At 39.6% G+C, this 72089-nt stretch overlaps 2 protein-coding genes and 1 pseudogene across 3 annotated transcripts; 2 read left to right on the top strand and 1 right to left on the bottom strand.

Moving 5' to 3' along the window:
- The first annotated feature begins 6609 nt into the window (after window positions 1–6609).
- Window positions 6610–12871, top strand: LOC100434945 (olfactory receptor 6C4). Of its 2 annotated transcripts, none has more exons than XM_054528543.1 (2): window positions 6610–7126; window positions 8238–12871. In XM_054528543.1, the coding sequence occupies exon 2, from the start codon at window positions 8256–8258 to the stop codon at window positions 9183–9185; it is 930 nt and encodes a 309-aa protein (XP_054384518.1). In that variant the 5' UTR covers window positions 6610–7126; window positions 8238–8255; the 3' UTR covers window positions 9186–12871. The 2 variants fall into 2 exon arrangements, with proteins under 2 accessions (XP_054384518.1, XP_054384517.1); XM_054528542.1 differs by having other exon boundaries at window positions 6610–6974.
- Window positions 12872–31577: 18706 nt separating this feature from the next.
- Window positions 31578–32505, top strand: LOC100435688 (olfactory receptor 2AP1). The gene is given in 2 exon segments (XM_009247853.2): window positions 31578–31897; window positions 31899–32505. Coding segments are annotated over 2 exon segments (927 nt in total).
- Window positions 32506–37066: 4561 nt separating this feature from the next.
- On the bottom strand, window positions 37067–38947 carry LOC129049382 (ATM interactor-like; annotated as a pseudogene).
- Window positions 38948–72089: the final 33142 nt, after the last annotated feature.

Genomic DNA, 72089 nt, shown 5'->3' on the forward strand with positions numbered 1-72089 from the left:
CTCATCATTTACATTAGATATTTCTCCTAGTGCTATCCATCCCCCAGCCCTCCAGCCCCTGAGAGGCCCCAGTGTGTGATGTTCCCCATCCTGTGTCCAAGTATTTTCATTTTTCAATTCCCACCTATGAGTGAGAACATGCGGTGTTTGGTTTTCTGTCCTTGTGACAGTTTGCTGAGAATGAGGGTTTCCAGCTTCATCTATGTCCCTGCAAAAGACATGAACTCATCCTTTTTTATGGCTGCATAGTATTCCATGGTGTATATGTGCCACATTTTCTTAATGCAGTCTATCATTGATGGACATTTGGGTTTGTTCCAAGTCTTTGCTATTGTGAATAGTGCCACAATAAACATACATGTGCAAGTGTCTTTATTATAGAATGATTTATAATCCTTTAGGTACATACCTAGTAATGGGATCACTGGGTCAAATGGTATTTCTAGTTCTAGATCCTTGAGGAATCGCCACACTGTCTTCCACAGTGGTTGAACTAATTTACACTCCCACCAACAGTGTAAAAGCATTCTATTTCTCCACATCCTCTCCAGCATCTGTTGTTTCCTGACTTTAATGATCACCATTCTAACTAGCATGAGATGGTATCTCATTGTGGTTTTGATTTGCATTTCTCTGATGACCAGTGATGATGAGTACCTTTTCATGTGTCTGTTGGCTGCATAAATGTCTTCTTTTAAGAAGTGTCTTTTCATATCTTTTGCCCACTTTTTGATGGGGTTGTTTGTTTGTTTTTAATTTATTTAAGTTTTTGGAGATTCTGGATATTAGCCCTTTGTCAGATGGTTAGATAGCAAAAATTTTCTCTCACTCTGTAGGTTGCCTGTTCACTCTGATGGTAGCTTCTTTCATATTTCTATCAGCATTCTGGTCATAACCATTCAACCAATCTCTAAGAAGTTCCATGTTTTTCCTAGTCTTGTTGTATTCTAGGCACCCACTAGACTATAGGTTTTTTCTAGCCTACCCTTCCAAATTCTTTCAGCTTCTGCCAAGTATTGACTTTTAAAGCTGCTTCCACATCTTCAAGGGTTTGTAATTAGCAACATGTGTGTTCCTGGAAAAAGTTGAACGTGGTTAAGATCTTGCATATAGGGGTGGAGCCAAGATGGCCGAATAGGAACAGCTCTGGTCTACAGCTCCCAGCCTAAGCGATGCAGAAGATGGGTGATTTCTGCATTTCCATCTGAGGTACTGGTTTCATCTCACTAGGGAGTGCCAGACAGTGGGTGCAGGACAGTGGGTGCAGCACACCGTGCATGAGCCGAAGCAGGTCATTGCCTCACTCAGGAAGTGCAAGGGGTCAGGGAGTTCCCTTTCCTAGTCAAAGAAAGGGGTGACAGATGGCACCTGGAAAATTGGGTCACTCCCACCCTAATACTGAGATTTTCCAATGGGCTGAAAAAATGGCACACCAGGAGATTATATCCTGCACCTGGCTCAGAGGGTCCTATGCCCACGGAGTCTTGCTGATTGCTAGCACAGCAGTCTGAGATCAAACTGCAAGTCGGCGATGAGGCTGGGGGAGGGGCCTCTGCCATTGCCCAGGCTTGATTAGGCAAACAAAGCAGCCAGGAAGCTCGAACTGGGTGGAGCCCACCACAGCTCAAGGAAGCCTGCCTGCCTCTGTAGGCTCCACCTCTGAAGGCAAGGCACAGACAAACAAAAAGACAGCAGTAAACTCTGCAGACTTAAATGTCCATCTGACAGCTTTGAAGAGAGTAGTGGTTCTCCAAGCACGTAGCTGGAGATCTGAGAACAGGCAGACTGCCTCCTCAAGTGGGTCTTTGACCCCCAAGCAGCCTAACTGGGAGGTACCCCCCAGTAGGGGCAGACTGACACCTCACACAGCCGGGTACTCCTCTGAGACAAAACTTCCAGAGGAATGATCAGGCAGCAACATTTGCTGTTCACCAATATCCACTGTTCTGCAGCCTCCACTGCTGATAACCAGGCAAACAGGGTCTGGAGTGGACCTCCAGCAAACTACAACAGACCTGCAGCTGAGGGTCCTGTCTGTTAGAAGGAAAACTAACAAACAGAAAGTACATCCACACCAAAAACCCTTCTGTACATCATCATCATCAAAGACCAAAAGTAGATAAAACCACAAAGATGGGGAAAAAACAGAGCACAAAAACTGGAAACTCTAAAAAGCAGAGTGCCTCTCCACCTCCAAAGGAATGCAGCTCTTCATGAGCAATGGAACAAAGCTGGACAGAAAGTGACTTTGATGAGCTGAGAGAAGAAGGCTTCAGATGATCAAACTACTCTGAGCTACAGGAGGAAATTCAAACCAATGGCAAAGAAGTTAAAAAACTTTGAAAAAAAATTAAACAAATGGATAGCTAGAATAATTAATGCAGAGAAGTCCTTAAAGGAGCTGATGGAGCTGAAAGCCAAGGCTTGAGGACTATGTGAAGAATGCAGAAGCCTCAGGAGCTGATGCAATCAACTAGAAGAAAGGGTATCAGTGATGGAAGACAAAATGAATGAAATGAAGTGAGAAGGGAAGTTTAGAGAAAAAAGAATAAAAAGAAACGAGCAAAGCCTCCAAGAAATATGGGACTATGTGAAAAGACCAAATCTACATCTGATTGGTGTACCTGAAAATGACGGGGAGAATGGAAACAAGTTGGAAAACACTCTGCAGGATATTATCCAGGAGAACTTCCCCAATCTAGCAAGGCAGGCCAACATTCACATTCAGGAAATACAGAGAACACCACAAAGATACTCCTCGAGAAGAGCAACTCCAAGACACATAATTGTCAGATTCACCAAAGTTGAAATGAAGGAAAAAATGTTAAGGGCAGCCAGAGAGAAAAGTTGGGTTACCCACAAAGGGAAGCCCATCAGACTAACAGCAGATCTCTCAGCAGAAACTCTACAAGCCAGAAGAGAGTGGGGGCCAACATTCAACATTCTTAAAGAAAAGAGTTTTCAACCCAGAATTTCATATCCAGCCAAACTAAGCTTCATAAGTGAAGGTGAAATAAAATACTTTACAGACAAGCAAATGCTGAGAGATTTTGTCACCACCAGGCCTGCCCTAAAAGAGCTCTGAAGGAAGCACTAAACATGGAAAGGAACAACTGGTACCAGCCACTGAAAAAACATGTCAAAATGTAAAGACCATCAAGGCTAGGAAGAAACTGCATCAACTACTGAGCAAAATAACCAGCTAACATCAAAATGACAGGACCAAATACATACATAACAATATTAACTTTAAATGTAAATGGGCTAAATGCTCCAATTAAAAGACACAGACTGGCAAATTGGATAAAGAGTCAAGACCCATCAGTGTGCTGTATTCAGGAAACCCATCTCACATGCAGAGACACACAGAGGCTCAAAATAAAGGGATGGAGGAAGATCTACCAAGCAAATTGAAAACAAAAAAAGGCAGGGGTTGCAATCCTAGTATGTGATAAAACAGACTTTAAACCAACAAAGATCAAAAGAGACAAAGAAGGCCATTACATAATGGTAAAGGGATCAATTCAACAAGAAAACTAACTATCCTAAATATATATGCACCCAATACAGGAGCACCCAGATTCATAAAGCAAGTCCTGAGTGGCCTACAAAGAGACTTAGACTCCCACACAATAATAATGGGAGGCTTTAACACCCCACTGTCAACATAAGACAGATCAACAAGACAGAAAGTTAACGAGGATACCCAGGAATTGAACTCAGCTCTGCACCAAGCAGACCTAATAAACATCTACAGAACTCTCCACCCAAAATCAACAGAATATACATTTTTTTCAGCACCACACCACACCTATTCCAAAATTGACCACATAGTTGGAAGTAAAGCACTCCTCAGCAAATGTAAAAGAAAAGAAATTATAACAAACTGTCTCTCAGACCACAGTGCAATCGAACTAGAGCTCAGGACTAAGAAACTCACTCAAAACCACTCCACTACACAGAAACTGAGCAACCTGCTCCTGAATGACTACTGGGTACATAATGAAATGAAGGCAGAAATAAAGATGTTCTTTGAAACCAACAAGAACAAAGACACAACATACCAGAATATCTGGGACACATTCAAAGCAGTGTGTAGAGGGAAATTTGTAGCACTAAATGCCCACAAGAGAAAGCAGGAAAGATCTAAAATTGACACCCTAACATCAAAATTAAAGAACAGATGTGAAGGACCTCTTCAAGGAGAACTGCAAACCACTGCTCAATGAAATAAAAGAGGATACAAACAAATGGAAGAACATTCCATGCTCATGGGTAGGAAGAATCAATATTGTGAAAATGGCCATACTGCCCAAGGTAATTTATAGATTCAATGCCATCCCCACCAAGCTACCAATGACTTTCTTCACAGAATTGGAAATAACTACTTTAAAGTTCATATGGAACCAAAAAAGAGCCTGCAATCCCAAGTCAATCCTAAGCCAAAAGAACAAAGCTGGAGGCATCACGCTACCTGAATTCAAACTATACTACAAGGCTACAGTAACCAAAACAGCATTGTACTGGTACCAAAACAGAGATATAGATCAATGGAACAGAACAGATCCCTCAGAAATAATGCCACATATCTACAACCATCTGATCTTTGACAAACCTGACAAAAACAAGAAATGCGGAAAGGATTCCCTATTTAATAAATGGTGTTGGGAAAACTGGCTAGCCGTAAGTAGAAAGCTGAAACTGGATCCCTTCCTTATACCTTATTCAAAAATTAATTCAAGATGGATTAAAGACTTACATGTTAGACCTAAAACCATAAAAACCCTAGAAGAAAACCTAGGCAATACCATTCAGCACATAGGCATGGGCAAGGACTTCATGTCTAAAACACCAAAAGCAATGACAACACAAGTCAAAATTGACAAATGGGATCTAATTAAACTAAAGAGCTTCTGCACAGCAAAAGAAACTACCATCAGAGTGAACATGCATCTTACAAAATGGGAGAAAATTTTTGCAACCTACTTATCTGATAAAGGGCTAATATCCAGAATCTACAATGAACTCCAACAAATTTACAAGACAAAAACAAACAACCCCATCAAAAAGTGGGTGAAGGATATGAACAGACACTTCTCAAAAGAAGACATTTATGCAGCCAAAAAACACATGAAAAATGCTCATCATCACTGGCCATCAGAGAAATGCAAACCAAAACCACAATGAGATACCATCCCACACCAGTTAGAATGGCAATCATTAAAAAGTCAGGAAACAACAGGTGCTGGAGAAGATGTGGAGAAATAGGAACACTTTTACACTGTTGGTGGGACTGTAAACTAGTCCAACCATTGTGGAAGTCGGTGTGGTGATTCCTCAGGGATCTAGAACTAGAAATACCATTTGACCCAGCCATCCCATTACTGGGTATATACCCAAAGGATTATAAATCATGCTGCTATAAAGACACATGCACACGTTTGTTTATTGTGGCACTATTCACAATAGCAAAGACTTGGAACCAAGCCAAATGTCCAACAACAATAGACTGGATTAAGAAAATGTGGCACATATACACCATGGAATACTATGCAGCCATAAAAAATGAAGAGTTCATGTCCTTTCTAGGGACATGGATGAAACTGGAAACCATCATTCTCAGCAAACTATCACAAGGACAAAAAACCAAACATTGCATGTTCTCTCTCACAGGTGGGAATTGAACAATGAGAACACATGGACACAGGAAGAACATCACACTCCGGGGACTGTTGTGGGGTAGGGGGAAGGGGGAGGGATAGCATTAGGAGATATACTTAATGCTAAATGATGAGTTAATGGGTGCAGCACACCAACATGGCACATGTATACATATGTAACAAACCTGCACATTGTGTACATGTACCCTAAAACTTAAAGTGTAATAATAATTTAAAAATTTAAAAAATAAAATAAAATAAAACAAACACTAATAAACAGATACTGGTTTAGGAAAAAAAAAAAAAAAGATCTTGCATTCAAAGACTGTGTGCTGGTAGACCTGTTGAGATATCCCATGGGGAAGTGAGTGAAAGTATATTTCTTTCAAAAGTGAAGGCTGATTGCTTCTGAGAGGCTGTTTGAACTATGCATTGAATTGAACATATTAGCAAAATATGTCAACAGCAAACTATTTTCCAGCTGTTGGTTTGATGGAGTCAGTAATTTGGTAATTTAGACATGGGAGATTCATGGAGGATACCACAGCATTCAGGTTATGGTGATTTACTGTGAGTTGTCATTCATTTATATCATGTTGGAGCACTGGCCAAACCGGGTTATTAAAGGAGAGATAATAGAAACAATGACAAGGCCAGGCACACCCATCCCCAGGGAGTGTCCGTCCATTGCTCTACATTTCTCCACAAACTTCATGGCTGTGGCAGATTCTCTCATGGAACCTTTATCTCAATGGTCTCTCTGGAACCTCTCTTCTCAGTCATATGTTTGCAGTTTGTTCTCAAAATTGCCAGCAACTGAGGTTCATTAGCCCCTTTTTAACTTGGGTCCACAGGGCTTCTTTAGCTTCTTCAGGAAATTGATCCCATGTGCCTGCTCTAAAAAGAGCAGATAAAACCTGTGTTGCTCTAGCTAACACAGAAGCTGCAAAGATGCCCATCTTCTGCCATCTAAGAACTTCAACATAATCTCTCTTAGAACATAAATTTTAAGAAATTTTCTGACTCTCAAAGTATTTTCTTCTGATTCAATAACTTCTATGGGCTTTGTTTTTCTTTTTTATTACATATGTGAAGGTCTGTGTCTCTCAGGAACTATGATTTGATTCTGGATTGGATTCTTAGAATGGAAAATAATATGCTCTTTTTTCTGGTTAAGTTCCACGAGTTTGGATACTTCTATTAAGAGAAAGGTAAAATGTGGATGGAAGCCAATAGAAAATATGTTAAAATTTATACTACTCAAAGATTCACATGGCACATCTCATCTTTGATTTGCCTCTTAGGAACAACAAGGTAAACAGTATACTATAGTCATTCAGATTGTCAAAGGTATGAGCATCATATGTTTTTAAAGTCACTGATTTTATCATTCTATAAATGTGGATCATGAAATGAATCAACTGTGAAAATCTGGAAGAAAATGCAGTACTTGCCAAAGACCACAGGTTAGTATAAACAAGGAAAAGAGGGCTGCAGGAGACCCAGGTCAATGTTTCACATCATCTAAGACCTCCAAAACCTGTATGGAAAGATGGGAAGGTTGACAAGAATGATTGTAATAACATAATTTTTCTAATCCATGTGCATGTAAATTAGAGGGACCCCTTTATATTATATTTGCCCCTTAATCAGAAAAATCTAAAGATGCACTCACAATACTACCACCATATTTTTCTTCTCTGAGAATTACCACTTTATCTAGAAAGAACTCTTATTATCAAAAACTTTTTCTGGTTTCTGTAAGACAAGAATAGAAAACAGGAGAGCTTGGGTCATGATAAACTGTCATCCTTAGTTGCCATTGGGGACTCTAAGACTGAGCAAAATCCATTCCATGATGCTGCTTACAGAGTTCCCAAAATTTCTCTTCTCAGAGACATATCTCAAATCAGTGCCTGGAAGACTCTGAATGTGGCAGAGAAATGTAAAATGTAAATTAATATGACATATTGATGCTTGAGCCTTGTTCATGTAGAGGAAAAGACTCACAATATAAAATGAGATGATCTTCAGCATTGCCTGTGTAGGGAAATTCCTACTTGTTTCTGAAACAAGGATGTCAGAGATTTGGACAGTAATGGAGATAAGGATCTATAGCAGATATCCAGTGAAGCATCAAATAGTGCAGAGAAAGGAAAGAAAGAAACAGGAAAGCACAGAAAACAGAATGAGGTAGAGAGATGTGTGCCAAAAGCACAGAATTAGGAGAGTTTATAATACAGTCAAGAGAAAGTGCTCTACTTGTGAAGATTGTATAAACATTTGAAAGGAAACAACAGGTTCAAAAACTTCTATTTTTCTGAAAAAAAAATCATGAGTTATTCTATAATAAGTTTTCTTAAGTGCCCAGGAACAGATCAACTTGAGAAATGAAAAAGGTCACTTAAACAAAAGATATGGGGCTTGCATGGAGCCAAGTGTAGCCCAATGGGACACTGGTTTGGGCCATCTGGATGGTGAGCAATGTATGACCTGATTCTGTTCATTAAAATAAGCTTTATCTCTCTTACTCTAAGAAACTCTTCAATTTTCATCATTCTCACCTTTTGCCTTTAGGTTTTCTAAAGGTCAACAATGAAAAACAGAACCATCTTTGGTGAGTTTATTCTACTGGGCCTTACAAATCAACCTGAACTCCAAGTGATGATATTCATCTTTCTGTTCCTCACCTACATGCTAAGTGTCCTAGGAAATCTGACTATTATTATCCTCACCTTACTAGACCCCCACCTCCAGACCCCCATGTATTTCTTCCTCCGGAATTTCTCCTTCTTAGAAATTTCCTTCACATCCATTTTTATTCCCAGATTTCTGACCAGCATGACAACAGGAAATAAAGTTATCAGCTTTGCTGGCTGCTTGACTCAGTATTTTTTTGCTATATTTCTTGGAGCTACCGAGTTTTACCTCCTGGCGTCCATGTCTTATGATCGTTACGTGGCCATCTGCAAACCCTTGCAATACCTGACTATTATGAGCAGCAGAGTCTGCATGCAACTAGTGTTCTGCTCCTGGTTGGGGGGATTCCTAGCAATCTTACCACCAATCATCCTGATGAGCCAGGTAGATTTCTGTGTCTCCAACATTCTGAATCACTATTACTGTGACTATGGGCCTCTCATGGAGCTTGCCTGCTCAGACACAAGCCTCTTAGAACTGATGGTCATCCTCTTGGCTTTTGTGACTCTCGTGGTTACTCTGGTGCTGGTGACACTTTCTTACACATACATTATCAGGACTATTCTGAGGATCCCTTCTGCCCAGCAAAGGACAAAGGCCTTTTCCACTTGTTCCTCCCACATGATTGTCATCTCCCTCTCTTATGGCAGCTGCATGTTTATGTACATTAATCCTTCTGCAAAAGAAGGAGGTGCTTTCAACAAAGGAATAGCTGTACTCATTACTTCGGTTACTCCCTTGCTGAATCCCTTCATATATACTTTAAGAAATCAGCAAGTGAAACAAGCTTTCAAGGACTCAGTCAAAAAGATTGTGAAACTTTAAAAAAGGAGATTACACTTCAAAATACATTTTCACTTAACAAATATGCATTGAATGTCTATATTTCGAGTGCTAAATTGGCCATTGAAGATAAAAATAGGAAAAGTATATGTCCTAATTTCAAGAAAACTATAGTCTAGAATCAAGGAAAGATATATAAATGGTAAATTCATGTAATAAATTTACAAAAAAACAAAATAATGTTTTAATTGTTGTTAGAGAAGAGTGAATGGAGATCTGAAAAGGAACAGTTGGAAAGAATTAGTTCTGTTTTCCATAAATTATTTGAAATTTAAGAAGCAAAACAGATTGTTTATTTAGAGGAGTAGGAGGATAAGAATTTAGAGTGAAAAAGGAAACCAGATCATAAAAGTATGTAATTACAACTACTGAGTTAGTTGGGTTTTATGAGTCAAGAAATTTTCAGAATTGTTTTGAGGAGAATGTAGTATCAGCATTGTTCTTCAGCATGGAGCCCTGGAGACTATGTTTCCATCAAGGAGTGAATAATTTTTATTCTCCTCCATTTTTTCATCTATATTTCAAATGTAACCATTGCAACTTCCATCCTTTCATAAGAGGAAAATGAAAGAATATACATTTAGTCTACTTTTCTCCAAATGAGGAGAAAATTCTTAAGATTTTTCTCAACTTAATATGTCCATTTTCTAGTTTATGGTTAAAACAGGTTTCTAGAGACAAGTTTAGAAGGCTTTCATTCTCCTAGACAAAAATCTATTGTTTCTTTTCTTAGGTGACACTTTAAGTTAATGGTGTGAGATCTGTTTTCTCTCTCTTTGATAGTTTCTGGTGATTTTTTCCTTCCTATCATGATTTTATTTTCATCCTTTTGTTTCACTTTATGAGATACTAGAAAAGAAAATTCTGTTATCTGGCTCTACTTCTTTAACTTTCCCCCAAATTTTTGCTGTTGTTTGTAACATAAACCATGGATGACCTTTTTATAAAGTGAAAAAGAATATAAAGTGTCAATGAAATCTTATATCTAGAATGTTCCAAATTATGAGTCTTGGAAAACAACTAGAAATAGACTACCCTACCAAAAACTTTACACATGGATTCAAGGCAATGACAACTTGAATTTGAATAGGTAGTGGTAGTGTCCAACTTCAATGGAAGTAAGCACTTTTTTTTAATCTGAGCATTTGTACACAGTTTAATAATATCTTAACAAATTGCAGGAGCTTTGTTACTATTTGGGGTAAAAGTGGAACACAATCTGGTATTTTCACATGTGGTAATATGTTGAGTAGAATGAGGTACTTCTCAAGCATTTAAGGAACAAGCTGGATTGAACTGATTATGAGAGCAAATTATCAGAGCCACAGAAGGTATTGGAGAATGTATAATATTTTTGAAAAAAGTATTTTATGTAAAGCTGTTGCTATTTTGAGTATCTTGTTTTCTTTGGTTGCTAGCTAGAGATTAGTGATAATATTCAATATATTCCAAATTTAATGCACTACAAGAACAAGGAGTCTTCTTGAATAGCCACATCTAAATCATTAAGTTCCCCTACACCCACATTTCTATGAGAACCTATGGTACAGTGGGAGCAATGTCATATAGTGGCTTAAAACACAGGCTTTAGTTCAAATCCCAGATTTTCAACTTTCTACCAAAGTTACCTGGTGTTAGTTACTTGATCTGTCTAAGGCTCACCTCTGTCAACTCTAAATTGTTTACAATAATAGTGTCTATCTTATAGTTTTGAGCATTCAGTGAGAAAATAGATGTAAAATATTAAAAGACAGCCAGTATTTATTGTGTTTAATAAATGACATCTATTATAACTATATTATAAACAATATTTTTTCAAGGAACTGGAGCTTAACTAGAAAGAAGGTATTAAATTAACTAGAAAGAACCAATTAAATTGGTTTAATATAGCAGGGACAGTAAAAATATTGGCCATTGTACTTGAAATCCATCTGCACAAGGCCAGCATATTTCTACTCTCCACACATCCAGCTGCATGCTGGGTAGCTGGGTCAGCAAAGATCTTACCTACACTTCAGATAAAGCCGTCAAAATACTTGGCAGCAGGTTATAAGAACGGGGCTAGCAACAACTTCATTGCCCTAGATATCTATGTGGGAGACGGGATGTATTAACATGCTGAGACAAGGAAGGAAGGTACTTTGTGTAAGTTAATGTTTAAGATCACTAGACAAGAGTTCACTCAGCATTCTTCATATAAGCATTTGGAAATGAATATGGAAAAGAATGTATCACCTTCTAAATGAGCTTGTCAAAAAAAAAGCAAGTCATATTCTTCTAAATCTGTTCATCTAGTCTGGCTTTATGTTAATTCATACTTGGAATGTAATCCAAGTCATAGATAAGCAAAAGGAATGACTTCACAGAGTCTGGTGCTGAGCTACCAGAATATTCAGTATCTAAATATATAAAATGGTGAGTTTTATTCCTCATGTCACCAAAGTGGACAAGAATTAAAAGAAACAGCTTTAGCTGCCTAACATTCTCAGAATAATATTATACCAGTGCTAGGGTGAAGAGATTACGAAAATGAGTAAGAGCCAATCTGCTACATTTGGGCATTCATTCTTCTATTGCCTCTCTTTAAAGCTGCCAGAGCTTGTGGATGTATGGATTAAAATTCTAAAGAGGTAGTCTTCCAGCATCATTTCTTGCAAAGAGTTTTACATAAAATTCAAAACAATAAAATATATTTTTAAATTTTTTTTATTTCAGCCAGGATAAGTGACTCACACTTCTAATCCCAGCTCTTTGGGAGGCTGAGGCAGGTGGATCACTTGAGGTCAGGAGTTAAAGAACAGCCTGGCCAACACAGTGAAACCCCGTTTCTACTATTACATTGATGCAAAAGTAATTGTGGTTTTTGCTACTAAAAGTAATGGCAAAAACTGCAATTACTTTTGCACCAACCAAATAAAAATACAAAAATCAGCCAGGCATGGTGATGCATGCCTGTAATTCCAGCTACTGGGGAGGCTGAAGCACAAGAATCACTTGGTATGCAAGTGGCCTTTTGTTACATCAATGAATTAAATAGTGGTGAATTCTGAGATTTTAGTGCACCTGTCACCCAAGTAGTATACATTGGACCTAAGGTGTAGTTTTTTATCCCTAGCCCCCTCCCATCATTCCCCCTCTGAGTCTCTAAAGTTCATTATACCACTCTGTATGCCTTTGCATACTCATAGCTTAGCTCCCACTTATAAGTGAGAACATACTTATAAGTGAGAACATAGTTTTTGGTTTTCCACTCCCGTATTACTTCGCTTAGAATAACGACTTCCAGCTCCATCCAAATTGCTGCAAAATACTTTCTTTTATTCCTTTCCAGGCCAGGTGCAGTGGCTCTTGCCTGTAATCCCAGAAATTTGGGAGGCTGAGGTGGGCAGATCACTTGAGGTCAGGAGTTCGAGACCAGCCTGGCCAACATGGTAAAACCCTGTCTCTACCAAAAATACAAAAATTAGCCTGGCGTGATGGCATGTGCCTGTAGTTCCAGCTACTTGGGAGGCTAAGGTATGAGACTTACTTGAACCAGGGAGGCAGAGGTTGTAGTGAGCTGAGTTTATGCCACTGTACTTCAGGCTGGGCAACACAGCAAGATTCTGTCTCAAAAAAAAGATAAAATAAAATAATAAAAAATGTTGTTTCTTTTCATGGCTGAGTAGTATTTCATGGTGTATATATAGCACATTTTCTTTATCCATTCATTAGTCATTGGGCACGTAGGTTGGTTCCACAATTTTGCAATTGTGAATTGTGCTTCTATAAACATGCATATGCCAGTGTCTTTTTCATATAATGACTTCTTTTCCTTGGGGTAAATACCCAGTAGTGAGATTGCTGGATCAAATCGTAGGTTTACTTTTAGCTCTTTAAGGAATCACCATACTGTTTTCAATAGAGGTTGTACTAATTTACATTCCCACCAGCAGCAATAGGCTTTCCCTTTTCCCCACATCCACACCAACATCTATTGCTTTTTGACTTTTTGATAATGGCCATTCTTGCAGGAATATAGTAGTATCTCATTGTGGTTTTAATTCTCATATCCCTGATGATTCGTGGTATTGAACTTTTTTAATATGTTTCTTGGCCTTTTGTATATCTTTAACAGAGAATTTTTTAGGAAGCCAGGTAAGGTATAACATAGGATGATTAAGGACAGTTTGTAATGATGGGTTCTCTGGCCTGAAAATCACATTTACCCATTTATTTAAATTCACGTTGAAGGTCAAAAACCAGGGCTTAAGCGTTTTTTCATACATATCATTAGATAGTATAGCCAAAGCTATAGTGGAGTCACATGCTCTAAAGCTAAAGCAACCACTCATCTGAGGAACACATCTACTTGGAGGGGAAAAAGCTACATACTGGACAATATATGATATAAAAAAATTATAGCAGAAATATCAAAAATTTTGAATAATTATAATTTCTTCAAAAAGATATAAAAGATACTGGTAAAATTAAGGACAAAACATTATAAAATAATGAGGTTTAAAAACATAGTAAGTGTCCAAATTCACAATAGGTTATAAAAGAGAAATAGAGAAATAAAAAACATAATAAAAGAAATAAAGAATAAAACAAATGAGAACAATACCACAACAGGTAGAACCAAAGCAGAAATAATGAGCTAGAAGGTCAGGTCTAATAAACTCTCCATTAAGACAAAAGAAAACAATAAAAAGTTTAAATAGGGAGAAATGATAGATCAATAGATATATAGATAGATAGGTACCAAAAGACAAGTGCAAATGCCAAAATAAATCGAGACAATAAGAATCATGGGTGAAAAGAAAAGGAAAAAAGAGAAGAAAAAAAGAAAGAAATAATATATTTTCTATAATATAGAAAGATACCAACTAACAGATATCATAAATATCATACAGAATAAAGGAAATATACACCTTTAAAATCAGACATTTAAATGTGATGGCAAAATAGATTATCAGACATTTAAATGTGATGGGAAAATAAAAGATCACCTCAGAAGGCTCACCACACAAAGAACAAATTCAAAATAATTTTTAAAAGAAATACACAAATTAGAACAGAAATAACTACAGAAGTATGATGCAAATAATAGGAAAGATTAAAATAATAATATAAATTGTATTAAACACATAAAGTACATTTTTGACCTTTGTGTATAAATCGATGGGGTACAATTGTAATTTCGTTACATGGATATGTTGCATAGAGGTAAAGTAAGGGCTTTTGACGAATCCATCACCAGAGTGATATCCACTGTACCCCTTAATTAATCCACCCTCCTCCTGCCACCCACCCTTATGAGTTTCCATTGTCATTATTCTGCACTCTACATCCATGTGTATACATTATTTAGCTTCCCCTTATAAGTGAGAGCATGCGATGTTTGTCTTTCTGTGTCTGATTTGTTTCACCTAAGATAATGACCTCTAGTCCATCCATCTTGCTGCAAAGACATGATTTCATTCTTTTTCATGGCTGTGTTTATATATATATATATATGGCTGTGATATATATCACTTTTCTTTATTCCATCATCCGTTGATGGACATTTAGGTTGATTCCATATCTTTGCTATTGTGAATAGTGCTGCAATAAACATACAAGTACAGGTATCTTTTCATATAATGATTTCCTTTCCTTTGGGTAGATACTTAGTAATGGGGTTGCTGGATTGAATGGTAGTTCTATTTTCAGTTCTGTCAGAAATCTCCAAACTGTTTTCTATCACGCTTGTACTAATTTATATTCCCAGTCACAGTGTATGTATCCCCTTTTCTCCACAGCCTCACCAACACCTGTTATTTTTTGTCTTTTTAATAATAGGCATTCCAACTGGTGTAAGGTGACATCTCATTGTGGTTTTAGTTTTTCTATTTATCTGATTAGTGACAATGAGCATTTTTCATGATTTTTGGCCACTAGTATGTCATCTTTTGAAAAATGTCTGTTCATGTCCTTTTCCCACTTTTTAATAGGATTATTTGCTCTGGTTGTTGTTGCTGCATTGTTTGAGTTTCTTGTAAATTCTGGACATCAGTCCCCTGTCAGATGCATAGTTAGCAAATATTCTCTCCGAGTCTGCAAGTTGCCTTTTTACTCTATTAATTTTTTTTTTACTGTGCAGAAGCTTTTTAGGATATGAATGAGAAATTTAGCAATTAGACATCTTTTTTAAAAATATGGAACTGAAAGATTCATTGAAGAAATTACAAACTACATTTGAAAGCTTTAATAACAGACTGGACCAAGGAGGAGAACGCCTTTCAGAATTTGAAGACAGATCTTTAAAAATAATACAGTCAGACAAAAAAAGAATGAACAAGGCCTTCAAAATGTGTAGAACTATTTAAAGCAACTGAATTCATGAATTATCAATATTCTCGAGGGGAAAGAATATCAAATAGTTTAGAAAACCTATTTAAGGAAATAATATATTTTGTCTGTTCAAAAAGTGAGACTCAAAGAAGAAAAATCTATTAGGTTGGTGCTAAAGTAATTGCAGTTTTTGCCAGTAAAAGTAACTCATAACCAGAATTAAAATTTTAGAAAACATGCATTGTAGGGTTGCAAAGGAGGACCAAAGTAAGATAAAAGAAAGATAATATAGAATAAAAATTAGGGAGAGCAGAGCAAAATGGCAGATTAGATATCTCCATCCCTCCACAGAAACACCAATTTGAACAACTATTCATGCATAAAAAAGCCTTTACAAGAGCTAAGGAAACCAGTTAAGAGATTGCAGTACCTATTTAGAGCATAATAACAGGAAAAAAGGCTTGAAGAAGATAGGAGGGACAATTTTACATTATCTGCCCATTCCTCCCCCAACCCCAGGCAGCACACCACAGAAAGAAATACAGCCTGCTTGGGATAAAAAGAGGGAAATAAGCATAGGGCCTTGCCTTGGACCATAACACCAGTTGCCACAGTAAAACTCAGTACCAAGCAAATCTCTACAGTTTCTGAATCCAGGCCAATACCCACAGATTAAGCCCCTAGACCTGCCTTGGTGTCAGATGGAAATCCAGAAATCCAAGGCACCTGAGCCATAGACTAGATCTCCAGTCCTCATAAATGCTAGCTGACTACAATAGCCTCAGGCTCTGGACAGCTCTTTGTGGCAGGCAGGCCTCCACAGCCACTAGCTTCAGGAATTCAGCAGTGCTACACCAGCCCAGTGGTCACAGCATTCCAGCCCAGCACCAAAGTAACCACAGAGATCCTGGGCCTAGAGTTTCCCCTAGCACTGCAAAGGCTGCAAAAGTCTCTGACATAGTGATCACACTAGATGGCCTGACCAGAATCTCTGCACTGGCTTAATGTTAAAGGGAGTTTCCAGACAAAGCCAGTTTGCAATCAGTGAAATAGATATCTACTTCTTCAAATTACAGATTTCAACACATGACCACAAGGTTCAAGAACAATCAGGAAAACATGAAATCCCCAAATGGCCAAAATAAAATGCCAGTGACAAACCCTAAAAAATGGAGCTATATGAAAGACCTGACAAGGAATTCAAAATAACTATTTGAAGGAAACTCAGTGAACTTGAATAAAATGTTGAATAAAATACAGAGAAATATTTTCCTCAAAGAAACAAGGAAAAAAATAAATGACCAGAACAAGAAATTTATTGGAGAGATTAAAACAATTAAAAAATTAAACAGAAATCTGGAGCTAAAAATATAATAAAATAAAAATAGATTGTATAAACAGTGGAATTGATCAAGCAGGAAAAAATCTGTAAACTTGAAGACAGTTTATATGTAAGTATAAAGTAAGAGGAGAAAAAAAGAAAAAGGAATAAGAAAATATTACAGGATTTATGGGAATGCATCAAAACAGCAAGTGCTTTCAGTTACTAGAGTTAAAGGAAGCAAAAAGAAAGATAAAGAAGTAGAAAAATTGCATAAAGAAATAATAGCAAAAACAATTCCAAACCTGGAGAAAGATATCAATAACCAAGTACAGGACTGTCAAAGGAAAATGTAAACACCACCTACCAAAACTTATGGGTTATGGCAAAAGCAGTTCTAAAACTAAACATTAGAGGAGTAAATGCCTACATCAAAAAAAGATAAACAACCTAACATTATACTTCAAGGAACTAGACAAACAAGAACAAACTAAACCCAAAATTAGTAGAGGAAGAAAATAATAAAGATTAGAGGAAAAATAAACAAAATCAAGACTAGAAAAATGAGAAAAATATCAGTGAATGAAGTTAGTTTTTTGAAAAGATTAAGAAAATCAACAAATCATTAACTAGAATAAGAAAAAAGAGGAGACTCAAATAAATTAAATCAGAAATGAAAAAGGAAATATTCAATACCACAAACATAATCATAAGAGACTATTTGGGACAAACATACATCAAAAAATTAGATAACCTAGAAGAAATAAATAAATTCCTTGAAACATACAACATACCAAGATTGATTTATAAATAAATAGAAAATCTAAACAGAAGAATAATCAGTAAAGCAATTGAATGAGTAACAAAAAGTCTCCCATTAAAGAAAAGCTCAGGACCTGATAGCTTCAGTGCTGATTTCTACCAAACATTTAAAGAATAATTAATACCTGTTCCTTCCAAGATGGTTGAATAGGATCAGCTCTAGTCTACAGTTCTCAGTGAGACTGACACAGAATACAGGTGATTTCTGCATTTCCAACTGTGGTACTTGGTTCATCTCATTGGGACTGGTTGGACAGTGGGCACAGCCCACAGAGGGCAAGCCAAAGTAGAGCGGGATGTTGCCTCACCTGGGAAGCACAAGGGGTCAGGGTATTTCCCTTTCCTAGCCTAGGGAAGCCTTGAGTGACTGTCCCTGAAGGAACAGTACACTCCTGCCCAAATACTGCACTTTTTCCTTGGTCTTCACAACAGGCAGACCAGAAGATTCCCTCCCCTGCCTGGCTCAGCAGGACCCACACACATAAAGTGTTGCTTGCTGCAAGCACAGCAGTCTGAGATCCACCTGGGACACTGGAGCTTGGCAGGGGGAGGGGCATCTGCCATTGCTGAGGCTTGAGTAGGCAGCTCTATGTTCACTGTGTAAACAAAGCTGCACAAAAGCTTGAACTGGGTGGAGCCAACCGCAGATCAGCAAGGCCTCTCTAGATCCCACATCTGGGGGCAGGACATAGCTGAACAAAAGACAGCAGACAGCTTCTGCAGACTTAAATGTCCTGGCCTGACAGCTCTGAAGAGCAGTGGTTCCCCCAGCATCGTGTTCAAACTCTGATAATGGACAAACTGCCTCCACAAGAGGGTCCCTGACCACCGTGTAGCCTGACTGGGAGACACCTCCCAGTAGGGGCTGACAGAAACCTCATACAGGCAGGTGCCCCTCTGGGATGAAGCTTCCAGAGGAAGGATCAGGTGGCAATATTTGCTGTTCTGCAGCCTCCACAGGAAAACAGGGTCTGGAAGCAAACAGGGTCTGGGGTGGACCTTCAGCAAACTCCAACAGACCTGCAGCTGAGGGACCTGACTGTCAGAAGGCAAAATAACAAACAGAAAGGAATAGCATCAACATCCACAAAAGAGACATTCACACCAAAACTTCAACCATAGGCCACCAACATCAAAGATGAACAGTAGATAAAACCACAAATAAGGGGAGAAAACAAAGGAGAAAGGCTGAAAATTTAAAAAGGCAGAATGTCTCTTCTCCTTGAAAGAAACACAACTCCTTGCCAGCAAGGGAACAAAACCGGACAGAGAAGGAATTTGATGAGTTGACATAAGTAGGCTTCAGAAGGTCGGTAATAACAAACTTTTCTGAGCTAAAGGAGCATGTTCTAACCCATTGCAAAGAAGCTAGGAACCTTGAAAAAAGGTTAGACAATGGCTAACTAGAATAACCAGGGTAGAGAAGAGCTTAAGTCACCTGATGAAGCTGAAAACCACAGTACAGGAACTTTGTGAAGCATACACAAGCTTCAATAGCAGATTCGATCAAGTGGAAGAAAGGATATCCATGATTGAAGATCAAATTAATGATATAAAGCTAGAAGACAAGACTAGAGAAAAAAGAGTGAAAAGAAATGAACAAAGCCTTCAAGAAATATGGGACTATGTGAAAAGACCAAATCTACGTTTGATTGGTGTACCTGAAAGTGATGGGGAGAATGGAACCAGGTTAGAAAGCACTCTTCAGGATATTATCCAGGAGAACTTCCCCAACTTTGCAAGACAGGCCAACATTCAAATTCAGGAAATGCAGAGAATACCAGAAAGATACTCCTCAAGAAGAGCAAACCGAAGACACATAATTGTCAGATTCACCAAAGTTGAAATGAAGGAAAAAATGTTAAGAGAAAGGTATGGTTACCCACAAAGGGAAGCCCATCAGACTAACAGTGGATCTCTCAGCAGAAACCCTACAAGCCAGAAGAACACCAATGCTCATGGATAGGAAAAATCAATATCATGAAAGTGGCCATACTGCCCAAGATAATTTATAGATTCAATGCCATCCCCATCATGCTACCACTGACTTTCTTCCCAGGATTGAAAAAACTACTTTAAAGTTCATATGGAACCAAAAAAGAGCACGCATAGCCAAGACAATCCTAAGCAAAAAGAACAAAACTGGAGGCATCACGCTACCTGACTTCAAACTATACTACAAGTCTACAGTAACCAAAACAGCATGGTACTGGTACCAAAACAGAGATATAGACCAATGGAACAGAACAGAGGCCTCAGAAATAACACCATACCACTATAACCATCTGATCTTTGACAAACCTGACAAAAACAAGAAATAGGGAAACGATTCCCTATTTAATAAATGGTGCTGGGAAAACTGGCTAGCCATATGTAGAAAGCTGAAACTAGATCCCTTCCTTACACCTTATACAAAAATTAATTCAAGATGGATTAAAGACTTAAATGTGGCTGGGTGCAGTGGCTCATGCCTGTAATCCCAGCACTTTGGGAGGCCAAGGCGGGTGGATCACAAGGTCAAGAGATTGAGACCATCCTAGATAACACAGTGAAACCCTGTCTGTACTAAAAATACAAAAAATTAGCCAGGCGTGGTGGTGGGCACCTGTAGTTCCAGCTACTCGGGAGGCTGAGGCAGAAGAATCCCTTGAACCCAGGAGGCAGAGCTTGCAGTGAGCTGAGATTGCACCACTGCCCTCCAGCCTGGGCAACAGAACAAGACTCTGTCTCAAAAAAAAAAAAAAGACTTAAATGTTAGACCTAAAACCATAAAAATTCTAGAAGAAAACCTAGGTAATACTATTCTGGACATGGGCATGGGTAAAGACTTCAGGATTAAAACACTAAAAGCAATGGCAACAAAACCCAAAATAGACAAATGGGATCTAATTAAACTAAAGAGTTTCTGCATGGCAAAAGAAACTACCATCAGAGTGAACAGGCAACATACAGAATGGGAGAAAATTTTTGCAATCTACCCATCTGACAAAGGGTTAGTACCAGAATCTACCAAGAACTTAAACAAATTTACAGGAAAAAAACAAACAACCCCATCAAAAGTGGGCAAAGGATATGAACAGACACTTCTCAAAAGAAGACATTAATGCAGCCAACAGACACATGAAAAAATGCTCATCATCACTGGTCTTCAGAGAAATGCAAATCAAAACCACAATGAGATACCATCTCACACCAGTTAGAATGGCAATCATTAAAATGTCAGGAAACAACAGACGCTGGAGAGGATGTGGAGAAATAGGAATGCTTTTACACTGTCAGTGGGAATGTGAATTAGTTCAACCATTGTGGAAGACAGTGTGGCAATTCCTCAGGGATCTAGAACTAGAAATACCATTTGACCCAGCGATCCCATTACTGGGTATATATCCAAAGGATTATAAATCATGCTACTATAAAGACCATGCACACATATGTTTATTGTGGCACTATTCACAATAGCAAAGACTTGGAACCAACACAAATGTCCAACAATGATAGACTGGATTAAGAAAATGTGGCACATATACACTATGGAATACTATGTAACCATAAAAAAGGATGAGGTCATGTCCTTTGCAGGGACATGGATGAAGGTGAAAACCATTATTCTCAGCAAACTGTCACAAGGACAGAAAACCAAACACCTCATATTCTCACTCATAGGTGGGAACTGAACAATGAGAACACTTGGACAGAGGGCAGGGAACATCACACACCAGGGCCTGTCAGGGAGTGGAGGGCTAGGGGAGGGATAGCATTAGGAGAAATACCTAATGTAAATGATGAGTTGATGGGTGCAGCAAACCGACATGGCACATGTATACCTATGTAACAAACCTGCACATTGTGCACATGTACCCTAGAACTTAAAGTATAATAAGAAATAAAAAAAGAAAATGTGGCACATATACACCATGGAACACTATGCAGCCATAAAATGGATGAAGCTGGAAACCATCATTCTCAGCAAAATATCACAAGGACAGAAAACCAAACACTGCATGTTCTCACTCATAAGTGGGAGTTGAAAAATGAGAACACATGGACACAGGGAGGGGAACATCACACACTGGGGCCTGTTGAGAGGTGGGGTGCTGGAGGAGCGATAGTGTTAGGAGAAATACCTAATGTAAATGATGAGTTAATGGGTGCAGGAAACCAACATGCCACATGTATACCTATGTGCAACATGCCACATGTATACATTGTGCACATGTACCCTAGAATTTAAAGTATAATAATAAAAATAAATAAATAAGAATAATTAATACCTTTCTTTCTCAAGCCCTTCCAAAAAATTTTAAAAAAGGAAATTCTTCCAAACTTATTTTAGGTTGTCACCATTACCTTGATACCAAACACAATAAGAACATAAAAAAAGAAAATTACATGAAAATATCATTGATGAACATAGATGAAAAAAATCCTCAACAAAATACTAGCAAAACAAATCCAACCAGCTATTAAAAAGGTCATTCATCATTACCAAGTGGGATTCATCCCAGGGATGCAAGGATGGTTCAACATGTGCAAACCAATAAATCTGATATACTATATTAGGAGAATGAAGTATAAAAACCACATGATCACCTGAATAGATGCAGAAAAAGCATTTGATAGAATTCAACATCACTTTATGATAAAAGCCCTAAACAAATTCAGTATAGAAGGAACATACCTCAACACAATAAAGGTCATATGTGACAGACCCACAGCTAACATTGTAAGTAGAAAAATGTTGAGAGCTTTTCATTTTTCCCCACTGAGCATAATGTTAGCTGTGGGCTTGTCATATATAGCCTTTATTTTGTTGAGGTGCTTTTCTCCTATACCTAGTTTGTTAAGAGGTTTTTATCATGAATGAATATTGAAAAAACCCGTAAAATTTATATGAACCACAAAAGACCCCAAACAGCCAAAGCAATCTTGAATGAAAAGAACAAAGCAGGAAGCATCACACCACCTGACTTCAAAATATACTACAAAGCTATGATAACCAAAATCCACATGGTACAGGCATGAAAACATACACATAAACCAATGGAACAGAATACATAGCCCAGAAATAAACCTATGCATTTACAGCCAACTTATTGTCAACAAAAGTGCCAAGAACACACAATAAAGAAAGGACAGTCTTTTCAATAAATAGTGTTGGAAAAACTGGATATTCACAAACAGAAGAATGAAAGTATACCCTTATCTAACAGCATATACAAAAATCAATTCATAATAAAGACTTAAATGTAAGACCAAAACTATGAAACTACTAGAAGAAAACAAAGAGGGAAAGCTCCACAAAATTGGTCAGGGCAATGATTTCTTGGATATGACAACAAAAGCATAGACAACAAAAGCAAAAATACACAAATGGGATTATATCAAACTAAAAAGCTTCTGCACAGCTAAGGAAACAATCAACAGAGTGAAGAGACAACCTACAGAATAGGATAAAATATTTGCAAACTATACATATGATAAGAGGTTAACATGCAAAATATATAAGTAACAGTATATAAACAACCTAATAGCAAGAAAACAAATAATCTGATTTTAAAATAGGCAAAAGCCTTCAATAGACATTTCTCAAAAGAGATATACAAATGGCCAACAAACATATGAAAAAATGTTCAACATCACTAATCATCAAGAAAATACAAATTAAAATCACAATATCACCTCACTTCTGCTAGAATGGCTATTATCAAAAAGATAGATAAAGGTAAGGTGCAGTGGCTCACGCCTGTAATCCCAGCACTTTGGGAGGCCAGAGTGGTCAGATCACGAGGTCAGGAGTTTGAGACCAGCCTGGCCAAAAAAGTGAAACCCTGTCTCTACTAAAAATACAAAAAATTAGCTGGGCATGGTAATAGGTGACTGTAATCCCAGCTACTCAGGAGGCTGAGGCAGGAGAATCACTTGAACCCAGGAGGGAGAGGTTGGAGTGAGCCAAGATTGCACCATTGCACTCCAGCTTGGGCAACAGTGTAAGACTCCATCTCAAACAAACAAAAAAAGATAGATAAATAAAAATTGTTGGCAATGATGTGGATAAAAGGAATCCTTTGGACTGGGCTCATGCCTGTAATCCCAGGACTTTGGAAGACTGAGGTGGGAGGGTCACCTGAGGTCAGGAGTTTGAGATCAGCCTGGCCAACATGCTGAAACCCCATCTCTACTAAAAATACAAAAATTAGCTGGACATGGTAGCATGCACCTGTGACCCCAGCTACTCTGGAGTCTGAGGGAGGAGAATTGCTTCAACCCGGAAGGTGGAAGTTGCAGCAAACTGAGATCACACCGCTGCACTCCAGCATGGGTGACAGAGTGAGACTCCATTAAAAAAAGGAATCCCTTGCACATTGTTGGTGGGAATGTAAATTAGTACAGCCATTATGGAAAACAGTATGGAGGCACCTCAAAAAATTGAAAATGCAACTACCATATAATCCAGAAAACCCACTAATGGGTATATATTCAGAGGAAAGGAAATTAGTATGCTAAAGAGATATCCCTAGTCCCTCGCAGCACTATTTACAATAGCCAAGAGATAGAATCAACCTAAGCATTCATCAACAGATTAATGGATGGAGTGCAGTGGCCCAGTCTTCACTCGCTGTAACTTCTGCCTCCTGGGTTGAAGTGATTCTCATGTCTCAGCCTCCTGAGTAGCTGGGATTATACAACTGGCTAACTTTTTTTTTTTTTTTTTTTGTATTTTCAGTAGAGATGGAGTTTTGCTGTGTTGGCCAGGCTGGTCCTGAACTCCTCGCCTCAAATGATCCACACATCTTGGCCTCCCAAAGTGCTGGGATTACAGATGCCCAGCTGAGTTGTGGCCTGGCTGCTTCTAACAATCTTTGCTCATATATGTGAGCAAATAAATGATATGAAATTGGAACTTACATCTAAAGAGGAAGGAGAGAGTAAAGATTTGAAAAAATTACAGCCCGGTTATGTGATAGAAAAAGAAAGCCTATTTTCAAGGAAGGAATTCAAGTGGGGCTACAAAAATTTGCAAACCTAAAAGGAATGCAAGTGCTGATAGTCAAGACAACAGGGAAAAGGCCTCATAGGTGTTTCAGAGACCTTTGAGGCAGCTACTGCCCTGCCCATCCTTGGGACACTGCTACCTGCATCCCAGCCACTGTAGCTCCAGCCATGGCTCAAAGGGGCCCAGGTACTTGGCCTGTTGCTTCAGAGGGTGCAAGACATAAGCCTTGGTGGCTTCCATATGGTGTTAAGCTCACAGGTCACAGAACACAAAAGTTGACACTTGGAAAGCTCCATCTAGATTTCAGAGGATATATGGAAAAGCCTGGATGTCCCAGCAGAAGCCTGCTGCAAGGGTACAGCCCTCATGGAGAACCTCTACTAAGGCAGTAGAGGGAAAATGTGGGATTGTAGCCCCCACACAGAGTTCCCAGTGGGGCACTGGATCTATGAGAAGGCAGCCACCATCCTCCAGATCCCAGAATGGTAGAGCCACCAACAACTTGCACCATGCACCTGAAAAACCCACAAGCACCCAACCCCAGCCCATGAGATCAGACATAGAGGGAGGTTGACCCCTATAAAGCCACAGGGGTGGAACTGCCCAAGGCCTTGGCGGCCCACCCCTTGCATCAGTGTTTCCTGGATGTGTGACATGGAGTCAAAGGAAATTATTTTGGAGCTTTATAATTTAATGACTGCCTTTCTGAGTTTCAGACTTTCATTGGAGCCTGTAACCCCTTTCTTTTGGCTGATTTCTCCCTTTTGGAATAGAAGTATTTACCCAATGCCCATATATCAGTTCTATCTTGGAAGTGACTAACTCATTTTTTATTTTACAGGCTTATAAGTGGAAGGGACTAGCCTTGTCTCAGATGAGACTTTGGCCTGTGGACTTTAGAGTTAATGCTGAAATGAGTTAAAACTTTGGGGGACTCTTGGGAAAGCATGATTATATTTTAAAATGTGAGAAGACATGAGATTTGAGCAGGGCCAGAGGAAGAATAATACGGTTTGGATATGTGCCCCCACTTAAATCTCATGTTGAAATGTAATCCCCAATGCTGGAGTAGGGCCCTTGTGGGAGATGATTGGATTATGGGGGTGGTTTCTCATGGTTTTACAACACTACCCCTCAGTGCTGTCATCACAATAATAAGTTCTTGCAAATGTGATTATTTTAAAGTGTATATCACCTCCCATCCCTCTCTCTCTTGCTCCTGCTCTGGCTATGTAAGACATGCCTGCTTCTTCTTCACCTTCCATCATGAATGTAAGTTCCCTGAGGTCTCTCCAGAAGCAGAAGCCAGTGTGCTTCTGGTAGAGCCTGCAGACCTGTAAACCAATTAATCCTCTTTTCTTTATAAATTACCCAGTCTCAGGTATTTCTTTGTAGCTTGAGAACACACTAATGCAGGAATATAAATTATTCTTCCATAAAGACACATGAATGTGTATGTTTGTATTTGTCCATTGTCATGCTGCTGATAAAGACATACCTGAGACTGGGCAATTTACAAAAGAAAGAGGTTTAATGGACTCACAGTTCCACATGGCTGGGGAGACCTCACAATCATGGCAGGAGGTGAAAGGCATGTCTCAAATGGCCACAGACAACAGAAAAGAATGAAAGCCAAGTGAAAGGGGTTTCCCCTTATAAAATCATTAGATCCTATGAGACTCATTCACTACAAGAACAGTATGGGAGAAACCACTCCTATGATTCAATTATCTCCCACTGGGTTTCTCACACAAAATGAGAGAATTATGGGAGCAACAATTCAAGGTGAGATTTTGGTGGGGACACACCCAAACCACATCATTCTGCCCCTGGCCCCTCCCAAATCTCATGTCCTCACATTTCAAAACCAATCATGCCTTCCCAACAGTCTCCTAAAGTCTTAACTCATTTCAGCATTAACTCAAAAGCCCAACAGTCCAAAGTCTCATCCAAGATAAGGCAAGTCCCTTCTGCCTATAAGCCAGTAAAATCAAAAGTAAGTTAGTTTCTTCCTAGATACAATGAGGATACAGGCATTGGGGAAATACACTCATTCCAAATGGGAAAAATTGGCCAGAAGAACGGAGCTACAGACCCCATGTAAGTTTGAAACCCAGAGGAGCCGTCAAATCTTAAAGCTCCAAAATGATCTCCTTTGACTCCATGTCTCACATCAAGGTCATGCTGATGCAAAATGTGGGTTCCCATGGTCTTGGAAAGCTCTGCCCCTGTGGCTTTGCAGGATACAGCCTCCCTCCCAGCTGCTTTAGCAGTCTGGCATTGAGTGTCTGTGGCTTTTCCAGGTGAACGGTGCAAGCTGTTGGTGGATCTGCCATTCTGGGGTCTGGAGGACAGTGGCCCTCTTCCCATAGCTCCACTAGGCAGTGCCCCAGTAGGGACTCTGAGTGGGGGCTCCAGCCCACATTTCCCTTCTGCCTTGCCCTACCAGAGGTTCTCCATGAGGGCCCCACCCCTACAGCAAACTTCTGCCTGGGCATTCAGGCATTTCCATACATCCTCTGAAATCTAAGTAGAGGTTCCCAAACCCCAATTCTTGACTTCTGTGCTCCCGCAGGCTCAATATCAAGTGGAAGCTGCCAAGGCTTGGGGCTTGCACCTTCTTAAGCCATGGCCTGAGCTTTACATTGGCCCCTTTCAGCCATGGCTAGAGCAGCCAGGATGCAGGGCACCAAGTCCCTGGGCTGCACACAGCACAGGAACCCTGGGCCTGGCCCATGAAACCATTTTTTCCTCCTAGGCCTTCTGGCCTGTGATGGGAGGGACTGCCGTGAAGACTTCTGACATGCTCTGGAGATATTTTCCCCATAGTTTTGGGGATTAACATTTGGCTCCTTGTTACTTCTGCAAATTTCTGCAGCCAGCTTGAATTTTTCCTCCTAAAATGGGATTTTTGTTTCTATCACATCATCAGGCTGCAAATTTTCCAAACTTTTATGCTCTACTCTCTTACAAAACTGAATGCCTTTAACAGCACCCAAGTCACCTCTTGAATGCTTTGCTGCTTAGAAATTTCTTCTGCCAGATACCCTAAATCATCTATCTCAAGTTCAAAGTTCCACAAATCTCTAGGGCAGGGGGATAATGCTGCCTGTCTCTTTGCTAAAACATAACAAGAGTTACCTTTGCTCCATTTCCCAACCAGTTCTTCATTTCCATCTGAGAGCACCTCAGCCTGGACTTTATTGCCCATATTGCTATCAGCATTTTGGGCTAAGCCATTCAACAAGTCTGTAGGAAGTTCCTGTCTTCTCAGCCCTCCAAATGTTCCAATTTCTGCCTGTTACCCAGTTCCAAAGTTGCTTCCACATTTTTGGGTATCTTTTCAGCAGCACCCCACTCCTGGTAGCAATTTACTGTATTAGTCCATGTTCACACTGCTGATAAAGACATACCCAAGACTGGGCAATTTACAAAAGAAAGAGGTTTAGTGGACTCACAGTTCCACATGGCTGGGGAGGAATGACAATCATGGCAGAAGGGAAAAGGCATATCTCACATGGTGGCAGACAAGAGAAGAGAATGATAGCCAAGTAAAAGGAGTTTCCCCTTATAAAACCATCAGATCTTGTGAGACTTATTTACTACCATGAGAAAAGTATGGGGGAAACCACCCCCTGATTCAATTATCTCCTATTGGGTCCCTCCCACAACATGAGGGAATTATGGGAGCTACAATTCAAGATGAGATTTGGTAGAGACACAGCAAAACCATACCTATGTTCATTGCAGTACTAGTCACAATAGCAAAGACATAGAATCAACCTACAAGTCCATCAATAGTAGACTGGATAAAGAAAATGTGGTACCTATTCACCATGGAATACTATGCAGACATAAAAAAAGAGCAAGATCATGTCCTCTGCAAGAACATGAATGGAGCTGGAAGCCATTATACACAAATTAATGCAGGAACAGAAAACCAAATACCACACACATGTTCTCACTTATAAGTGGGAGCTAAATGAAAACAAATGGACACAAAAAGGGGACCAACAGGCACTGGAGCCTATTTGAGGGAGGAGAGTAAGAGGAAGAAGAAGAAGCTCAGAAAAAAATAACCATTGGGTACTATGCTTAGTACCTGGGTGATGAAATAATCTGTACACCAAGCCTACATGACACAAGTCTACCTATATAACAAACCCACACATGTACCCCTGAACCTAATATAAAGGTTAAGAAAAGAAAGTGTGGCTTTTTAGGACCTCCAAATTTTTCCACCTAACCTGTTTGTCCATAGGCAACTCCAGCTATGACCACCCACCTGAGAAAGAAAAATATAATGACTTCATACTCTTCTTCTCTTTGGCTAATGCTCTCTGGATACCTCACCCACCACCACCAATGTGTCTCCAAACTAGTCTCCCTGGACCCTCTTCTCTCAGCTGTCTATTTAAAGTTTGTTCCCAAAGTTATTCACAAAGGACATTCATTAGCCTGTTCCAGATGAGGATCCCCCAGGCAACTTGTGTTTCTTCACTCATTGATCCCCAGTGCATGCTCTCAATAGAGCAGGTATAACCTGTGTCACTCTGGGTAAAGTTTAATCTGGGGTAGGACAGGGAGTTCATATTATGCCTTCTGAGATCATCAGTTTATTTCTCCTACAACAGAAAAATTCAAGACTACTCTGCTTCTCAAAGTCCTTGTTTTAGTGTCCTAGTTATTGACTATGCTTTAAAAAGAGGATTTCCAAAAACTCTGATTCAGCTCCTGTTTAATTAGTTGAATAACAGAGATCAGCAAGTCCCGACTGAGATGGTAAGAAACAGAAGCAGCAGACTACTTCTTACCAGGAGAAGTTTGGAAATTTGTGTATTTCTATGAAATGTAGCATAGAACTTGGTGGCAGAAAAAGTAAAACAAAAAATGCAATAAATCTTATACTATTTTGTAATTATGTTGCCTTCTAATTTTAATTTACCACCAAGAATATTTAGGATTAAAATCTCACAATAGTCATTTGGATAGTCAAGTCAGGAAGTATGCTACCTGTTTATAGCTTCATTTATTTTACTTCTCTGGAGTTGTAAAGCCTAAAACTGATGCAGATGTTAATATTCAACCACTCCCTGAAGACTCCAGGTTAGTAACCAGGAGGGAAGGGCATCTGCAGCTGATGCTCTCTGGCTACCATCCCCAGCACCACCAACCCATCTCCAAGCTAACCTCTCTGGACACTCTTCTCTCAGCTGTATATTTAAAGTTTGTTCCCTAAGTTATTTACAATAACTTTTCTTGATCCCTGATTTCAACTGTTGACTGCAACCTGATAGGAGGTTATAAAATCAATTTAGTGGGCTTCAACCAGCATTTTGAAAAGTTAAATAGAAAATATCAGATTTTATCACATGGGCCAGGTACAGTGCCTCACATCTGTAATCTCAGCACTTTGGGAGGCCAAAGTGAGAGGATTATTTGAGCCCAGGAGTTCAAAACCAGCCTGGGCAACATAGCAAGACTCCATCTTCACAAAAAATAAAAAATAATAATTAGCTAGGCATGATAGTGCATGCCTGTGGTCCCAGCTACTCTGGAGGCTGGAGTAGGAGGATCACTAGAGGCCAGGAGGTCAAGGCTGAAGTGAGTCATGATCATGCTAATGTGCTCCAGCCTGGGTGACAGAGTAAGACTGCAGCTCAAAATATATATATATATATATATATATATATATATATATATATATATAGTACCTTATGTAGCAAGGAATGCTCTATAAAACTTTTAAGTGAGATCTATATGTGTTTATTAAAACATATATAAGTTAGAATGAATTTTAATCAAGAATGCTTTAAAGCTGCTGCCTTATAAACACTTATAAAAACATAACTAGAAAGAAATCTTGAATAAATCTATAAGGGCACTCCCAGATAATGTGACTCTTTAACTGCATGGGCTCACAAATAAAGTAGAAACTTGAAATGCCCATTAAGTACCCAAATATGGAATCTCCCAGGAAATCCTGTATCATAGTTTTATATATTTTCCCCATAAAATTCACATGCCCACATACACAAAATGTTTTACACATAATTTAATGGATTCACAGACATAGTAAATCTAATCTAGGGATTAGTAGATCTCTGGTTTAAAAGTTCTTGCTTTAAATATTCTTAAGATCCTAACATTTCCTTGGAATGTAATAGAATCTCCCTATCCTTACAGGAAGCAAAATTCTAGATCTAAAGATTCTGAATGTGTTTGAGCAAATATTCTAATCTAATATTTAGTGACCCCCTAGAAAGTATGTAGGATGTTTCAAAGGACAGAATAGCATAACCCTAATACACAAATCTTTGACTCTAACAGACAGATGTAGGCTAAGAAGTTGGAGGGTCCACTGGAAAGAAGTGGGAAGATGATACCTTTTTTGCATCAAGGGGATTAAGGAAGCTGAACCCAAAGAAAAATGAGAAATTGCTATATTTATATGAAAAAAGGTAGGGAAGAGTAAGAAAAATGACAATTCTGAGAAGAGTTAAGCACACAAAAGAAGTAGGGCAATGAATGGGGTCAATGAGAAATAAAGTTAATGTTGGGGGAAAGAAATTCATAACTGTTCTGGAAGGAGGTAGCAGCTGGAGGCATTCTTTTATTAACTTATTTCACAGCGTTTTGAATATCATTTATGAGGCAGACTCTTGCCTCATGTGAGCACTAGGGAGAGTACAATGTGGAAACATAATGACAAGAACTTTCTCCTCAGGGCAAATGGGACTGGGAAGGATCCAACATCACTCAAATGGGCCACTGGTCTGGACTATGTCATCAGAGGAGAAGTTCATCATCCATTTCATTTTTTTCTTGTCAGACTTCATCTGTTCATTTCAGAGCACCTCTTCCTTTCTCATCTTTGATTACTACTCTCTTTTTCACTTTGAGACTCAAAATTTTTTCAACAATGAAAAATAAAACCATGTTAACTGAGTTTATCCTTCTGGGTCTAACAGATGTCCCTGAACTCCAGGTGGCAGTTTTCACCTTTCTTTTCCTTGCGTATTTACTCAGCATCCTTGGAAATCTGACTATCCTCATCCTCACCTTGCTGGACTCCCACCTTCAGACTCCCATGTATTTCTTTCTCCAGAACTTCTCCTTCTTGGAAATTTCCTTCACAAACATCTTCATTCCAAGGGTCCTGATTAGCATCACAACAGGGAACAAGAGTATCAGCTTTGCTGGCTGCTTCACTCAATATTTCTTTGCCATATTCCTTGGGGCCAGAGTTTTACCTTCTGGCTGCTATGTCCTATGACCGCTATGTGGCCATCTGCAAACCTCTGTATTACACCACCATCATGAACCGCAGAATCTGCATCCAGATGATTTTCTGCTCTTGGCTGGGTGGGCTAATGGCTATTATACCACCAATCACCCTGATGAGTCAGCAGGACTTTTGTGCATCCAACAGACTGAATCATTACTTCTGTGACTATGAGCCTCTTCTGGAACTCTCATGTTCAGAAACAAGCCTCATAGAGAAGGTTGTCATTCTTGTGGCATCTGTGACCCTGGTGGTCACTCTGGTGCTAGTGATTATCTCCTATGCATTCATTATCAAGACTATTCTGAAGCTCCCCTCTGCCCAGCAAAGGACAAAAGCCTTTTCCACATGTTCTTCCCACATGATTGTCATCTCCCTCTCTTATGGAAGCTGCATGTTTATGTACATTAATCCCTCTGCAAAAGAAGGGGATACATTCAACAAGGGAGTAGCTCTACTCATTACTTCAGTTGCTCCTTTGTTGAACCCCTTTATTTACACCCTAAGGAACCAACAGGTAAAACAAGCCTTCAAGGATATGGTCAAAAAGCTTCTAAATCTTTAAAGAATTTAATTATCTGTGGGACTAGGTATGAAAAAAAGAGAGAGGAAAAAAGAATTTAAGAATTTAAGACTTCATTCATGAGTCTCTACTATGTACTAAGCTCTCCGATAGTTACTAAGTACTCAATAAGAAGTTAAACTTCAGTTCAGTGGGAGAGACTTGGAAATAAATTGCAACCTGTTAAGTGTTAATAGTGAAATGAATATGGTTTTATTCTATTTAGTTACTCAATTGAATAACTCAACCTAAGTTAGAGAGAAAATGTTTTCAGAAGGGGTAAAGAAAGAAATTTTGGTAGAATAAATATTGTGAATAAGAGCAAAAAATTTCAATCCAAGGAGACTGAGTAAATGTTACCACTATTAGTTTCAATCAAAACAAAACAAAAAGCTATGGAGATGATAAATTTAGTTTTGAATTAAGTTACATTCTCATTTTAAGTAAGTTAAATGCCCATCTGAATTTGGAACCAGATCTATGAATTTCACAATCCTTAACATGTACATGGTAGTTGATGATGTGGGAATAGATGAGGTCATAAATAAAAGCATGTATAGAAAAGGCTTAAATATTAAATGCTAAGGTTCATTCCAAAATTTAAAAAGCAGAAGAAGCAGAAAGGTTAATAAGAAAGGCAATGAACCTATCAAATTTATGGGAAGAGATGTCTCAAGAAACATAGTTTGTTGTCAATGTGAAATGCTGCAGAGAGCGATTAATAGGAAGAATGAAAGTGTGAGAACTGACAATTGGATTGTTGTTGATCTTAGCCATTTTCAGCAAATGTGAAAGTTGGGTAGGAAGTTGGGTTGGGTAGAAAGAAATCAGATTGTTGTGGGTTATTAGTGAATGGGAGCTGACAAGTTAGAGAATGATAAAATGGAATTTTGAGAACAGAGAAATGAAAAGAATGAGCCCCAATTTATATTTCCCCATGGTATTCTGCACTTTTTCACTGATAATATCGTAACAATGGTTATAGATGTAAATCTATATTCACCTCTAGTCTGTAAGGCATAGGAGTGCAGGGGATAATAACTTCTTAATCACAGTTTCATCTGCAATGCCAAGCAATGGTAAGTGCTCAATAAATAGTTCTTACATGGATGAATGAATGACGGATGGATGGATGGATCGATGGATGGATGGATGGATGGATGGACGGATGGATAAATGAATGAGGGGTCTCAGACAGATTTTTTTTTAATAAAGGCTCATGAACATTAGAGGGTTTATATACTTGGAGAATATATAAGGGTTTATATACTTGGAGAATATATACTTGCTACATATGGACTTAGATCTGCCTGGAAATTCCACTCTGTTTTACATATGGGGAACTGAAGCTTCAATAGGTGAAATCACTTCTGCAAGGTCACACAGCTAAGTGCCTGCACTACAATCAGAAGCCAAATCTGTCTGGTGCTAGAGCCTGCCTGCTTAACTACTGAGCCATACAGCCATTCTAACTGATTTTACCATTTCCTCTCCCCAACAATTCTAATTATTTTAAGTGACCTTGATTTTTTACCTATCTTATTTTTCCAAGCTCTCAACAGCTTTGTTAGAAGCCTTTGGGACATGATTCTCTTTAGGAAGTTGCAAGTATACACAAGCCCATATTATTCCACCCTATGGCTCTTGACTTCTCTCAAAATCCTTCTCCTTTCCATATCCATATCTCTTGTGAAGAATGTGGACCTCCTATTTATTTTCTCCCTTTCAGAAGGAACATAAAGATCCCAAAGAGCATGAGAACTAACAAAACAGTATTTTGCTTCCATCTTCTCCTGCCAATAATAAGATTTCAAAGAGGATTAAGTAATGAACAAGGAGACTCACATAAGCTGCTAACCAGGCTCACTTCCTCCCTATTTATCTTCTTTCCGAGCTATAAGGAAATGGCCTTGGCTTCTAGACTTGAGGGTACAAATGGTGGTCTACTACATATAATAGTGTCCTGCCCATAATAGGTACTCAATAAATGTTCAATTAGTAAAATAACCAAAGTAGAAATGAAAAATTTCTTTATTACTTAAGGTTCAAGCAATTGTCATAGCTTTTCTTTTTTTTATTATACTTTAAGTTTTAGGATACATGTGTACAATGTGCAAGTTTGTTACATATGTATACATGTGCCATGGTGGTGGGCTGCACCCATTAACTCATCATTTAACATTAGGTATATCTCCTAATGCTATCCCTCCCCCCTGCCCCCACCCCACAACAGGACTCGGTGTGTGATGTTCTCCTTCCTGTGTCTTTGTGTTCTCATTGTTCAATTCCCACCTATGAGTGAGAACATGCGGTGTTTGGTTTTTTTGTCCTTGCAATAGTTTGCTGAGAATGATGGTTTCCAGTTTCATCCATGTCCCTACAAAGGACATGAACTCATCATTTTTTATGGCTGCATAGTATTCCATGGTGTATATGTGCCACATTTTCTTAATCCAGTCTATCATTGTTGGACATTTGGGTTGGTTCCAACTCTTTGCTATTGTGAATAGTGCCGCAATAAACATACGTGTGCATGTGTCTTTATAGCAGCATGATTTAGAATCCTTTGGGTATGTACCCAGTAACGGGATGGCTAGGTCATTTCTAGGTCTAGATCCCTGAGGAATCACCACACTGACTTCCACAATGGTTGAACTAGTTTACAGTCCCACCAACAGTGTAAAAGTGTTCCTATTTCTCCACATCCTCTCCAGCACCTGTTGTTTCCTGACTTTTTAATGATCACTATTCTAAATGGTGTGAGATGGTATCTCATTGTGGTTTTGATTTGCATTTCTCTGATGGCCAGTGATGATGAGCATTTTTTCATGTGTCTTTTGGCTGCATAAATGTCTTCTTTTGAGAAGTGTCTCTTCATATCCTTCGTCCACTTGTTGATGGGGTTGTTTGATTTTTTCTTGTAAATTTGTTTGAGTTCTTTGTAGATTCTGGATATTAGCCCTTTGTCAGATGAGTAGATTGCAAAAATTTTCTCCCATTCTTTAGGTTGCCTATTCACTCTGATGGTAGTTTCTTTTGCTGTGCAGAAGCTCTTTAGTTTAATTAGATCCCATTTGTCAATGTTGGCTTTTGTTGCCACTGCTTTTGGTGTTTTAGACATGAAGTCCTTGCCCATGCCTATGTCCTGAATGGTATTACCTAGGTTTTCTTCTAGGGTTTTTATGGTTTTAGGTCTAACATGTAAGTCTTTAATCCATCTTGAATTAATTTTGGTATAAGGTATAAGGAAGGGATCCAGTTTCAGCTTTCTACATATGGCTAGCCAGTTTTCCCAGCACCATTTATTTAATATGGAATCATTTCCCCATTTCTTGTTTTTGTCAGGTTTGTCAAAGATCAGATAGTTGTAGATATGTGGCATTATTTCTGAGGGCTCTGTTCTCTTCCATTGGTCTATACCTCTGTTTTGGTGCCAGTACCATGCTGTTTTGGTTACTGTAGCCTTTTAGTATAGTTTGAAATCAGGTAGCGTGATGCCTCCAGCTTTGTTCTTTTGGCTTAGAGACATAGGTTTGGTCTTATTTATTGTTTTCTGGTTGTTTTGTATATCCCTTGTTCCTTACTTCCTATCTTATTGTCTATTTTTGTGGTTGGGTAGTTTCTGTAGTAATAAGATTTGATTCCTTTGTTTATCCTTTCTCTATTGGCTCTACCAGTGAGTTTATAGTTTTGCATATTTTCATTATGGTGGTTATCATCTTTTCTCTTCCAGATGTATGACTCCCTTGAACATTTCTTGTAAGTCCAGTATGGTGACTATTAATTCCCTTCATTTTTGCTTGTTTGTCACATATTTTATTTCTCCTTCATTTCTGACGGATGGCTTTGCTGGGCATAATATTGTTGGCTAGTTGAAAGTTTCTTTCAGTACTTTGAATACATCATTCCATTCTCTCCTGGCCTGTAAGGCTTCTGATGAGAAATCTACTGTTAGTGTAATGGGGATTCCCTTACACATTACTTAATGTTTTTCCCTCGTGTTTTTAGAAATTTTTTATTTGTCTTTGGCTTCTGACAGTTTGGCTAAAATGTGTCTTGGAGAGGACATGTTTGGGTTGAATCTATTTGGGTTTCTTTCAGATTCCTGTATTTGGATGTCCAGCTCTCTCTCAAGAATTGGAAAATTTTGACCTATTATTTTATTAAATATGCTTTCTATACCATTTCCCTTATTTTCTCCTTCTAAAATGCCCAGAATATGAATATTTGTTTGCTTAATGCTGTCCTGTAAATCCTATAGGCTTTGTTCACTTCTCTCTTTTGTTTTTCAGTCTGCCTATGTTATTTCAAAAGACCTGTTTTCAACTTCAGAAATTATTTATTCTGCTTGGTCTAGTCTCTTAAACATTGAGAATCTTTATGGTCGAGGACCTCTTGCCACATTACTAAATTCAATGGTGGATGTCTAATAGGTATCTCAAACTCAAGCATTCTAAGTGCCTAATCTACACCACCTCTCCATCTCACCTGACCGTCTCTCCTTTCCTCCAGCCCCTGGCAAATTTGCTTTACCCACAGCCTTTCCCAGCTCAATCCCATGGTTTTAGTCTTGAACCATCCCACTAGTTTTGGTTTCTCTGAAGATCTCACCTGATTGGAAACAAGTGCCTATAAATGCATCACTCTGAGCAGCTATAGGTAAAGTTAGCCTCAAGCTGGGCAAAAATGTCTGTGTAAATACTAATGGGAAGGGACACTTGAGAATCAAATGACAAAATCAATTTGAGAACAAGATGACACAGAAGAATCAAGGCTAGCCCACTGTGCAGAAGGTACAAAGTTTTGTGAGGCATAAGACATATCTGTCTGTACACTAATTGAGGAACTGCTATTCTTTGGGCATGTGTTCCCTATTTCTTGTAAAGGATTAGACAGACTTTTATCCAGGTTCACTTGAACAGCCATATTAATTGGCTCAACAGCAACAGGATTTACAATTTTTTGAAAGAGGCAGTCTCTTCTTAAGAGAGCAGGCCTCTGAATCTAGGGCATGGATCAGGGTTCCTATTGACAAGGTGGTAGGTGCACAGACTCTGTGGCAGAAGCCTGATCAATACTCACACCACGGGCTCAGCCAGGAGTCAGTTGCAGGCTCAATGACAAGCATAGGAGAAAACTGCATCACATGTAATTTAACAAGAACCACTTTGGGCTGTGGTAAATGCAACTTCTGAGGCTATTTCAGAGGTGTTGTAAGAGTCTGCTTTCTGGCATTAGAGCTTCAAGATTCTTTTAAAAAAAAAAGCTACCATTTTTATTTCTGAAGCTTCTGGTTCTTGAGTGTCTGTCTAGGAGTTGGTTGGTTGCTTAGTGATTCAATGGTCTTATTGGACAACCTCTAGTTTTATAGACTGTTTTACATTTTCCTTTTCTAACTAGGTAGATCCCTGTGTTCTGCAGGGATCATGGCCAGTTTAGTAAACATGAGACTGTAATACCATTCCACTGGCATAGAGACAGACACACATGCACTCAAAGATCTTGCCACAGTCCGAGTGTCTTTTCAAGTCTCATTACTACATTTATGTTCTCAGCATGCATTTTCATAAAGTGCTGCTTTATGAGAGAAAATTGAGAAAATGGTCTGAGAGAGCCTCCAGGGCATCCGTCAACTGGACAACAGTAAAATTGCAGTACAGGTTTTCAAACAATTTCTTTTTCTTTTTTTTTAACTTTTATCTTAAGTTCAGAGATATAAGTGCAAGTCTGCAACTTAGGTAAACTTGTGTCATGGGAGTTTGTTGTACAGATTTCATCACCCAAGTATTAAGCCTGATGCCCATTAGTTATTGTTTCTGATCCTCTCCCTCCTCCCTCTCCACCCTCCAGTAGGCCCCAGTGTATGTTGTTCCTTTCTATGTGTCCATGTGTTCTCCTCATTTAGCTTCCACCTGTAAGTGAGAACATGCAGTATTTGGTTTTCTGTTCCTGAGTAAATTTGCTAAATATAATGGCCTCCAGCTCCATCCATGTCCCTGCAAAAGACATGATTTTTTTCTTTTTTTATGGCTGCATAGTATTCCATGGTGTATATGTACCACATTTTCTTTATCCAGCCTATCATTGATGGGCATTTAGGTTGATCCCATGTCTTTCCTATTGTGAATAGTGCTGCGATGAGCATACGCATGCATGTGTCTTTACAAGAGAATGATTTATATTGCTTTGGATATATACCCAGGAATGGGATTGCTGGGTTGAACAGCATTTCTGCCTTTAGGTCTTCCAGGAATCACCAAACCATTTATTATTGTTGGGTCTACTATTCCATCCTACAGGCAGTGGCTGTTGACCAGGCACATGCTGAGCGTGGGGCTGCTGGGCAGGATCTTGCACAGCCAAGCACTGTGTGCAGGTTGTTGGTCCACACTGCCTGGGACAGCTTGATCACCAACTGCTGGATCAGCTCCCAGGCTGATGGCATCAGGCTGCAGGCTGCTGTCCCTCAGCTGGGGTCCCAGAGGCCCCCACAGGCCTGAGGCAGCCTTGACTTCCCTTGTGGCTGCCAAGATGGCCAGGGGGTCAGCCACCAGCACTGTTGTCAAGGTTCCCATACAGCCTCAGAGGCTGATCATCTACACTACTCTCTGATCTGAACTATGATTATCTGTGAGTCAGTTAGTGAAAGATATTTCAACTATATCTGCTACGCTATGTTCCTTTAATTTAGAAAAAGGCAAATATGAAAAACATGGTAACCTCAATTCTGAGTAGAGTAAAGGCAAGAGTATAAAAATTTCTTTGTACGTTTCTCTAATTTATTTTACTTTATTTAACACATAAGGAGACAACATTTCTCTACTTTAAATGTCTCAAAAAAGAATCTTTACTTGGTGACCATTTTTGTCAAATGTGTGGCATTTGATGAAATCATATATACTTCCTCCAAAATATTATGATATAGACTCCTTTGTGACAAAGAAAACTCCATAGAACATAATATTCTTGGAAAATACTGTCTCCAGTTTGACATGCCATAGATACTAGGCATGTTAGGCCTGTGCCATAATTAAAGTATTCTCTGGGTGGAGCTGAAGAGTGAGGCAGCTATCTAATCCTAATAGCCATAATACTTTATTTCATGTTAAGTTCCCACACCAATGTTATGTTTGTCCTTTCCCAAAAATATAGAAAATCATAAAAATATCACTAGTAAAAATTCAGACTGTCATAACATTTAGTTCTTCCTGCAAATTCAGAAAATTATCACAATTTCAATAAAATTTCTAAGGACTTTAAAATAGGAAGAGTATCAACAATAGTTAAAATTCATGGAAATTCAATGTCTACACCAGTAATTCCTTGTTTTGCTTTATTTTCTAAAACTGTCAAGAATAATTACAAATAAATACCCAAAGGGAAGAGATTATATAGATTATAACTGGCTTATTAATGATTTAAATATTTATTGACTTGAACTGTGGGTGAACAATTCTTTGCATGAGAAAATGCAGAGAAATTCTAGAACTTTCACAGCTTTGCATAAAGTTATTTCTTCTTCATAGGAGCTTCCTGAATCTTTTTGGACCTTTTGGATGTGAAGTCTCTGATATCATAGATCTAATTACTCCCAGAATATATACATGCTCACAATGTAACATCATCATAAATTTGATGGGCTAAAACTGTGCCCACCTTGGTCATCCACCTCTAGACTGCCTAGTACCAGGTTCATACTGTGCACATTTAGTGCCTCTGACTGGTCTGATCCTATATATGAAAAGGGTCTCATTATTATATAACAGAAGCTTGTACATCAAAAGTTGATTCAGCACAAACTGTTACCCCTCCCCACTCATGCCCATATCACTCACTCTTTATTTCACACATATTCTCCCTCTCAAGGCCTTTGGCTTTGACAATTTTTCACAAACTAATGCTCCCCTGCAGTTCTTGCCTGATTCAATTAACTTCCTTTTATCAATAGCTGTCGTTTTTGTTTGTGTTAGCATCTCCCTTTCTTTGATAAATATTTCACCCTGCTCCAGTCTTGGATTTCTGATGGAACTGTCAATCCACTCATCTCTCCTTATTTGATGTCACTGATAAACATACAAACTGGCCTATTCAATTATGATACCACATTCCCCTAGCTAAGAGATTGAGTCAGAGTTAAGCATATATGAACCAAGATGGACCTTATGACCTTTTTGATTTAGACTTGAAAGAAAAGAGAGATGGTGCCATGCTTTCTGGATCATAGATTTCAAGGACTATATATTGGAGACCATCTACTGTCTTCCAAGTGAAAAAATCTGTCTCAAGAAAAACACCAACCTTAAAAGAAGAAAATGGGGAGAGAGTAACTATGTTTGAGTTCCTGTATTCTAGATCTAGTAACACCTGAAACCAGTTACTGCTGGACTTATACGTTATGTGAATTATAAATTTCTGTCTTCACCTAAGATAGTTTGGCTTGGGTTGCTGTCATGCAAAATCAAAAGATTCCTGAGTATTCCTCCCTGGATTTTAGTTCTGTGATTTTAAACTAAGCTCTACTCTTCACCACAATGCACAATTAATACCCAACAAAAATGAAACTTAGGACATTCCAACCCTATTATTGGCCAAAGTTCTAGATTCTCCCATGTTATTCTATATTTTTTCCTTACTTCTACTCCATTTCTGCATTTGACTGGATCCTGACATAGTGTCCAATGCTGCAGGATGCTTTATTTTTTCTGGGATATATCCATGATATAAGATTATCGGTATCACAGTCTCAGTTCAGGAAACAGTTTTTCACATCTTGATAAGCCACACACTTTGTCATTCAAGAAAAAGAGGTATAGATGTATGCCATTTTATGATTGCAGAATAATGATTTCTCTGCATTATCAGGGATTTAGAATTTTTTAAATGGAGGATTGGCTAACTACCCCAGGAGGACTGCGGTAGAAGAACATAGATATACCTCTCATAATGTGACTAGAGTTGAGAATACTTGTATTCCACATGAATATGAGTACTCACCATAAGTCTTCTTCAACAAACAGACATATACATACATCTATTAAAAACTTGGTAGACAAGCTGACTTTTTCTGTGGATGAGAACCAATCTTATTCTCCACCACTTTAATGCTTGTTCAATGAGCTCAAAAACAAAGTAAACATTAAAGCAGGGCTGTAGAATTATGCATGAGCCTTTCCTTATCAAGACTCACCTGGCTACTGTCATTGCTGTGTCCAATCTTCTAATAGCAGAAATCAAAGCCAAGCCTATTGCATGGCACCTGCTACTTCCATATGCAATTAGTTAGTTAATTGCTAATTAGTTAATTGCAAAGAGCCCCTTCTATTATAGTGGGGCAGCAATTGTCTTCACTGAAGCAGCCCTTCCTTTTGGATGTGGATTTCTTCTGCCAGCTCAGCATTGTCATTTGTGGGCAAACTGAATGACTTATTTACTATCATTTTATCCCACAACATTTCTTATGAACAAGAAAAAATATTATCATCATTAAATGTATACATATTTATTATATATCACCTTCTACCTTGATGACCCACAGTTTACCAACACAGAATCTATAACTAACTGCAAATTCCCGAAAGAGAGAAGATAATTTGTTCTGTTTGGCTCATGACTACACTTACTTCATTCTCCTCTGGCCAAGTTCATTCTCTTCTAGTTTTCTCAATATGTGGTATGGGCTGGAAGAGAAAATAAACAATGAGCTATCTTATGTACTATAAAGTTATATCTTTGTCTTCCTCCTGACTCAAGAATTACCCACAAACACATGTTCCCACAAAGCTGTAGACTAGATTGAATTAATCCCTTCTGTAAATTATACTATTCTTTTGTTACTCCCTCTTTGTTGCCTTTTCTCTAAACTCCTATTGTCCTAGTGTATATGTTATTGCTCTCCAGTAATCTCTCAGAACCGTGTTTCTCTTTCCTAAAGAAATCTGTATGCTATAATTCTCTATCACATTGGCATGCTCAAAAATCCATACTTGGCACACTCATCTATTAGGACTCTCTGTCTAAAGCCAAACTGGGATCAGAGGAGAGAGACTGTTCACAAGTTAATCACAGACATTATCTAGGATCAACCTCAAATACAAACATTCCTCTCACCAAACATAGCTGAGAATTAATCCTGTATATAGGGCTCTAGGTCAAAGCCAAACACTGATCCTTCCAAGACCATGTCCCTCTACTCCTTCCAATCTGAAATTCCTTTTGTCAGGGAGAGTCATATTTAGTAGCTATTAGGAGTCACATGACAATTATCATTTCCATGTAAACATTTAGAGATTGCAAGTGTGTAAACTTGGAAAAGTTTGAGCAGGAGTGCCAGGAACAAGTGGAAGAGCAGTTCTCAAGCCTTAGAAGAAATAGACGAAGAATGAGACCTCCTACCTCTCATCAGAGGACAGTTATCAGGGTACAAAAGACAAAGAGAAAAGGAGTTTCTGGGAGGAAATATTAAACCACACTCCATCTCTCAAATTTCTTGACCAATGTATGAGACCATCACAGCAACAGAAGGTAAATGCCCTATCTCCCTCTTTAGGAGTCATATGGTGTTATGAATATTAAGAAAACAAGTTATATTGTCTAACTTTATACGTAAATATAATAAAGGTATTTTACTTAACATTATGCCCAGGACACACTAGACTGCTCAAAAAAACGTATCATTGCAAAATGGCAGTGCTAAGTCCTTACCTAACAATAGTAACTTTGAATATAAATGAACCAAAGTCCCCAATTAAAAGACATAGAGGTCTGAATGAAATAAGAAAAACAGCATCCAACTATATGCAGCCTACAACAAACTCAGTTCATCCCTAAGGACACTATAGACTGAAAGTGAAGAGATGGAAAAAGATATTCCATTCAAATGGAAACCAGAGCAGCAGTAGCTATACTTATATCAGATAAAATATGCTCTAAGCCAACAACTGTAAAAAGAGACAAAGGAGGTCATTATACAATAATAAAGGGATCAATTCAGCAAACGAATATAACATAGATGCAAAAATCTTTAACAAAATACTAGCTGACTGAATCCAACAGCATATCAAAAAGATAATCCACCATGATCAAGAGGATTTCATACCAGGGATGCAGGGATGGTTTAACATACACAAGTCAATAAGTGTGACATAACACATAAACAGAATTAAAAACAAAAATCACATGATCATTTCAATAGATTCAGGAAAACCATTCAACAAAATCCAGCATCCCTTTATGATTAAAACTCTCAGCAAAATTGGCATACAAGGAAGATACCTCAATGTAATAAAAGCCATCTATGACAAACCCACAGCCAACATAATAGTGAATGGGAAAAGTTGAAAGCATTCCCTCTGAGAACGGGAGCAAGACAAGGATGCCCACTCTCACCATTCCTCTTCACCATAGTACTACAAGTCCTAGCCAGAGCAATCAGACAAGAAAAAGAAATAAAGGGCATCCAAATTGGTCAAGAGGAAGTCAAATTGTCACTGTTTGCTGACGATATAATTGTTTACCTCAAAATCCCTAAAGACTCCTCCAGAAAGCTCCTAGAACTAATAAAAGAATTCAGCAAAGTTTCTAGATACAGGATTAATGTATGCAAATCAGTAGCTTTTCTATACACCACAGGGACCAAGCAGAGAATCAAATCAAGAACTCAACCCCTTTTACAATAGCTGCAAAAAATATAAAATACTTAGGAATATACCTAACCTGGGAGGCAAAAGACCTCTACAAGGAAAACTACAAAACACTGCTGAAGGAAATCATAGATGACACAAATAGAAACACATCCCATGCTCATGGATGGGTAGAATCAATATTGTGAAAATGACCATAATGCCAAAAGCAATCTATAAATTCAATGCAATCCTCATCAAAATACCACCATCATTCTTCACAGAATTAGAAAAAAAAATTATAAAATGCATAAGGAACCAAAAAAGAGCTCGCATAGCCAAATCAAGATTAAGCAAAAAGAACAAATCTGGAGGCATCACACCATCTGATTTCAAACTATACAATAAAGCCACAGTCAACAAAACAGTGTGGTACTGGTTAAAAAAAAAAAAAAAAAAATAGGCACATAGAGCAGTGGAACAGAGTAGAAAATCCAGAAATAAGCCCAAATACTTAAAGCCAACTGATCTTCAACAAAGTAAACAAAAACATATAAAGTGGGGAAAGGGCGTCATTTTCAAAAAATTGTGCTGGGATATTTGGCTAGCCACATGTAGGAGAATGAAACTGGATCCTCATCTCTCACCTTATACAAAAATCAACCAAGATGGATTAAGGACTTAAACCTAAGGCCTGAAACTATAAAAATTCTAGAAAATAACATTGGAAAAACCCTTCTAGACTTTGGCTTAGGCAAGGATTTCCTGACCAAGAACCCAAAAAAAAATGCAATAAAAACAAAGATAAATAGTTGGGACCTAATTAAACTAAAGAGCTTTTGAAAAGCAAAAAGGTCAGCAGAGTAAGCAGATAATCCACAGAGTGGGAGAAAAGCTTCATAATCTATATATCTGACAAGGACTAATATCCATAATCTACAACAAACTCAAACAAATCAGTAAAAAAAAAAGCAAACAATCCCATCAAAAAGCGGGCTAAGGATGTGAATAGACAGTTCTCAAAAGAAGATATACAAATGTCCAAAAAACATATGAAAAAATGCTCAACATCACTAATGATCAGTGAAATGTGAATCAAAACCACAATGTGATTCCACCTTACTCCTGCAAGCATGGCCATAATCAAAAGATCAAAAAACAGTAGATTTTGGCGTAGATGTGGTGATCAGGGAACATTTCTACACTGCTGGTGGGAATATAAACTAGTACAGCCACTATGGAAAACAGTGTGGAGATTACTTAAAGAACTAAAAGTAGAACTACCATTTGATCCCGTAATCCCACTACTGGTTATCTACCCAGAGGAAGAGAAGCCATTATACAAAAAGATATTTCACATGCATGTTTACAGCAGCACAATTTGCAATTGCAAAATCGTGGAACCAACCGAAATGCCCATCAATCAACGAGTGGATAAAGAAACTGTGGTGTATATATATATATATGATTAAATACCACTCAGCCATAAAAAGAAATGAATTAATGGCATTTGCAGTGACCTGGATGAGACTGGAGACTATTATTCTAAGTGAAGTAACTCAGGAATGGAAAACCAAACATCGTATGTTCTCACTGATATGTGGGAGAAAAGCTATGAAGATACAAAGGCATAAGAATGATACAGTGGACTTTGGGGATTTGGAGAGGAGGTTGGGAAGGGGTCAAGGGTTAAAGATTACAAATAGGGTCCAGTGTTACCGCCCAGGTGAAAGGTGCACCAAAGTCTCACACATCACCACTAAAGAACTTAAGCATGTAACCAAATACCTCCTGTACCCCCAATAACCTATTGGGGGGAAAATAAATAAATAAATAAAAATAAAATGTGTTCTAAAAAAAGAATTAATAAAGATCAAAGCAGAAATAAATAAAATTGAGACTAAAAAAATACAGAAGATCAACAAAACAAAAAGTTGGTTTTTTGAAAAGATAAAATTCACAAGCCTTTAGCTGGACAGAAAAATTAGGAGAAAACAGAAATAAGTAAAATCAGAAATGAGAAAGGAGACCTCACAACAGATACACAGTAATACAAAGGGTCATTAAAGACTGCAATGAACAACTATATGCCAATGAATTCAAAAATCAAAAGGAAATGGATAAATCCCTCAACACATACAACCTACTGAGATGGAGCCTAGAGGAAACTGAAAACCTGAACAGACATGAACAAGTAGCAAGATTGAATCAGTAATAATAAAAAGTCTCCCAACAAAGAAAAGTCCAGAACTAGATGCCTTCACAACTGAATTCTACCAAACATTTAAAGAAAAATTAATATCAGCTCTTCTCAAACTATTCCAAAATGTTGATGCAGAGAGAACTTTTCCCAACTTATTCCATGAGGCCCTGATTCCAAAATCAGAAAAGAACACAGAAAAAAAAAACCATGGGCCAATATTCCTGACGAACATACACACAAAAATCCTCAACAAAATACTAGCAAACAAAATCAAACAATATATCAAAAACATAATACACCATGACTAAGTGGGGTGTATCCCAGGAATGTAATGATGGTCCAACATATGCATGTGATTCATCATATAAAACAGAATGGAGGACAAAAACCATATGATCATCTTAATAGATGAAGAAAAGATACCTGATAAAATTCAATATCCCTTCATGATAAAAACTCTCAAAAAATTAAGTATGGAAAGAATGTACCTCAACAGAATAAAGGCCTTATATGACTAAACCCATTATACTGAATCTAATGTCTAACATACTGTAGCTAACATTATACTGAAAGCTTTTCTTCTAAGAACTGGAACCAGACAAGGGAATACACACTCACCACTCATTCCACATAATTGAAGTCCTAGTCAAAGTAATTAGGCAGGAGAAAGAAATGAAAGGCATTCAAAATGGAAAGGAGGAAATCAAGTTGTCCCTGTTTATATATACAAAATCCTAAAGACTCAACCTAAAAACTCTTGGAACTGAAAACTAAAGTCATAGGATACAAAATCAGCATGGAAAAATCAGTAGCATTTCTGTACATGAACAACTAACTAGCTGAAAAAAGAAATAAATAAGGCAATCCCGTTTACAATAGCTATTAAAAATAAAATAGCAAGGAATAAATTTAATGAAGGAAGTGAAAGACATCTACAAGGAAAACTAAAAAACACTGATGAAAGAAACTAAAGAGGATACAAACAAATGGAAAGATACCACATGCTTGTAGGTCAGAAGAATTAATATTGTTAAAATTACCATAATCCTAAAGCAATCTACAGATTCAATGCAATCCCTATCAAAACACCGATGACATTCTTCATAGAAATAGAAAAAAAAATCTTGAAATGTGTATAGAACCACAAAAGACTTCCAATAGGCAAAACAATCCTGGACAAAAAGAACAAAGCTAAAGGCATCACATTACCAGACTTCAAAATATACTACAAAGCTGTAATAAAAAAAACAGCATGGTACCGGCATGAAAACAGACACATAGACCAATTGAATAGAATGGATAATCCAGATATTAATACACATATCAATAGCCAACTGATTTTGACAAAGGCACCAAGACACTCCTGGGGAAAGGACAGTCTCTTCAAGAAATGGTGCTGGGGAAACTGGATGTCCATATACAGAAGAATGAAACTAGACTCCCACCTCTCTCCCTACAAAAATCAACTCAAAATGGATGGAAGACCTAAATATAAGACCCAAAACTATAAAACTTCTAGAAGAAAACAAATGGGGGAATCTCCATAACATTGGTCTGGGTAATGACTTATCGCATATAACAACAAAAGCATAAGCAACAAATATAAAAATATAGACAAATTAATTACATCAAATTTAAAACCTTCTACACAGTGAAGGAAACAATCAACAGAGTGAGGAGGCAATCTATAGAATGGGAGAAAATATTTGCAAACTATTTATCTCACAGGAGATAAATATCCAAAATATATAAGAAACTCAAACAACTCAGTAGCAAGAAAACAAATAACATAATTTAAAAACAGGCAAAGGACCTAAACAGAAATTTCTCAAAGGAAGACATACAAATGACAACAGGTATATGAAAAAAATGTTCAACATCACTAATCATCAGAAAAATGCAAATCAAAACCACATGAGATATCACCTCACTCCTGTTGAAATGGTTGTTATCATCTGTGTGTTGTGGCTCACACCTGAATCCCAGGACTTTGGGAGCCCAAGGCAGGAGGATTACTTGAGCCCAGGAGCTTGAGAATAGCCCAGGGAATATAGTGGGACCTCATCTCTACAAAAAAAAAAAAATTGCTGGGGCACTGTGGCATGCACCTATAGTCCCAGCTACTCTGGAGGGTGAGGTGGAGAGTTCATTTGAGCCCAGGAGATGGAGGTTACAGTGAGCTGAGATTGTGCCACTGCACTCTATGCTGGAAAACAGAGAGAGGCTCTGTCAAAAAAAAAAAAAAAAGGATTGTGGGGCCAAGATGGCCAAATAGGAAAAGCTCCAGTCTACAGCTCCCAGCATGAGTGACATAGAAGATGGGTGATTTCTGCATTTCCAACTGAGGTACTGGGTTCATCTCACTGGGGAATGTCAGACAGTAGGTGCAGGACAGTGGATCCAGCACACTGAGTGTGAGCTGAAGCATGGTGAGGCATCACCTCACCCGGGAAGCACAAAGGGTCAGGGAATTCCCTTTCCTAGTCAAAGAAAGGGGTGACAGATGGCACCTGGAAAACTGGGTCACTCCCACCTTAATACTGCACTTTTCCAACAGTCTTAGCAAACGGCACACCAGGAGATTATATCCTGTGCCTGGCTTAGAGGGTCCTATGCCCACAGAGCCTCGCTCATTTCTAGCACACAGTCTGAGATCAAACTGCAAGGTGGCAGCCAGGCTGGGGGTGGGGCGCCCGCCATTGCTGAGGCTTGAGTAGGTAAACAAAGTGGCCAGGAAGCTCGAACTGGATGGAGCCCACCACAGCTCAAGGAGGCCTGCCTGCCTCTGTAGACTCCACCTCTGAGGGCTGGGCATAGCCAAACAAAAGGCAGCAGAAACCTCTGCAGACTTAAATGTCCCTGTCTGACAGCTTTGAAGAGAGTAGTGGTTCTCCCAGCACGCAGCTGGAGATCTCAGAACGGACAGACTGCCGCCTCAAGTGGGTCCCTGACCCCTGAGTAGCCTAACTGGGAAGCACCCCCCAGAAGGGGCAGACTGACACCTCACATGGCTGGGTACTCCTCTGAGACAAAACTTCCAGAGGAATGATCAGGCAGCAACATTTGCTGTTCACCAATATCCACTGTTCTGCAGCCTCCACTGCTGATAACCAGGCAAACAGGGTCTGGAGTGGACCTCCAGCAAACTCCCACAGACCTGCAGCTGAGGGTCCTGACTGTTAGAAGGAAAACTAACAAACAGAAAGGACATCCACACCAAAAACCCATCTGTATGTCACCATCATCAAAGACCAAAGGTAGATAAAACCACAAAGATGGGTAAAAAACAGAGCAGAAAAACTGGAAACTCTAAAAATCAGAGCACCTCCCTCCTCCAAAGGAACACAGCTCCTCACCAGCAACAGAACAAAGCTGGATGGAGAATGACTTTGACAAGTTGAGAGAAGAAGGCTTCAGATGATCAAACTACTCTGAGCTAAAGAAGGAAGTTGAAACCCATGGCAAAGAAGTTAAAAACCTTGAAAAAAATTAGACAAATGGCTAATTAGAATAACCAATGCAGAGAAGTCCTTAAAGGACCTGATGGAGCTGAAAAACAAGGCACGAGAACTACGTGATGAATGCACAAGCCTCAGTAGCCAATTCAATCAACTGGAAGAAAGGGTATCAGTGATGGAAGATCAAATGAATGAAATGAAGCATGAAGAGAAATTTAGAGAAAAAAGAATACAAAGAAAGGAACAAAGCCTTCAAGAAATATGGGACTATGTGAAAAGGCCAAATCTAAATTTGTTTGGTGTACCTGAAAGTGACGGGGAGAATGGAACCAAGTTGGAAACACTCTGCAGGATATTATCCAGGAGAACTTCCCCAATCTAGCAAGGCAGGCCAACATTCAAATTCAGGAAATACAGAGAATGCCACAAAGATACTCCTCGAGAAGAGCAACTCCGACACATAATTGTCAGATTCACCAAAGTTGAAATGAAGGAAAAAATGTTAAGGGCAGCCAGAGAGAAAGGTCGGGTTACCCACAAAGGAAAGCCCATCAGACTAACAGCTGATCTCTCGGCAGAAACTCTACAAGCCGGAAGAGAGTGGGGGCCAATATTCAACATTCTTAAAGAAAAGAATTTTCAAGCCAGAATTTCATATCCAGCCAAACTAAGCTTCATAAGTGAAGGAGAAATAAAATACTTTATAGACAAGCAAATGCTGAGAGATTTTGTCACCACCAGGCCTGCCCTAAAAGAGCTCCTGAAGGAAGCACTAAACATGGAAAGGCACAACCAGTACCAGCTGCTGCAAAATCATGCCAAAATGTAAAGACCATCGAGACTAGGAAGAAACTGCATCAAGTAACAAGCAAAATAACCAGCTAACATCATAATGACAGGATCAAATTCACACATAACAATATTAACTTTAAATGTAAATGGGCTAAATGCTCCAATTAAAAGACACAGACTGGCAAATTGGATAAAGAGTTAAGACCCATCAGTGTGCTGTATTCAGGAAACCCATCTCACATGCAGAGACACACATAGGTTCAAAATAAAGGGATGGAGGAAGATCTACCAAGCAAATTGAAAACAAAAAAAGGCAAGAGTTGCAATCCTAGTCTCTGATAAAACAGACTTTAAACCAACAAAGATCAAAAGAGACAAAGAAGGCCATTACATAATGGTAAAGGGATCAATTCAACAAGAAGAGCTAACTATCCTAAATATATATGCACCCAATATGGGAGCACCCAGATTCATAAAGCAAGTCCTTAGAGACTACAAAGAGACTTAGACTCCCACACAATAATAATGGGAGGCTTTAACACCACACCGTCAACATTAGACAGATCAACGAGACAGAAAGTTAACAAGGGTATCCAGGAACTGAACTCAGCTCTGCACCAAGCAGACCTAATAGACATCTACAGAACTCTCCACCCCAAATCAACAGAATATACATTCTTCTCAGCACCACACCACACCAATTCCAAAATTGACCACATAGTTGGAAGTAAAGCACTCCTCAGCAAATGTAAAAGAACAGAAATTATCACAAACTGTCTCTCAGACCACAGTGCAATCAAACTAGAACTCAGGATTAAGAAACTCACTCAAAACCGCTCAACTACATGGAAACTGAACAACATGCTCCTGAATGACTATTGGGTACATAAAGAAATGAAGGCAGAAATAAAGATGTTCTTTGAAACCGATGAGAACAAAGACACAACATACCAGAATCTCTGGGACACATTCAAAGCAGTGTGTAGAGGGAAATTTATAGCACTAAATGCCCACAAGAGAAAGCAGGAAAGATCTAAAATTGACACCCTAACATCACAATTAAAAAAGAACTAGAGAAGCAAGAGCAAACACATTCAAAAGCTAACAGAAGGCAAGAAATAACTAAGATCAGAGCAGAACTGAAGGAAATAGAGACATAAAAAACCCTTCAAAAAATCTATGAATCCAGGAGCTGGTTTTTTGAAAAGATCAACAAAATTGACAGACTGCTAGCAAGACTAATGAAGAAAAGAGAGAAGAATCAAATAGATGCAATAAAAAATGATAGACGGGATATTGCCACCGATCCCACAGAAATACAAACTACCATCAGAGAATACTATAAACACCTCTATGCAAATAAACTAGAAAATCTAGAAGAAATGGATAAATTCTTCGACACATACACCCTCCCAAGACTAAACCAGGAAGAAGTTGAATCTCTGAATAGACCAATAACAGGCTCTGAAATTGAGGCAATAATTAAGAGCTTACCAACCAAAAAAAGTCCAGGACCAGATGGATTCACAGCCGAATTCTACCAGAGGTACAAGGAGGAGCTGGTACCATTCCCTCTGAAACTATCCCAATCAGTAGAAATAGAGGGAATCCTCCCTAACTCATTTTATGAGGCCAGCATCATCCTGATACCAAAGCCTGGCAGAGACACAACAAAAAGAGAATTTTAGACCAATATCCCTGATGAACATCGATGCAAAAATCCTCAATAAAATACTGGCAAACTGAATCCAGCAGCAATCAAAAAGCTTATCCACCATGATCAAGTGGGCTTCATCCCTGGGATGCAAGGCTGGTTCAACATATGCAAATCAATAAACATAATCCAGCATATAAACAGAACCAAAGACAAAAACCACATGATTATCTCAATAGATGCAGAAAAAGCCTTTGACAAAATTCAACAACCCTTCATGCTAAAAACTCTCAATAAATTAGGTATTGATGGGATGCATCTCAAAATAATAAGAGCTATCTATGACAAACCCACAGCCAATATCATACTGAATGGGCAAAAACTGGAAGCATTCCCTTTGAAAGCCAGCACAAGACAGGGATGCTCTCTCTCACCACTCCTATTCAACATAGTGTTGGAAGTTCTGGCCAGGGCAATCACGCAGGAGAAGGAAATAAAGGGTATTCAATTAGGAAAAGAGGAAATCAAATTGTCCCTCTTTGCAGATGACGTGATTGTATATCTAGAAAACCCCATCATCTCAGCCCAAAATCTCCTTAAGCTGATAGGCAACTTCAGCAAAGTCTCAGGATACAAAATCAATGTGCAAAAATCACAAGCATTCTTATACACCAATAACAGACAGAGAGCCGAATCATGAGTGAACTTCCATTCACAATTGCTTCAAAGAGAATAAAATACCTAGGAATCCAACTTACAAGGGACATGAAGGACCTCTTCAAGGAGAACTACAAACCACTGCTCAAGGAAATAAAAGAGGATACAAAGAAATGGAAAAACATTCCATGCTCATGGGTAGGAAGAATCAATATCATGAAAATGGCCATACTGCCTAAGGTAATTTATAGATTCAATGCCATCCCCATCAAGCTACCAATGACTTTCTTCACAGAATTGGAAAAAACTACTTTAAAGTTCATATGGAACCAATAAAGAGCCCACATTGCCAAGTCAATCCTAAGCCAAAATACCAAAGCTGGAGGCATCACACTACCTGAATTCAAACTGTACTACAAGGCTACAGTAACCGAAACAGCATGGTACTGGTACCAAAACAGAGACATAGATCAATGGAACAGAACAGAGCCCTCAGAAATAATGCCACATATCTACAACTATCTGATCTTTGACAAACCTGACAAAAACAAGCAATGGGGAAAGGATTCCCTATTTAGTAAATGGTGCTGAGAAAACTGGCTAGCCATATGTAGAAAGCTGAAACTGGATCCCTTCCTTACACCTTAGACAAAAATTAATTCAAGATGGATTAAAGACTTACATGTTAGACCTAAAACCATAAAAACCCTAGAAGAAAACCTAGGCATTACCATTCAGGACATAGGCATGGGCAAGGGCTTCATGTCTAAAACACCAAAAGCAATGGCAACAAAAGCCAACATTGACAAATGGGATCTAATTAAACTAAAGAGCTTCTGCACAGCAAAAGAAACTACCATCAGAGTGAACAGGCAACCTACAGAATGGAAGAAAATTTTTGCAATCTACTCATCTGACAAAGGGCTAATATCCAGAATCTACAAAGAACTCAAACAAATTTACAAGAAAGAACAAACAACCCCATCAACAAGTGGGCAAAGGATATGAAGAGACACTTCTCAAAAGAAGACATTTATGCAGCCAAAAGACACATGAAAAAATGCTCATCATCACTGGCCATCAGAGAAATGCAAATCAAAACCACAATGAGACACCATCTCACACCAGTTAGAATGGCGATCATTAAAAAGTGAGGAAACAACAGGTACTGGAGAGGATGTGGAAAAATAGGAACACTTTTACACTGTTGGTGGGACTGTAAACTAGTTCAACCATTGTGGAAGTCAGTGTGGCAATTCCTCAGGGATCTAGAACTAGAAATACCATTTGACCCAGCCATCCCATTACTGGGTATATACCCAAAGGATTCTAAATCATGCTGCTATAAAGACACATGCACACGTATGTTTATTGTGGCACTATTCACAATAGCAAAGACTTGGAACCAACCCAAATGTCCAACAGTGATAGACTGGATTAAGAAAATGTGGCATATATACACCATGGAATACTATGCAGTCATAAAAAATGATGAGTTCATGTCCTTTGTAGGGACATGGATGAAGCTGGAGACCATCATTCTCAGCAAACTATCACAAGGACAAAAAACCAAACACCGCACGTTCTCACTCATAGGTGGGAATTGAACAATGAGAACACATGGACACAGGAAGGGGAACATCACCCAACCGGGGCCTGTGGTGAGTTGGGGGGAGGGATGGCATTAGGTGATATACCTAATGTTAAATGAAGAGTTAATGGGTGCAGCACACCTACATGGCACATGTATACATATGTAACAAAGCTGTGCGTTGTGCACATGTACCCTAAAACTTAAAGTACAATAAATAAATAAATAAATAAACACAAACAAAAAAAACAAAAAGTAAATATATGTGGCAAACACATGATGACCGTTGATTAAGCATCTAGGATTAAGCAGTCGAGATAAGAGAGTGTTTTCCCGTGTAAGTTGAAATTGATTTGATAAAATCAGGAAATTGAACCTGGTCTCTTCTCATGTATGGTCACTGGCTACAGGAAGTTATCAAGGAAATAAGCTCTAAACAGGAGGCCATCTGAGGCAGAACTATTTCTTTTTCTTCTGGAGCATTCAATGCTCTCCCCACTGGGCAACTGGCCTCTAAGGTGAAACTCAGATGGGGATACAGACCTGGTGGATTTTGAAATTTTAGTCCCAAGGAGCCTGACCTGAATGCATATTCTATGTGAAATAAGATTGTAAAGTCTCCAGAAAAGCTCAAAAGTTACTTGTGGCCTGAAGTCCCACACTCTCGTCAGGAGCATTTCTGGGCCACCCTTCTCCAAGGACTCTGTCCCCTGATAATAAAATTCTCAGATGGTCTACAAGAGAGGTGCCCAGAGCTGCCCAGTCTGAATATGTATTTCTCAAAAGGTTCAGAAAATGGTCAGGAGGGCCGGGTGCAGTGGCTCATGTCTGTAGTCCCAGCATTGGGAAGCTAAGGTGGGTGGATTGCCTGAGTGCAGGAGTTTGAGACCAGCCTGGGCAACATGGTGAAACCCCGTCTCTACTAAAAATACAAAAAAAAATTAGCCAACCAGGCGCAGTGGCTCATGCCTGTAATCCCAGCACTTTGGGAGGCAGAGGCAGGCGTGAGGTCAGGAGTTCGAGACCAGCCTGGCCAACATGGCGAAACTCCGTCTCTACTAAAAGTACAAAAATTAGCCGGGTGCGGTGGCAGGTGTCTGTAATCCCAGCTCCTCAGGAGGCTGTGGCAGGAGAATTGCTTAAACCCGGGAGGCAGAGGTTGCAGTGAGCCAAGATCGTGCCACTGCATTGTAGCCTGGTTGACAAGAGTGAGATTCCGTCTCAAAAAAAAAAAAAAAAAAATCAGCCAGCTGTGGTGATGCACGCCTGTAATCCCAGCTACTTCAGAGGCTGAGGCAGGAGAATCCTTGAACCTGGGAGGCAGAGGTTGCAGTGAGCCAAGACCATGTCATTGCACTCCAACCTGGGCTACAAGAAAGAAACTCCATCTCAAAAAAATAAAATAAAATAAAATTGGCAGGGCATGGTGGCTCAGCTACTGTGGTCCCAGCTACTGAGGAGGTTGAGGTGGGAGGATTGCTTGAGCCCAGAAGGTGGAGGCTGCAGTGAGCCAAGATGGCACCACTGCACTCCAACCTGGGTGACAGAGTGAGACCCTGTCACAAAAAAAAAAAGAAGAAGAAGAAAAGAAAATAGGCAGGAGGAGGATGTGCCCATCTGCTTACTTCCCAACCTGAGTCAGTCTTGATTGAATGTTTTTCTTTCCTTTCACCAAACCCCATAGACACACAATTTATGAGCCAGGTTAAGGTAAACAAATGCTGTATCTGCCAACAATATGCAGTCTCATATTAAGCACTGGTACACTGCATTAGCAGCTTGCAAATTTATCCCATCTTCCATTTCAAAGTTATTATGATGTGAAAATAATTCCTGTATAAGGCCCCCATGGGAACTGTGGAATGGGAGGTGGGGGCCGAGGACCTAGGACGTTGCTTTTAGCATGTCTATGTGTAGAAGGGACCAAATTCGCAGGTCATGGACTCAATATTCCAGAGATAATCTGTGTAAATGGCTCCCTCTAGTGGGACGTATTATTTTTACAACTTCTCACACATGCCACGTGTTAAATTCTTGAGAGGACTTAAATTCTCACTCAGCGGAATCACTGTCCAGGAATGATCTAAACAAACACTTCCCACTAGTGGAGATTTTTTCTTTAGAAAATGTCAAACACTGAAGGGGAGTACTCACAGATTAATAAACTCTGTCTAAATACGATTGCCAAGTAGGAGCCTTAAGGGCACTCAATAAAAATTAAAATATCGCCAGGCATGGTGGCTCACACCTGTAATCTCAGCACTTTAAGAGACAGAGGCGGGCAGCTCACTCGAGGTCAGGAGTTTGAGACCAGCCTGACCAACATGGTGAAAACCTGTCTTTATTTTTTTTAATTTTAAGGAAAAATAAAGAAAAAATTAAAATATAAAAATAAAATTATTAAAGAAAATCGTTATAATTGACCATACATCTGCTCTTTCCACATCATACCTCAAGTAGGGAAAACAATAACTTGGAGCTTTCTTTTCCTCCCTTTGTAATAATGTGTGCCAAGGTCTTCTATGAGGAGGAGGACAATGGAACTCAGAACAGCTGTAACTTGCAATGCTGTTTTAACATGTGTAAAGTAATTTTTTATTTTAGCCTCAAAAGGCAACACCTTCTGGGGGGTGGGGATATGGATGAAGGAAGAAGAAAGAGAGGAAATAAAGGCTAAAGAAGAACTGATGAGGAAAAGAAAGGAAAGGAAAAAAAAAAATGGGAAGGCGAGAAGAAAGAAGATGGGAGGGAGAGGAAATTAGGCACCCTGTAACCTCGAGGCTGCCATTTACAAATAGATTTTAAGGTGTTTTCAAAGGAAGGGTTCTCCCAAATTACTCTGTACTTGGAAATTTCCTTGTAAGTACAAGATTTTTAAATATATTATTGAAATATGAAACTTGATTTGTGAAGACACAAAACTTTTTTTAACTTCTATTTAAAAGGGGAACATATGGATATGACCTGACCAGATAGGTTGGATGCTTAGAGCAAATCTAATGAGCAAAATTATATTTCCAGATTTCAATATTTCTAAGACCATCCATGGTTTCTAGATATAAGAATTGAGGCCGGGCACGGTGGCTCACTCCTGTAATCCCCGCACTTTGGGAAGCCAAGGTGAGTGGATTACTGGAGGTCAGAAATTTGAGACCAGCCTAGTCAATATGGTGAAACCCCATCTCTACTAAAAATAAAAAAGTAAAAATTAGCTGGGCATGGTGGCACATGCCTGTAATCCCAGCTGCTCGGGAGGCTGAGGCAGGAAAATCACTTGAATCCGGGAGGCAGAGGTTGCAATGAGCTGAGATCGTGCCACTGCACTGTAGGCAACAGAGACAGACTCCATCTCAAAAAACAAAAAACATAGAAAGTGTTATCAAAATCCCAAAATAGCAGAACTTGAGTAATTGGCATATGTGGATTCACTACAATCTTCTCTGTTTTGCCTGTCTATAAAAAATGTTTAACTTTTTTAACGTGTAAACATAAAATGGGTGGTGCTCAAATCAAATCACTAACTTTTTTGGTCTCAGGTTTCATATACTTTCTAAATAAAAAGAGAACAGAGACAAACTTCAGCAGCTCTGATAAAGTAAAGCAATCACAGATCAAAGTCGGAAACATTTAAATGGCCACAGGCCAACAATCAGTAGCCATTAGGCTTGTTTTTAGTTTAGTTTTAGAGAAAAGTTTAAAGCCTTAAAGCAAATGTGGCTTGAGTTCTTGGCCATTCTATTCATTGTATCTTGAAATCATGGTGATCTAAGAAACACTGAAATCTACAGATATATTTGCTCATCAGATTTGTCCCAAGCATCCAAACTGTCTTGCCAGGTCACATCTCTATATTCATATTTTAAGTAGGCATTTCAAAAGAAAAATTTTGCACCTTTACAAATAAAGTTTTATGTCTCAATAAAATGCTTTAAAAATTTATACTCAGAAGAGAATTTCCAAATAGAAAGCAATTTCTGGGAATCAATCCTCTGAACACCTTTAAATCAACTCGTACACAACAGTTTCAAGATTAGAGTCTCTCTCTCTCTCTCTACCCCACCCCCCAAAAGAACTTTTCAACATCTTTCTAAGCTGAAAAGAGACAAGAAACTCCTTTTTGTTTCTGATAAAAGCAATTTTAAGGTGATTAAAGTGGCATGTTCACAATATTTTTAAATGTGCATCATTCTCAGCAGGTGTTTATGTGAGAAAACTTCATGTTTCATTCCACAAACTTCAGACATTTCAACAAAAGCATTGTATAGTCTTGGGTTACATTCTAAATACAGAGAGAGATAATTTGAAATAGGCATCCTGAGAAAGAATGTGAGTATTGAATGTTGCTGGCTAGAAGACAGGTTATGTTGTCACATACAACGCAACTGTTTGTTAACAACCATGTTAATTGATGATCAGGTGTGATGTTTTAAGCATTTTCTATCCAAACATAATAGCTTGTTATTTATAACATGTTACTTTCTTATGTTTTAGGCAATTGGTTGAAGGTTTAGGGTAGATATGTATCATGTAATATTTTTTCCCACTCAAAGTGATGAGAAATAGGTTCCCAGTTAGCATATTCACACAGAACATCTGATTTTCATGAACAGATTATTGATATTAAACAGGAGATGGCTATGTAAGGATTCACATATCTCAACACAGCATTGGAAGCTTGAAGACAACAAAACAATACCTTAGAAATTCTACAGAAACATTAATTCCATCTAGACTACTATACCCAGCCAACTCTCAATCAAGTACAAAAATAGAATACTTTTTTCAGATGTGCAAAGTACCAAAAATTGTATTCCACCATCCAATAGCACATGGAGCTACTGAAGTGTATACCCTCCCAAAACAAAAGTAAGCTAAGAAAGAGAAAGACATTGGGTCCAAGAAACAGGAGCTCTGATTAAAAGAGAGATGAAAGACACCTCCAGACACCCCAGATAGAAGCTATGCTGAAGGCTGGAGAAAAATCAGTCCAGAGGGCAGCCTATAGACACCCACCTTCCACATACTACCCTCCACCAAATATACCACAAACACCCATAGGCCCATCACACTTAAACTACACACAATTCATACCTCACTCATGGCAATACACACTACACACAGGCTACAGGCTTGGTCCCCAGAGTCTGTGACTAATGGAAATATTGGACATTCTTTCTCAGGTCCTAAGTTTAAGAAAAGACTGTCTTTCTCGGTTCCAAAATCAAAACAGACTTCTGATGACCTTCCAAGCCAGAGGTCCCCTCCTTCAGTGGGGCAATTCCTCAAGAGCCTCTTTCTACTTCACACACACTCCGAGAGTGTCACCCCCACTTTCAGGGGTCACCTAGCCCTTCAGTCATTCAGCCAACCATCCCCATCTCCACCTATCCATCCTCTGTTCATCTGGCCAATTGCCCATCCATTTATGTGCCTGTGTGTCCACCAATCAATCAAGTTGACCACCTACCCTGGACTTGTCAGGGTAGTTTTCAGACCCACAAAGAGCCTTAACACAAACTCCTTTCTAGGGAGCTGCTGTTCCACCTTCATTTCTTATCTCTGTGAATGAAGCAGGAGAGCTACCCCTGGAGGAGGAAGCCTGGCTCACTTTCTCTGTCCTCAGGCCCAGAGGCCTGAATTTTTTCCCAGAATGTTTTCAATCCAAGGTTGGATGAATCCACAGATATAGAACCCATGGATATGGAGGTTGACTATATGCATATGCACACAGTCATCCTTCGGTATCCATGGGGGAATGGGTCCAGGACTCCCTACAAATACCAAAATCCAAGGATGCTCAAATCCCTTACATAAAATGGTGTAGGATTTCCAGATAACCTATGCACATCCCCCATATGCTTTAAATCATCTCTAGATTACTTATAATACCTAATACAATGTAAATGCTATGTAAACAGTTGTTATACTCTACTGGTTTTTTCATTTGTATTATTTTTTACTGTTGTCTTGCTATTTTTCTTTTTTTTCCAAATATTTCTAATCTGCTGCTGGTTGAATCTACAGTTGCAGACCCCATGGATACTGAGGGCTGACTACATCTATATACAGTCATGCACCGCATAAGGACATTTTGGCCAATGATGGTCCACATACACAGTGGTGGTCCCATAAGATTATAATACCACATTTTTACTCTACTTTTTCTCTATATAGATACATAAATACTTACATTGTATTATAATTGTCTACAGTAATCAGTACAGTGACATGCTGTACAGGTTTGTAGCCTGGGAGCAATAGGCTGTACCATATAGCCTAGGTGTGTAGTATGCTATACTGTCTAGGTTTGTGGAATTACACTCTATGATGTTCACACAATGATGAAACCACCTAATGAGTCATTCTCAGAATGTGCTCCATCATTAAGTGATGTATAATGGTATTATTCATGATAGGATTATCTTACCTGATGGGGAAAACCCAATTATTCATTCCTAAAGAATAGAGTCTTTGGTGGTCTTACTCTACTGGTTTTCCCCTGCAACCAGCACACCAGACAATCCCTTGGGGGTTGGTTTGGCTTGGTTGGTTTGGGGTTTGGTTAGGATCACTATGTTTTCCCTCTTGGGTTTTAAAGTGAGCACCTTCCTGCTCACATTGTATGACAACCCTGTATCAATAATATAATCATCATCAATCACCCCACCTAACATGAGATTATCCTCTTTTTTGCTTATGTGTACAGTGTTATGAGAAGCCTTAAATGGACAGAAATAAGTCTGAACTTCTAATTCTATGAAACCATTATTTTGTCCCTGGTAGTGGCATTCTTGCTATGTTGGTTAAGGTACAGGTTAATTGCTATAACAAAGAAACTCAATAGCACAATGGATTAAATAAGATTAAAATTTCTTTTTCTGTAATGAAACAGAGATATGCTGTCCAAAGGTGAGAGGTCCAGACCTGCCAGTGTGGATCTGCTATACGAAGTGATGCCAAGATCCAGCTCCCTCCAATATCCTTGCTCCTGCCATCTTCTCAACTCCTCATACACCAGAGTATTAGGCTATGTGTTACCTCCATACCCTTGTACTAACCCAAGAGAAGGAACAGAGAAATTCTGTGTAGGCAGCTTGAACATTAAGGAGATCACTGTCTTAGTATATTTTCTGCTGCTGTAAGAGAATATCACAGACTGGGTAATTTATAAACAATAGGCGTTTACTTGGGTCATGGTTCTGGAGGCTGCTGGGAAGTCCAGAGCATGGTGCTGGCATCTAGTGAGGGCCTCTGTGCTACAGGAGGTGGCAGCCAGAATAGCAAAACAGTATGCATGGGAGAGACAGCCTATATAACAAAGCCGCCCCCACAATAACTCACTCTCAAGAAAACGGCATTCATTAATCCACTCATGAAGGTGGAGCCCCCATGACGTAATCACTCCTTTAAAACCCCACCTCCCAACATTGTTGCAATGGGGATTGTCTCTGACACACAAATTTTGGAAGATGCATTCAAACCATAGCAGTAACCCAGAAATTTCCCACACGAATTCTGCTCACACCATTGACCCAAATGTAGTGATTTGATCACATTTTAAAACAAGAAAGCTTAATAACAGTGGGTTCTTGCTTGGCAACCAAGTGCCCAGCTAAAAATAGGGGAGTTTTATTGCTAAAAAGTTGAGAGTAAAATGGATAATGAAAGGCCATTTATACCTCCTTAATGTACTAATATCTCTGAATCAACAAAGCCCAGAGTCACAAGGACAGGAAGCAAATATTTTGCTAGTAAGTCGTTAGGTTTAGTGGCAAGGGGTGCCACTCCTACTTCAACCCCTTGGTTACCAATGTATTTTGTATTTGTATTTTGGCTATTTGACTATTGTATTTCAGTTATAGGAGAATACCACATATTGGTCTGGGGGTTCAGAGCCTATGTCTCACCTGTAAGAGATCACTCAAACTTTTCAAAGTTTTTTCTACCATCTGGTGCTGTATTTGAGTTTTTAATTGGCCATTCTATTGTTCAAAAGAGGTAAGTGGTTCTGGGGAACGAAGTTACAGGGTAATCCCAATGAGTCCTGTGAGCATTAGCACATTGTCTCACTTGTTTCGCTATATATTTGTTCCTTGGTTAGATGTGATATTATGTGAAATATCATGACAACAAATGCAGTATTCAGTAAGTCCATGGATGGTGACGCTGGCAGATGCAGGCAGACAGGAAAGGTAAATCCATGCCCAGAGTAAGTGATTATCCCAGTGAGTGCAGAGCATTGCCTCCTTCAGGCAAGGGTACAATGTAATCAAACTATTCCCAGGCATATTAGTTACCTATTGCTATGTAACAAATTACTACAAAACTTCCCTGCCTAAACCCACAGACAATTATCATCTCACAGTTTGAGTTGGCCAAGAATCCAGGAGACAGCAATGAGCTGGGTGCCTCTCGCTCAGGGTCTCTCACAAGGATGGAGTCAAGCTGTCACCGAGGGTGCAGTCACTTAAGGGAAAACTGATGTTGGAAAATCCACTTCTAAACTCATTCATGTGCCTGTTGGCAGGCCTCAGATCTATTTTCCAGGCTCACTCACATGGATGCCGGCAGGCTTTGGCTCTTCCTCATGTGAGTCTCTCCACAGGCTGCTGAGTGTCCTCAATATGGCAACTTGTGAGAAGGGGGAAGAGAAAGACAGAGACAGAGGCGGAGGAGAACCAGACAGGACCCAAGATGAAAGCCAAGTCTTTTTGCAACATAATGTCAGATATCCCATCACTTTTGCCATGTTCCCTTCATTAAAAGCAGGTCACTGGTTCCAACCTACACTAAAAGGGAGAGAATCACACAACTGCATGAGTATCAGAAGATGAGTATCATGGAGAACTATCTTAGAGGCTGCCTACTACACCAAGTTATTGTTACTGGCAAGTTACACACTCAGCCATGGCGTAGCCAGACCAGCCTTGGTGAGGGGAACCATTGTCGGTAAGCCTGTGCCTAAACTTCATCCCTTCCACCATGGACATTTTGATTGTGATCCCTTGAATAAGCACCGGAGATGCTGGAGAAGGCTGACTGACATCTACCAGCTGGGTCATCTTGATCCCTAAGTATTAACAGTATCTTCTGCAGTGAGAGACCTTTCATGAGCATTCACATTGTCTCACCATTGTCTCACATATTCACAAATAGTCTCTCAGTCTGGACCCATTCTCAAAAGCTCATTCATAGTATAGTAAGATGGTTGAGAGCATGAACTCTGCAGCCAGATTACCAGGATTCAAATGCCAGCTCAGCCATTTACTAGCTGTATGGTCTTGTTCAAGTGCCTAACCACTCTATGCCTCAGATTCCTCTTCAGTAAAGTGAGCATAATAGTTGAAACTACCCCACAGTGTTTTGGGAGGATTCAATAAGTTAATATATAAAAAGTGCTTAGCACAATATCTGACACAGAGTGAGCATTAGAGAAGTGTTAGTGATGATGACGATGATGATGATCCCCAGAACGCCTTGTCACTCATTCTCCTGTATTGTTCCTTCTACTTCCTAAACCTCCTGTCAAACAAACCATTAGCTGCCGCCCATGGATCAATGTAAATCCATATCTCAGGCCATCCTTCTTCCAGGAAAAGCAGACTCTTTAAGTTGTACTATCAAAATTCTGCTCAGCAGGCATTTTTCTTCTCCACTCTTCCTCAGGTCACCCCTTTTTTCCTCAGGGTCAACTCCCATTACTGGGGCTATAATGCCATAGACGTCCATATCCAGTTAGTCCCAGCAGAGTTGTGCGAAGTTCTCTGTAAAGCTGGGCCCAAATATTTTTCCTCCTCCATCAACCAGTCATGAGGAACACTACATGAGGCTATAGGAAGAAAGGACATTAGTGTGTCAAGAATAGACATGACGGGAGTGTGGACCATGAACTGGTGGAACGTTCTTCTGACTTCAGGACTTCTTCAAGTCTGATCTCATGTATGCCTCTTCACTTGAAGATGGGGTGCTTCTGGGGCTGACCATGCAGCTTTATCATTTGGGAAACACCCAGGTCATAAAGGGCAGCTCAGGTTGCAGAGTCACCTGGTATCCCAGGGTCAGGTGTTTATCCTCTGCCAGAGATCAAATAACAAGCAATGGCTCAGAGCGGTGGCTCATGCTTGTAATCCCAGCACTTTGGGAGGCCAAGGCAGGAGGATTGCTTGAGCTCAAGAATTTGAGACCAGCCTGGGGAACACAGTGAAACCTCATTGCTACTAAAAAAATTTTAAAACTTAGCCAGGCATGGTGGCGCACACCTGTAGTCCCAGCTACTCAAGGGGGCTGAGGCAGAAGGATTGCTTGAGCCCAGGAGGTCGAGGCTGCAATGAGTCCTGATTGTGTCACTGCACTCCAGCCTGGATGACAAAGTGAGACCCTGTCTCAAAAATACTTAAATAACAAACAAGGAGATATTTCTCAAAAGTATAATAGTTACTTGGTGAAGAGGGCGTGGACTTTCTCTGAATCCTTGGGGCCTCCACTACAACTCTTCTGTGAGTGGGGCTTTTCACAGGCTCCAAACAGCACCAATTCAGCCATGGCACTTCTCACACCTTCAGATTCCCTTAGTCATAAAAGCCAGCAGCAGAATTAGCTGTATTGCAGCCTGGACCAGCCAATATCCTTCTCTTACTCTGGGCCCCTGGCAAAGCTACAAGTTTTATGTGTTTAGCTGAAAATATAAAAGTCCTAAGCCTGACAGTTTCTTTCTTTAAGCTGCCAGAGCAGTTATGAACAGCAACCAAACTCACTGTCATTTAACTCCTTGTACCCATACCATGCTAAGGAATCACCATTCAGCGGCACTTCAGATGATGATAGGTAGTTATTTATGCAACTGTTTCACATCAGAAGGCTGAAAACCAAAGACTACTAGCCTTCCATCCTCTGATAGTACTGAATCCTTATTGTCTTTAAACCCAATGAGATCAAATGATCAATCCCAGATTTTCACCCTTGCAACAATTTCTGGTACTAAACTCTGTGTTAGTATATGTCAGGGTTCAGTTGCAAATAATGGATACCATCCTAGCTAGTTTAAGCAGAAATATGTTTAATTCAGATAATTAGGCACTTACAACACAAAATCAATGGAAGGACTAGAAGAGCACATTCTCATCTAAGCTTCTAGAAACGAGTTTTAGAATAACACTGTAGATCAGATCTGCCAAGGAATCTACTACCACTGCCAAGGTCAAGAAAGTGGGGCATTAGGAAGACACTGCCCCAACTGCTGGCTCCAAAACCATGTCACCTCCAGCTCCATCCATGCCAGGCAAAATGGATACTCCAGACCTTGCCTTTGGACACCCACAGCACTGAGACATCTGCTACAACTGCCACAGAAAACCATAACTAACCTTCTCAGGAGAAATGACAGAAGCAAGGGAAGCACAGCCTCTGCCTCACTTCTTCTGCCTTGACTTGAATAATAAGAAGTCACTTGTGGGTGGATCAGGGCAAGAGCCTCCGGACAGACAGAACAGAAAGTGCAAAGAACCCAAAGTGTGTAAGAGAAAAAGAAAGCAGGCTAGCATGGCTGGAGCATAATGAACAAGGAAGACAGAGCAAGGTGGTTTTAAACATAGGTTGTATTATTATTATTCAGATATGGTATAACCAACAGATCAGGAGATAAGCCATTGAAAAGATAGTCTGTTACAATTCCTGAGAAGGGGGCACGTCACCCCATACAGGACCACATGGGAAAGTACCAGGTCAATCAGAAGGCAGAGGGAGCAAGGGGCAATTTTGGGCAGGAGCCTTTCTTGTGATTTTCATGGAAGAAATGTGCAAGACAGGAGAAGCAGGCCAAACAGGCTGAGAATTGACTGGTTTGAATAATTTCAGTGGGCTCTGGGGTATAGGGCTGTCTCTAGGTGTCTACCTGACCCTGGGTGATTAGGACTGAGGAAGATTGCCCCAAAGTGTTAAAGCCCAATAAAGGAGGCAGTTGAGGGTATGGACCCTGGATTGGTTGGTTTGCACACAAAAGGCACTCTTGGCAGGATTTTATCTAGGAATTAGCTGACACTGGGAGGGGCAGTCTCTCCAAGGTCAGTAAGGCCCCAGATCTCAAAACATCAGAATAAAAAGACAGGCTAAAGTGGGGTGTGGTGGTGCACACCTGTAGTCCCAGCTACTTGGAAGGCTGAAGTGGGAGAATTTCCTGAGCCCAAGAGTTGGAGTCCTGCCTGAGCAACATAGCAAGACCCCATCTCAAAAAAAAAACACAAAGAAAGGAAAGGACAGGCTTAAGACAAGGGATCAGTTCATTAGGGTCTTGTAAATCAGTGAAAGGAGTTTGTATTTTATGCTCCCTATAATGAAAAGCTATGAGCTGTTCAAGGAAGGCAATGGCCAGGTGTGGTGGCTCATGCCTGTAATCCCAGCATTTTGGGAGGCCGAGGCAGGAGGATCACTTGAGGTCAGGAGTTCAAGACCAGCCTAGCCAAAATGGTGAAACCCCATCGCTACTAAAAATACAAAAATTAGCGTGGCGTGGTGGTGCGCACCTGTAATCTCAGCTACTGGAAAGGCTGATGCAGAAGAATTGCTTGAACCCGGGAGGGAGAGGTTGCAGTGAGCCAAGATTGCACCACTGCACACTAGCCTGAGCAGCAGAGCAAGACTCTGACTCAAAAAATAAAAATAAAAATAAAAAGTAAAGGAAAAGAATGATATTGTCTGACTTACACTTGGAGAAAATCTCACCAGCTGAGTGAGATGTAGAGGGCAGGAAAGGCCCAGTGAAAAACAATTTGCTGCGCCCAGGTTTTAGCAGCAAACATGGTAAGAGAGAGTTGCTTGGAATTAAGTTTTTGAGGTAGAACTGTGACAGGACTTGCTGAGAAAAATTAAGTGTGGGATGTTAAAAAAGAAATATTAATAAAATGGACAGCTGGATTTTTGGCCTGAGCAACTGGGTGGCAACAGGTCTCTTACTGCACTGGGGAAGCTCAGGAGAGGAACAAGAGCTCTATTTGGGACATGGTAAGTTTGGGGTGACTCTAAAACACCTAAGGGGAGATACTTAGTTGTGTCGATAAGGAAAGGCCAGGGACAAAGAAATATGTTTGAAAGTCACAGAAGTTAAAGGAAGTGTTTCAGGAAGGGGAGGGGACAAAATGTGTTAAAGACTGCTAAGAGATTAAGATGAGGACTGAAAATTAACCATTGGATTTGGCAACATGGAAGTTGTTGGTTATCTTGATAAGAGAAAATTCTGGAGTGGTAGGGACAATTGGAGAAAATGGGAGATAAAAAGTGGAGACAGCAAGTGTCAACTAGAGGACATCAGGGATTTAGGCAAAGGCCCAGGTTATCTCAGATAACACCTCTGTTCTATCCCCAAATGTCACCACCCTCCATCATCCACCACACCGTTTCTATGCTGAAAATATTCAGAAGATTGAACTCTCTGTGAAAGTGCCCCACTCAGCACATCTGCAATGACATAGGAGATCGGGGATTGATGGAAACCCAGCTCTCCCTCCTGTGAGCCCCTGGATAAGCAGACAGGCAGTGTCCTCACTGGAACACTTTCTTTCAAAAAAGCAAACCAAGCATGGAGATCAATGACATCACTGGCATAGCCTCTAGAATTCTCCAGGAGCATCTACATTTAACAGGAAGCTGAGATTTCACTCACAGAAGTTAATTCCCAGGATGAGACTCTAGACATGAGGGACAGAGACCCTCAAACCTCATGCCATCTGTAACTAAAGAGACCCTTCATGAGTGGGGAGGCAATAGTTATCCCAGAGAAAAAAGGTGTCAGGAGGTTGGCCAAGGGCAATGAGCTTAAGGAAAGGAGGAGAACACAGCAGGCACTGGGGATCCAGACAGAATTATCTGGCCCATGACACTCTCTCAGCTCAGGGTTACCCAGGGAAACCCCAAGAGTCAGGGGTTCCCAAATCTCCAGCAGGGTGGAGGCACAACGCCAGCTGGAGAATGACTATGGGCACCACAGAGGCTGAGGCTTCCAGGGAGGAGAGAGGGCAACAGCAGAGCCTTGCCTATGGCCAACAGCCCCCCTCCCTGGCGGGATGATCATTTCACCTCCTTGGGTAAGTGCTTCACACAGTGCCAGGCAGCCTTGGGCCTTTCTCTGATGCATCTAGACCCTGCCAAAAACAGGAAGAGAAGAACAGTGGGCAGATCAGGGCCCATTCAGGGCCTTAGGACCTCTTGCTGTGTGTTGGGAGTCAGTGTCTGTCCCTGGGCATGGGAGAAAAAGTCCAGAGACGGTTCCCAAATCTCTACTATTGCATTTGCAGAGGTGCGATTCAGATGTCATTAAGCTGGCTGGAGAGGGAGAAGGGCTGGGAAGGAGACAGAGAATGTTGGACAATTTCTGCCAGATAAAATTGCACATAACAGAACAAGGCAAGTGTGTATACACACAGACTGTGCAAACCTTTTATGTATGGTGTGAGTAGGTATGCTGTGGGGGATGTCTAGCATGTTATAAGTGTGGTGATCATGTGATAGGCATGTCTGTGGTGTGTCTAATAGGATGGGGTGTGTGGGGTGAAGTGATAGAGTGAGGCAGTGGATAGTGTGTACAGGCTTGTGGGTTTGCATGCAGTGTGTAAATCAGCTGGACATCACAGCCTCAATACTGTCTGTGGTCAGCATCTCTCAGGCTCCTGTTAATGGGTCCCATCCCAGAGCCCACAGACAGCTGCCTGCATCCTCCTTTGCTGCCCCACACCCTCCCCAACACACACACATATACACCATGTGCAGCTCCCATTAATACTTTAGACAAAACAAAAAATCCGAAAGAACAAAAGCTAGTTTATTGCCTAGCTGTGCTCCCCCAGACCTCTCTGACCCAATAAAGGTTGTCCTTCCCTCATTTCCATTTCCCGCAACCCCATCAGGCTCCAGAATCCCAACTCCCTTGCCCCCAAGATGTCAAAGCTACCCCTCAAGATCTGCTTTCTGTTCCATTCAGCCTTTAACAGCCTCATCTCCTGCATCCAGGGGTCACGGGTAACCAGTCCTGTAGCCAGCCAGCCACACCCTGCTGGTCATCCTCTGTCCATCTAGCCGATTAACCACAGGTTATCTCTTCCCCAAGCCACATGCCCATTCACTGATCAATTTGCCCATCTGCCTGTCTCTCTAAGGCTTATTGGAGGTATATGGATGGTTTTATGGTTTTAAAAAGAGCCACGGGCGGTGGGGGGAAATGGAGAATTGCTTAATGGGTTTAGAGTTTTCATTTTGCAAGATGAAAAAGTTCTAGAGCTCTGTTGAATATACTTAACAATACTGAGACATACACTTAAAATGGTTAAGATAGTAAATTTTATGTTATATGTTTTCACCACAATAAAAAATAGTGTTTTTTAAAAAGAACTTCATCTCCTCTCTGTGACCCTGTGGGCAGTTACTCTCTGTCTTTCTCAACGATCCTCTGTGGGAGGCTTTGAAAAGGATAGTGGTGACTTCAGGGCCAATGTCTCTCTGAAGATTGTCCCAACTGTGTCAGGATGTGTGGGAAGAGGAAGAGGGAAATTATCAGAGTCAGAGTGGAAACAGGGAAGGAAGAGCAGACAATCTGGGAGAAACTTGCCTCTCCACCCTCACGGACGACATCTTAAGGCAAAATCTAATTAGAGGTCTGAGAGTGAAGAAATGCTCACAGTGTGGAAAAGGTGAGGTGAGTATGGAGGGAGGGACAGGCCTGGATGAGGACAGGGAGGGTCAAGGAGTCCAGAAGGGAGCAGGGTGAGAGAGGGCTGAGGGAAAAAAAATTAAAAAACCTTATTGGCACAATGTGCACTATTTGGATGACGGGTGCACTAAAATGCCAGACTTCATCATGATACAATTCATCCATGTAGCCAAAAGCCACTTGTACCCCTAAAGCTATTGAATTTTTTAAGAGTCCTAGTTTTACTAAGAGCTGGAAGGTTGGTATTGCCTCTCATGTGTCCAGCTACAGGAATCCAAAACAATTATAACACAGCGAGACCCATAAAAATGTCCACATGCTTAGCCAATAATATTACTCCTAATTTACCCTAAGGGAATAAGCTAACAGAGCAAACTGAGACACACACAAAAATATTGTTTGCATCATTGTCTACCATAGCAAAAAAAGATGGGACAGCATAAAGTGCACAAGGATGAGAAGTGTTTGTTAAATGTTAGTGGAGAATTTCAATGGACTACTACAAGAGTTTTTTTTGAAAGATTGTTCAGAATACCATGCGGTCTCATGGCAAAATGCTTACAGCAAACATTAAAAAAGGAAAAGAAGACAAAAGGTATATACACTATGACTACAAGCATAGAAAATGCATTTGCAGTGGGACAAAGACTTGAGGGTGGTATACAAGAAAAAAAAGAAATTAAGGTGATGGAATAATGGTGGATTTATTCCAAATGATTGCTAAATATTTTTAATTGAAAAAAACAACATTTTTAAAATTTGAAAACATCAGGATCTATTTCGTGTTTTCTTGGTGGTGTGGATATCTGAAAAGTTTTTTTTTTTTCCTTTTTAATCGGCCAGCCCAAAATGTCATGAAGATTTATTGACGAAAGTAGAGAGGACTAATGAACTCAGATAATCCTTCTGTCCAAACTGACTACATGCAAGTTCTTCTCCCAAACGTGTAGGGTGAGGCTATTGGCCTCACAAGGCATATAGTAAGTATGTGGTTGATACCTCAGGCTCAGAATTACAATTCTGGTTCTGCTGTTCACTGACTTTGTGATCTTGCGTAGGTTGTTTAAACCCTCAGAGCTCTGGTTCTTTATCTGCAATGACAAAATAACAATTGTCACTAATGTTGTTATAAAGGTCAACTGATATACTGTATAATCCCCAGCACACAGCACTCTCTAAACATAAGCTAGAATAAATGGTTTAAGGCCACAAAAAAAAAAATGTTGAGAGAGCAGAGTGAGGGTGGGATGAAAGTTAAATGCAACGGGTAGAACTTTGAGGCTCTGTTTCCTAAATATGAAGATGGCTAGACTAACCTCATGGCGTGGGTCAATGTGGGTGATCAAAGCTCCGTGAATCTTGGGACCAGGACTTCTGAAAGTCCAGTCCAGTTTCCTGTCTTTGTCTAACTGGCTGCCTAAATTTAGGCAAATCACTTAATTGTTCTATTTATCAGTTCCTCTGCCTTTATAACTGAGATTCGTTCACTCATCTAATAAATGTTTAGCGAACACTCTACATGGTCCAAGTACTGAGCTTGTTTTTCTGGTGATTAACCTCTAAGGCAGTTGATAACTTGGTGGTTAAGATCACAGGCTCTGGGGTTAGGCAGACCTGGATTTGAACCCAAACTCTGTCACTTACGAAATGTGTGACATTGAGAAAGTTACTTACGCTGTCTGGGCTTCCCTCTCCTTATCTGTAAAATGGAGAAAATGAAGGTTTCTATGTCGTAGTGTAATTAGGAAGATCCAATGATTTAATGAATGTTTAGCCCTTAGCATGGTGCCTGGCAGGAACCAAGCACTTGGGAAACATTAGCAGCTGCTAAAATAGGTAACTGCCTCCCCACCTCCCCACCGTGTCCTGCAGGATCTCACAGTGGAGTAATAAGTGCTAGGACCAAAGGACAAGCAACAT

This window comes from Pongo abelii, chromosome 10, assembly GCF_028885655.2.
Source record: "Pongo abelii isolate AG06213 chromosome 10, NHGRI_mPonAbe1-v2.0_pri, whole genome shotgun sequence".
Lineage (NCBI taxonomy): Eukaryota > Metazoa > Chordata > Mammalia > Primates > Hominidae > Pongo > Pongo abelii.

Excerpts from the sequence above, each read along its gene's own strand:
- LOC100434945 (XM_054528543.1), top strand. The coding sequence starts at position 8,256 with ATGAAAAACAGAACCATCTTTGGTGAGTTTATTCTACTGGGCCTTACA.